The 71,278-nt window shown below is 46.3% G+C and overlaps 2 protein-coding genes across 8 annotated transcripts; one reads left to right on the top strand and one right to left on the bottom strand.

Annotated features, from left to right (window-relative positions):
- Window positions 1-12,923: 12,923 nt before the first annotated feature.
- Psmf1 (proteasome inhibitor subunit 1) lies at window positions 12,924-53,751 on the top strand. The gene is made up of 7 exons (XM_004668046.3): window positions 12,924-13,155; window positions 19,141-19,293; window positions 20,877-20,959; window positions 32,515-32,700; window positions 49,949-50,002; window positions 51,062-51,220; window positions 51,739-53,751. The coding sequence occupies exons 1-7, from the start codon at window positions 13,027-13,029 to the stop codon at window positions 51,788-51,790; spliced, it is 816 nt and encodes a 271-aa protein (XP_004668103.1). The 5' UTR covers window positions 12,924-13,026; the 3' UTR covers window positions 51,791-53,751.
- An 11,874-nt stretch (window positions 53,752-65,625) lies between these two features.
- On the bottom strand, window positions 65,626-71,164 carry Tmem74b (transmembrane protein 74B). Of its 7 annotated transcripts, none has more exons than XM_045157161.1 (2): window positions 71,074-71,164; window positions 65,626-66,621 (listed from the first exon to the last, which is right to left on the bottom strand). In XM_045157161.1, exon 2 carries the CDS (start codon window positions 66,579-66,581, stop codon window positions 65,883-65,885), a length of 699 nt encoding a protein of 232 aa, XP_045013096.1. In that variant the 5' UTR covers window positions 66,582-66,621; window positions 71,074-71,164; the 3' UTR covers window positions 65,626-65,882. The 7 variants fall into 7 exon arrangements, with proteins under 7 accessions (XP_045013096.1, XP_045013094.1, XP_045013097.1 ...); XM_045157159.1 differs by lacking the exon at window positions 71,074-71,164 and adding an exon at window positions 70,624-70,673; XM_045157162.1 differs by lacking the exon at window positions 71,074-71,164 and adding an exon at window positions 70,332-70,403.
- Window positions 71,165-71,278: the final 114 nt, after the last annotated feature.

The following is a 71,278-nucleotide window of genomic DNA, read 5'->3' as shown; positions in this document are numbered from 1 at the left end:
TGGTAGCATTATGTTGGTGGATCACCAGGCTAACTCACTGTTTCTCAGGGCCAACACCCCTTGCTTAGAGCCATCTCATCCAAGGAAAGCTTCATGTATAGTTAGTTTCCCTTAGAAATCTAGGTTGGCATTGGGAAGATCATAACAATGGTAGTGGGACCTTCAGATTGAAGATTGCAAATGTCAGACTATCTCCTGTCTCCTTTTGATAGGAGGCCCCCATCATAAAGTATGTCTTAGGGGTTTTTTTTGTTTTTTTATAGTTTTTAAATTTTTTTTAATTTTTTTGTTTATTTTTACTTATTTGAGAGTGACAGACAGAGAGAAAGAGGCAGATAGAGAGAATGGGCGCTCCAGGGCCTCCAGCCACTGCAAATGAACTCCAGACACATGCGCCCCCTTGTCCATCTGGCTAACGTGGGTCCTGGGGAATGTCTTAGGTTTTTTGTATTATAAACATGTGACATTTTCAATATTGGCTGTAAGCTGTAGCTTATTATCACAAGACTCCTTAAAATTGAGTGTGGGAGCAACCTGTAATTTCATCTTTTCTCATCAGTGCCTCAGATACAATGCTAAATAAAACAAACTTTCTTAATATGAAAAAAACAATGGTCATAATTATCTGGACTTACTTCTGGATTCTCACTTCTATTCCAATGATCTATGTTTCTATCCTTAGGCCAGTACCACACAGTCTTCCTATAACTTTTGGCACACTTTGAAATAAGGTCTTATGAATCTACCAATATTGTCTTTTTAAGATTATTTTCATTATTCTGGGTCTCTTGCATTTCCATATGAATTTTAGAATTAGCTCGTCAGTGTCTAGAAAATTTCACCTGAGATTATGATAGGAATTATATTGAATACATAGATCATTCTGTGCATCTATTGCAAACATTCTGTCTCCTAACCTATGAAAACAGATATCTTCCCATTTATTCAGAACTTCAACTCCTTTTGATGATATCTTGTACTCTTTTTTTTTAATTTTTATTAACATTTTCCATGATTATAAAATATATCCCATGGTAATTCCCTCCCTCCCCACCCCCACACTTTCCCATTTGAAATTCCATTCTCCATCATATTACCTCCCCATTACAATCATTGTAATTACATATATACAATATCAACCTATTAAGTATCCTCCTCCCTTTCTTGTACTCTTCAGTATGCAAGTCTTATACTTCTTTCCCTAAATTTATTTCTAAGCAGTGTGTGTATGTATGTGTACATGTATGCCTGTGTATGTGGAGGCCAGAGGCATCTGGCTTTGATGGGAATCAATCCTGGGTCCTTAGGCTCCAAAGGAAAGTGCCTTCATGGCTGAGCCATCAACGTGGATACACTGAAAATGAGGTTCTCTCCCCTCTTCAGGGTGTGTTTTTGTTACTGTTTGTTGTTGTCTGCCTTAGTGAGCTTTTTTTTTTTTTTTAACATATTCTGCAAGGTCTGCATCCTTTATCTGTGTGTACTGGTGTTTCTGCTCACTTACCTTAGTGACCAGCCAATGACTGGACAGAATCTCCCTTTAATGCCTGGAACTAGTTAAGGCTTCCCATCTGTATGGATGGGCTCTTTTTGTATATTGAGGCCTCTCTCAAAACCCAAGCAAAGGCTGGGGAGATGGCTCAGCAGTTAAAGGCACTTGTTTGCAAAGCCTGCCAACCCAGAGCTAAATTCCCCAGTGCCCATGTAAAGCCAGATGCACAAAATGATGTGTGCATCTGGAGTTTGTTTGCAGCAGCGAGAGGCCCTGGTGTGCCCATGACTCACTCTTCCCCCCACCCACCACCACCACACACAAATAAATAAATAAAAATATTCTTTTAAAAAAACTTAGCCGGAGCTGGCGTGGTGGCGCACGCCTTTAATCCCAGCACTCGGGAGGCAGAGGTATGAAGATCGCCGTGAATTCAAGGCCACCATAAAATTAATAGTTAATTCCAGGTCAGCCTGGGCTAGAGTGAGACCCTACCTCGGAAAAAAAGATAAATAAATAAACTTAGCCAGGGCTGGAGAGATGGCTGAGCAGTTAAGGCGCTTGCCGGCGAAGGCTAAATACCCAGGTTCTATTTCCAAGTACCCATGTAAACCAGCTAGCTACACAAGGTGGCACATGCGTCTGTAGTTCATTTGCAGTGGCTAGAGGCCTTGGTGCGCCCTTTCTCTCCCTTTGTTTCTCTCAAAATAAGTTTATAAGTAAATAAATTATATTGTAAAAACTCGGCTAGGCAGTTGGGAATCTGCTGGTCCTTCATTCAATGCTTGCTCAGAGGGAAGGTGGAGAGCACTCTTGGGTCTTGCCTGGGCATATGCACAGCCATGGGTGTATTCAGAGTTGTAGGTGTGTGCCCTGGGGTGTGTGTATATGTGTGAGTGTGCACAGTGTGATCATGTGCACAACGATGGCTATGTATACAGTCCTGCAAACACATGACCTTCTAGATTCCCAACAACTTATGAGAGCTTTCTCAAGGAAAACTGGAAGTGCTTTCCTAGGCATCTCTTTCTTCAGCTTTTTGTTTTAGGCTTTTTGGTTAGCCCATTGTTCTCTCCAAGTTTCACCCGCCACCAAAGGAGTCCCAAAGTTTCACAACTGCCTCTAAATGTGTTGAGAAACACTCCTCGAGAGAGAAAGAGAAAAAGACCTTCTGTGCTGGGAGAGCTCTGTGTTAGGTAAGGGAAGGACAGCCTTGCCGATAGAGTCCTCTTGCCAGCCACCAGACCATCCCCTCTGGCAGTGTTTTAGGCTGCCTTTTGCCGCGAATGTGGGCTGTTGCTTTCCAAAGCTAGAGGAGCATGGGAAAGCACAGGAGAACCCCACAAGGGCCCCACTCTAACTCAGACTTGCTATTCTTTCTTGAATAAATGGGCTCTCGGTTGCTGCAAGCCTCTGGTGAACCTTGAGACCTCTGAGGAGGTTGGTTCTAGCCATGGAAGCCCGTTTCATTACTGTTTTCATGGAGTGCATTTTGGAAGTCTAGCTCCACTGTTCTCACCAATGTCACCTTTTGCATCTGTTCCCTCTCCTTTGCTGACACCATCTGTGTTTTTTTTTTCTTTTTTAAAGATTTATTTTTATTTATTTATTAGAGACAGAGAGAGAGAGAGAGAGAGAAAGAAAGAGACACAAGGAAAGAGAGCCAGGGCTTCTAGCCACTGCAAATGAACTCCAGACCCATGTGCTACCATGTGCATCTGGCTTATGTGAGACCTGGTGAATCAAACCTGGAACTTGCCGGCAAAGCCTAAGGACCCAGTCCATCTGTAGTGGTTTGAATGTAAAATGTCCACTATAGACTGGTGTGTTTGAATACTTGCTCCCTAGATGGTGGTGCTGTTCAGGAAAGTTGTGGAATCTTTGGGAGGTGGAACCTTGCAGATCTCTCTCTCTCTCTCTCTCTCTCTCTCTCTCTCTCTCTGCCTTTGTACTTGATACTTCCTCTCCTTTTCCACCACCTGACTCACTCAACTATTCAGGTCTCAGCTCAAACACCCTTGTTAGTTAGGCCTTCCTAGTTGAAACTAAGCCTGCGTTATTTAGACCCCTTTCCTTCTCCACTTTACTTTTCCCCTTTGGACAATTTTGTTACATAAACCAATAAATTACTTTTTTATCCAAACCAGCTTGACTTGTCACTCTTTAAATCAAGTCCCTATGAAGACAAGGGCTCCTCCTTTGGACCCTGCTGAAAGGCTTGGCATGGAACTGGTTTGCTGGAGGCCCTGACCTATAGCAGGATCCTTGACTTTCTTTTGCAGTTGGCACGGGGGCTCTCTGGGCTGACGGTTGTGTGCCAGGTGACAGCTAAGCCACACGCAAAGCACAGGAACAGTGATATGCAGGGATCTGGCCTCCGCCTTATCCCACCCATTCCCACCACCCACTTGGGTTTGACCCAGTGAGGAGGGGATGTCTGTTCCTTTCCTCCTACTGAAGCCCAGCCAGGCTGACCCTCTCTGCCAGGCTGTGTGAGCAAGAAGGAAACTATGGTGGTTCTGCATGAACTGAAGTTTGCGTGCTGGAGGCTGGATGCCATCTCTGCCATTTCCCTGCCAGCCGGTTGCCCTGACCTCCCCACCCTTCACAGAGCTGCTCTGGTCTGGACAGCTTGGCAGCCATACAATGCCCTGCAGAGTGGAGGGAGTGAAGAAGGCAGAATTTAGGGGGTGAGCCCCCCAACCCTCCTGGAGAGATGACAGAGGAGGACCTCCAGGGAGCAGACCTGCTGGGGTCTCATGGGCATTCGACAAAGATAATCACTCAGGAGACTACAAAGACCTGGGGGTTTTATGCGCATGTGTGTATGTCTATATGTGTACCTGTACATGCATATATGTGAGTGTGCACATGTGAGCATTGTGCTTGTTGAAACCAGAAGATAATTTTGGGTGTCGTTTCTCAATCACCATTCACCTTTTTTCTTTTTCTTTTTTACTTTTTGTTGTTGTTGTTGTTTGGTTGGTTTGGGGTTTTGGAGGTAGGGTCTTACTCTAGCTCAGGCTGACCTGGAATTCACTATGTAGTCTCAGGGTGGCCTCAAACTCACGATAATCCTCCTACCTCTGCCTCTCGAGTGCTGGGATAAAGGCGTACACCACCACGCCTGGCCACCTTTTTTCTTAAGATGAGGTTTCTCGCTGGCATGAAACACCAAGAAGGCTAGACTGGGTGGCCAGCAAGCCCTAAGGACTTGTCTGTCTCGACCTCCCCAGGGCTGGGATTATAAGCATGTGTTACTATGTCTGATTTTTAAAAGATATTTAATTTTTATGTATTTATTTGAGAGAGAGAGAGAGAATGGGCACACCAGCTCCAGCTGCTGCAAACAAACTCCAGATGCATGTGCCACCTTGTGCATCTGGCTTACATGGGTCCTGGGGAATTGAACCTGGGTCCTTTGACTTTGTAGGCAAGCACCTTAACCGCTGTTGCAGTCCGGTTCGCATTGCTGGTAGAAATCACCCAACCAAGAGCAGCTTCTGGGAAAAAGAGATTTATTTTGGTTTACAGGCTTGAGGGAAAGCTCCACAATGGCAGAGGAAAACGATGGCATGAGCAGAGGGTGGACATCACCCTCTGGCCAACATAAGGTGGACTACAGCAACAGGAGGGTGTGCCAAACACTGGCAAGGGGAAACTGGCTTTAATACCCATAAGCCCGCCCCCAACAATACACTCCCTCCAGGAGGTATTAATTCCCAAATATCCATCAGCTGGGGAGCTAGCATTCGCAACACCTAAGTTTATGGGGGACACCTGAATCAAACCACCATACCCGCTAATCCATCTCTCTAGCCCTGATTTTTTAAAATGTGGGTTCTAGGGATCAAACTCATCCTTAAGCTTATGAGTCAAGCACTTTCACGACTGAGCCACCTTCTAGTCCTGTGACCTAGGTCCTAACTCAGCTCATAATTGCTTCCAGAGCTTCCTTGAAGCACTGACAAAAACTGAATCTGGTTGTCTAGCCAGAGTCTCTCTTGTGAGATGTGAAGGAGATGAAATGAGGCAGCCCATGTACCTGACCCACACATGGAAGTTCCTGGCGAGGCTATTGGGAGCCCTCAAGGAGGAATAGCAGCTCACTCACAGAGAGAGCCTCATTCCAAGCACTTCAGTGCTCATCTCATTTTCCCAACAACCCTAGGTGGGAAAGCCATCAACAACTCTACTTTGCAGATGAGGAAACTGAGACCTGGAAATGCTGAAAAGTGCCACACCTGTCCAAGATAAGAAACTGGGATATCTAAGCCTTCAAACCCCATTCCTGTACAAAACCACTAGTTGGGCAAACTCTGTCTTGTCTGGTAGAACCCCTTTGTAGAAAAACAGACTTGGCCTTTATAATTTAATTCCTTTACTCCATATAAGTTTGTCCTTTATTACTTTTCTTTTTAACCAATTTTAACAACTATGTGGTTCTCCAGTTGCTTAAAAAGTAAACCAAAATCTTAAAATGTGGTTCTTTTCATAGCTTTATAAGAGTCATGATTTCAGCCTTTTCATGAAAACTGCGTCTTAACAGTGCCTTAGAAACCAACGCTGGATAGCAGTCAAGAAAACCAACCCTCCTGTTCTTCCTCAGTCCCTCTGGTGAGGGATTTGGGAAGGAGTGTACTCACATTAAGAGACCCTTAGTGCCCCTGGATTGGGTTTTCCTGAGGTCAGACAATAGTGAAAATAAAGCAGGCCGCTCTAGGTGTGAAGGTCACAGTGTGGACATAGCCTCTTGGGGTTTCCAGCCCAGACTCCCATTGAGCCTTCTGGTAGAATAATGCAATATAAAAGAGATGGGTGCCTCCCCCTGCATGGCTGCCCTATCTAGACATTTGGGTAGGCACGGGTGCCCTCTTGTGGCTTCACCTGCTCCTACATCCCTGTGATCAGAGGAGCTGCCCCATGTTCTCACCATGTATCAGTTCCCAATCTAAACTCCTGTTAGCAGCCTTTCCTGCACGGGTCCCTCAACCAAAGCCTTAAGAATGCCTCTCTGTCACCCTTTCCTGTGTAGACATCAGGACCCAGAGCTGGGTTTCTGCAGGCCTAGAGTAATACTGCTAGAGTGATGGCCAAGTGGTGTGTCTTAGTTACCATTCTCATAGCCATGATCAAGTACCTGACAAGAGCAACCTAAGGGAGGAACAGTGTATTTTGGCTCCATTCCATGGGAAGGAGAATATCTCCTGCCTGTAGTGATGGAAACATGGAGCACAGCTTGCTCACCGTTTGGACGCAGGGAAGTCAGGCTGGAACTGAGCTGAGCTATAGAACCCATAAGGCCAAAGTTCTGTATTTATTAGCTAGGGCCAGTGTCCAAAAGGTTCTACAATGTCCCAAAACAACACCACTACATGGGAACCAAGTTTTCAAACCTGTAAAAGATATTTCACATTGCTTAGGGACAATTATTCAACCTCTATGCCTTGCTTTTCTCCCTTTAAAAGTGAGAATCAGGGCTGGAGAGATGGCTTAGCCGTTAAGGCATTTGCCTGCAAAGCCAAAGGACCAAGATTAAACTCCCCAGGACCCATGTAAGCCAGATACACAAGGGGACACATGTATCTGGAGTTCATTTGCAGTGGCTGGAGGCCCTCTAAGTGCTGCTCATTCATTCATTTTCCCTTTTTCTCTCAAATAAGTAAATAAAAATAAAAAATATTTTTAAAAAATGAGAATCAGGGCTGGGGAGATGGCTTAGCCAAGTAGGAGGACCAACCTGGAACTACAGAATGAGTTCCAGATCAGCCTGGATTAAAGTGAGACCCTACCCTCCCGCCCCCACACACAAAAGGAATTGAAAGCCAGTCTTGAAGAAAAATATTTGTACACCAATGTTCATAGCAACATTTCAAGGCAGGGTCTCACTCTCGCTCAGACTGACCTGGAACTCACTCCATAGCCCCAGGATGACCTCAAAGTTTCTGTAATCCTCCTACCTCAGCCTGCTGAGTGTTGGGATTAAAGGCATGCATGCCACTTTACCCGGCCCCATAGCAACATTATATGGTATAACCCATCTATCCTCTGATAGAATGAGGAACTGATATCAATTCCCAGAACCCACATAAAGATGCCAGGTGTGATGGCACATGCCTGTAATCCAGCCATGGGAAGGTAAATCCAGGCGGATCCCTGGAGCTCACTGGCTATGTGAGCTCCAGGCCAACCAGAGGCCTTGTCTCAAAGGAAACAGATGGTGTTCCTGAGTATGACACCTGAGGGCGCCCTGTTGTTTGCATACGCATGCTCACACATGAACACACCCGCACACACGTGTGCGCTTCCCTCATGTACTTATACACATACATTTTATAAAACTAATAATTGGGGCTGAAGAGATGGCTCAGCGATTCAAGGTGCTTGCTGGCAAAGCATGATGGCCTGGGTTCAATTTCCTAGTACCCAAGTAGAGCCATGCACAAAATGGCACATGTGTCTGGAGTTCACTTGCAGTGGCAAGAGACCCTGGCACATCTATACTCTCTCTTCCCCACCCCCTCAAATAAATATGTAAATAAATGTTTAAAAACTAATAATTATATATTAAATTATGTATTATTTTAAAGTGGCCTTTTCTTGGTGTTGAGTATGCTGGGATACCTCACCAAGAAGGATGGAAAGTCCTAGATTCCAGTTAGCCACTTGATGGAAGCAAAGAACAATATTAATCATGGAGAGCAACCTGGAGGAGGTGAGTGGTTGAGTTGAGGCCAGGCCAAAAGAGAAGGATTTTACCTCCCTGCCAACCTTCAGCTCTGCTGCTTGGTTTATATCTTCATGGTTTCCATGGGGACAAGGGGCTTGGAATACACACATTGCTGTCGCTTAGCAACCAGGAACTAACTGGTGGCTGTAGCCACCTGCCAAGTCTTTCCTTTCACCCTGGGCCCTTATCTCATCCCTGGCATGGACTCTGTTCCACCCAGGGAGACAAGGCCCAGTGGGGAGGCATCTTCCACCTGCTCCCTTTCTTAGCCTCTCACAGGTCTCACGGGGCACACAGGGACTCTTGCTGATGTAGGTAAGTCCACAGAAAATGCTAGATGGACCTAGCAAGATACCAACAACTTCCAGGTCCAGGGCATCCTCCCATGTGTCCCCATTAATTGGTGAAGTTGGAGTTCAGGTGGACACAGCCAAGCCTTTGGGGGCCTCATGGGTGGAGTCAGGAGACAAAGCGTACCTTGCTCTTTTAATATCCAGGTGCCAAGGCCTCTAGTAGCAGTTACTTTCCATTGCTGGGACAAAACACCCAAGTAGAAGCACCTTATGGAAGGAAAGGGTTTATTTCTGGCTTACAGTTTTGAGGGGACATTTCATCATGGCAGGAGCAGAGAACTGGATGTTACATCTCCACACTGGCAGGGAGGATGGGCCGAGAACACGCTGAGCACAGCAAGTGGAGCTGGGCTACAATACCCCAAGGTCCACTTCCAATAGCATACCTCCTCCAGCAAGGCTTTATCTCCTGAAGATGCCACAAACTTCCCAAACAGTGCCACCACCTGGGGATTAAGTCTGAGGCTTAGTCACAAACCTATGAGGCTAAGGGGAACTTTTTGCATTCAAACCACTACACTTCTTTCTCTGCTGGCTGCTGGCTGGGACACGGGCTTTCTAGGACCTGAGCCACTCTTAGTTTGGAGTAGGAGGGCCACAGCAGACAACACACCCTACCCAATCCCCAAAGTCACTTGTAAGAACCAAAACCACTTGCTCCAAATTCTGAAACTCTGCTCAGGAGCTTTCACAATTCCAGAAGCCCCATTCATCTGTGTATTAAAAAAAAAAAAAAAAAAAAGCCTGTGGCGCACCTCTGACACCTGTCCTACTGGCCTCCCAGAGTTCCCTAGCACACCTGAGCTAGAGCTGTCTGTAGACAGCTGGCTTGCTCAAAGCGCCCCTTTCCCTGCCTGCCCACTTTGACTGTGCCCCTCCTGCTAGCTTCTGGAATCAGCTCCAAAAAAGGACTGCTCAAGTTCTTGCTTCTGCATTGGTATTGTTGCTGCTATTCTTTATTTGAGACAAAGTTTTATGTAACCCAATTGGCCTCAATTCACCACATAGCTGAGGTTAGCCTTGAACTCCTGATCCTTCAGCCGCCATCTCCCAAGTGTACTAAGACAGGAAATTATGTATAGCAGAGAAGGAAAGTTCTGTGAGGTGCATGTAAAGCAGTGTGGAACCAAGGGGTAGAGGTAAGATAGCTGCCTAAGGTGAGGCAGCATGGGTTGCACTGTAAAAGACTTAAAAGAAGTCATAAAACTGACTAAAAGCTGGTCTGCCTTTTATTATCACTATGAACCAGCAATTCCAACATTCAGTGATAAAATTTCTTCCCCATTGGGGAAAGTGGCACATACCCTCCCCTTGGCACTCCACCAACTCCCAGAGTACTGAAGTGAGAATAAAGATGGTCAAGAGTCAAGGAAAGCAGCACTGACCCTCTAGTCAGACAGAGATAGCTGTGGTTCATAACTCAATGTATCTCCATGCCTTTCCATATGCTGTTTCCTATCACTGGGCCACTTTGTAAAATAATTATTTATTTTTATTTACTGATTTAAGAGTGACAGACAGAGAGAGAAAGAGGCAGAAAGAGAGAGAGAGAGAATGGGTGTGCCAGGGCCTCCAGCCACTGCAAACGAACTCCAGACGCGTGCACCCCCTTGTGCATCTGGCTAACGTGGGTCCTGGGGAGTCAAGCCTTGAACCAGGGTCCTTAGGCTTCAAAGGCAAGTGCTTAACCGCTAAGCCATCTCTCCAGCCCTGGGCCACTTTTTATTCCTTTACACTTCCATGTATAGCTGTGTGTATTGGTCATCTCTTTCTCCAAGAACCCTTTCCTGACCCTTAGCTTCCTGTAGGATGGGAAGTTCACTGAGTGTTCTTTTTTTCATATATATGCATACACACACACACACACACACACACACACACACACACACACAAACAGAGAGAGAGGAGAGAAAGAGAAAGAGAGACAACCAGGGCTTCTTTGCCACTGCAAGTGATCTCCAGAACTAGATATATGTGCCACTTTGTGCATCTGGCTTTCCATGAGTACTAGGGAATCGAACGTGGGCCAGCAGAGTTTGCAAGCAAGTACTTTTAACTGCTGAGCCATCTTCCCAGCCCTGAGTGCTCCTTTTGCATGCAGTTTCCACAGTGGTTTGCAATTTGTTATTATTTCACCACGAAACAAACGAGCGCCCCTGGGGCGGGAACTATGGCTTGCGCACCAGGCCTAGCTCACAGTGGGCACTCAGGAATAGAGGTGCCACTGAGAATTGTCCATAAGTGGGGAAGACATTACAAAAAGAAGAGACGAGGCAAGTCAGGGAAGGCGGAAGGTAAAGGGCTTTTTGAAAGAAATGATAGCTTTTGCTATGGGAAGTTCATCTCAGAGGGGAGCTCCATGGCCACCAGTTTTAGCATCAGCCAGAATGTGTTAACACACCTGCACTCCTCCACAGACCTGTGCACTCAAGAGTCTCTACGGATGGGGTTCAGGATTCTGGGTATCTCAGGGAAATTGTAGGAACACAAAGTTTGAAGAGGCAAATGGCCAGCTGACAGAAAGAGAAAGAGAGAGGCAAACAGGAGAGAGAGGGGTGTTAAAGAGGTGATACTAACCCTCCCATTTAGGCTGAGCATAGACTATCCATTCAGACTCTTTCAGTAAGTACGCACTGAGCTCTGAAAGCGACAGCTGGGAGCTCTGAAAGGTAGCTGAGCACAGGACACATATGGTCCTTGCTCCCTTGTCCCAGTTTAGTGAAAAGTCATTAAATTTATGTGCATAAAAAAGAACAAACCTCAATAGCATGTGATACAGAATGCTAGGTGGGGGGGGAGGGAGGAGCACAGCAAGGGGATAAAGTGGAGAAGGTTATTTGGATGGTTATAGAAGCCCTCTGCTGAGACTGGTAGATGAGAAAAGGAACTTCTTAAAATGAAAAAGTTTGGGAAAAGAACATTCTAGACAGAGAAAACAGTACATATGCAGTGAGTCATCCAACAACCAATTGAAAATTACATCTGTTCTGAACATATATGGATTTTTTCTTGTCACTATTCCCTAAGCAATATAATGTAGGAAATATAGTCATAACATTTAGATTGTGTTAGGTATTATAATTAATCTAGATTTAAGGTATGTGAAGGATGGGGGTGTAGGAAATGCTTATAGTTTTCCATTTTATTTAAGTTCTTGAATATCTGTCAATTTTGGTATGTGCAGAGGATCCTGAAACCAATCTCCCACAGATACTTACAGACAACGATGATGCACAGGCTTGGAGACCAGAACATGTGGAAAGGGGAGACTAGCTATGAAACTACCCCAATAATCCAGGAGTGAGATGCTGGAAGGATCGGATGAGGAGTGAGACAGCGAAGGTGCTGGTTTACAACGTGTTTTGCTGTTGCTCAGGAGCACTGGTGGCTCCTTGGGCTTACACAGGCTTCTGAGCGCTCTTTGCTGTAGATCTCACACTGGATTGCCTTTGTCTATATTCTTATAAAACCACTACATAGCGAGCTCCATACCAACATGGCTTGGTCCTAGAGGCATGAGAGCAGCAAGGAGCCAAGGTTATGGCAGTCAGGGAGTAGAAGGGCTACATGGAAAACACTGCAGGCGTGTGCTGATCATGAATACACTGAAGCCATCTCCTAAGTTCTTCCTCTCCTAGCACACACCCTTCTTTGCGGATGGGAAGTCTGCAGTTCTCTCCCAGAGGAGGAGGAGGAGGAGGAGAGGGAGGAAGTATCATCTTTACATGGCTATCTTTTTACCTTTTCGTTTGTTTTCTTCCTTTCCTTCCTCCATCCCTTCCTTTTGTTGTTGTTGTTTTGGTTTTTCGAGGTAGGGTTTCACTCTAGTCCAGGCTGACCTGAAATTCACTGTGTAGCCTCAGGGTGGCTCACAGCGATCCTCCCACCTCAGCCTCCCTAGTGCTGGGCACATAGTTGGGTTTTTTGTTGTTGTTGTTGTTGTTTTTAAGAATTTTACCCCCTCTGAGTTAACATTTATTTATTTATTTATTTATTTATTTATTTATTTATTTATTTATTTATTTATTTATTTATTTATTTAATAAGAGTATGCTTTGTATGGACACATCATGTGCCGGTACCATCATTTCCTTCCTCTCTGGCCCCAGTCCGCTGAGGACCCACCTCTCCCGCAAAATTCCTCTGCCGTGGTGAGTTTTAAGTCTTCACCGCCGTTTACACTTAGCTGTCCGTCCGGCTGTCGGGGTGAGGCGGAACCCAGCCCGGCCGGAATTCTCTGGCGGAACCCTTCCGCGTCGGGCTCGCATTTCCCGCCCGGAGCGCCTGGCCAACGCGCGCCAGCATTTGCCACAATTTCCGGCGCTGCGCCACACGTCTGGCGCTTCTGCGTTTCAGCCGCTGTAGCAGCCCCGACCCGGGCCCGACCCGCGGGGCCGGCTGCCAGCGCTGGCCCCTCTCCTTTCCTCTCCTCCCCTACAGAAGGCTGAGCGCCCATGGCGGGCTTGGAGGTGCTCTTCGCGTCGGCCGCGCCGGCCATCACCTGCCCGCAGGACGCGCTCGTCTGCTTCCTGCACTGGGAAGTGGTGACCAACGGCTACTGTAGCTTGGGCACCGGCGACCAGGTACGCCACCGAGCCGGCCAGGGTGGAGGGGAGCCCGAACCCCGGGGTCTGAAAGGCCTTGCCTGGTCGCCTCTACCTCTAGGAAGGACTCCCTGAGGGGGCCAGAGAAAAGGAAAGACCGACCCTTCTGACAGTGCCCCCTGTACTAGAGGGCAACGACCCAGATTTCCCACTACAGACCCAAAAACAATTCCCGCATTCAGTCAGGGGGAAAGCTACTTACTTTGAGTCACCCCTAAACCTGCCTCATCGCCGCTAGAGCCCACCTACTATTCCATCCCTATAGAATCTGCTTGTTAACCCCTAGGGTCTGGTTGACGTCCTCACATTGCTGGAGGATTACTGGGCCCAGCCCACCCGAATAATTCCTCTTATTTGACCCTTTCCCCGTGACCCCCTCACTCCCCCCAGCATCCTGCCCATCAGTTTCTTGAATTTTGCCTCTAGCTCGGCAGAACCGTGTGTGTGAGAAATTTGGCTTCATTCAGCTTGATTTGGGTTTCCTTGTTAAGGCCGGTGTTACTCATAAGGAGCTCTGTAGCTGTGTCAAGTGATGTACGTAGAGATGGCCATAGACTTTTAGAGATAGTTGATTTTCTGGAGGCTGGGAAGATGGCTCAGCTGTTAAAGGTGCTTTCAAAGCCTGCTAACCCAGGTTCAGTTCAAGCTGGACTCAGAAAATGGCAAGTGTCTGGTGTTCTTTTGCAAAAGCAAAAGAATTTGACTTACTTTTGTGTGTGTGTGTTTTTTTTTTCAATTCTGTTTATTTGTTTGTTTTGTCTTTTGAGACAGAGACTCACTCTAGCCCAGGCTGGCCTCCCAGTGCTAGGATTAAAAACATGTGTCATCATGCCTAGCTAATTCTGTTGGTTTTTAAAAAATATTCTCTTAGTGTATGTGTGTCTTTGGGGGGGGGGCAGGGTCTTACTGTAGTCCCAGGCTGATCTGGAACTCACTCTTTAGCCCAGGCTGGCCTTGCACTCATGGTGGTCCTCCTACCTCAGCCTCCCCAGTGCTGGGATCAAAGGCTGTACCACCAGACCCAGCAAGAATTTGGTTTTCTGGTGTGGGAGTCTAAAGATTATGAAAAACAATTACTTGTTTGAGTTTCTTTGTTTGCATTTTAGCCCAGAGGCACCAGAGTGAGCTCAGTTAGTAAAGAATGTTTCCAACCCACAGGATTGTGCCCAAAATGACAGTTGCCTGTACTTTCTTGGGGCTAACAGGTGGATGTGACAGGAGAAAATCATCTCTGAGCTGACATGGTGTGACCTTCGGGAGGTCCCAGCCCCTCTTAGACTCTGAAGTTTTTATCTGAGGGAGTCAAATTAGATAACCGTGTATTTTGGTTACTTTCCAACTATGGCCTTCTGGAACACTTGATACTTGATCTCGGGGCCCAGAGGGCAGGCGCATACCATGTTTGACCTGATAATACCAGGGCCTGTTCCATCAGTCCCGCCTCTTGTTTTCTGGGGACCATCGATTTAACCATAGTAAGAGACTTAACCATAGTAAGAGACGGTCACCTTAACAGTCCCCAGGGATTCTCTCTTGCTCAGGAAAACAAAGATACTAGGTTAATGACCAGAACAGGTTATCTGTATGCCAGGAGAGAATGCAGGTAGGTTGAATGTCATACACAGAGAAGGTAATAGATATTAGAAAGTAGAAGTTGACAGAACAAAGGAAAGCATGTCACCCCAGTCTTCCAAATGAATCCTTGAAATCCACAGTGCTAAACATGTTAGAGGAAATTTACCCAGTTCAGGTTAAAGGAATTGTTTCTCCTGGGTTTGGTTAGTTTCACTTTTGTTTTCCCTGCAGTCTTTCTCTTCCTCAGGCCTGTGACTTTCATTGTCATCTAGCCAAGTTTAAACCATACCAGTTGCAACATCCCAAATACTTGTGACCACTTCCCCCTGTTTATTTCCAATCATCAGGGGTGACCGAAGAAGCTAGGCCAGCAAATATCAGTGTGTGGCGTCCCTTCGTGCTTGGTGTATGCAGCTCAACCTTTGTCCTTTTCGGGTAGTCTCACTCCTCTCTCTCCCCATCATCCTGCACATCAGTTCTTGAGTTTTGCCTCTGGCACAGGAGACCTGTGTGTAAAATTTGATTAGAAGAATAAAACCATTGGCTTCATTTTGATGTGTGTGTATGCTTCTGAATGTTTTGTATTAATGGTACTAGACTGTAAACCTTACTTTTTTCCCAAATCTGTTTTTATTTTTTTTTCATTTATTTTTATTTATTTATTTGAGAGCAACAGACAGAGAGAGAAAGAGGCAGAGAGAGAGAGACAGACAGACAGACAGACAATGGGCGCGCCAGGGCCTCCAGCCACTGCAAACGACCTCCAGACATGTGCGCCCCCTTGTGCATCTGGCTAACATAGGTCCTGGGGAATCCAGCTTTGAACTGGGGTCCTTAGGCTTCATAGGCAAGCGCTTAACAGCTAAGCCATCTCTCCAGCCCCCAAATCTGTTTTTAAAACCATGTTTTTACTTTCATTCATAATACTACAATGAGACATCCATTTTGTCGGGAGCCATTTTGGCTGGACTTGTATCCATAGCCCTGGGCTTCTGGCCGCAAGACATTACCAAAACTATAGCAGCCTTCCTGTAAGTAAGATTGTGTATCTTCAGTGTCTGGCAGCAAGACATTAGCATAACCATAACAGCCTACCTGTAAGCAAGATTAGGTATCTTCAGCCTTTTGGCTGGTCCTTTGTACTGAGAAATGATTGAAATGCAAAAACTCTGTAACAGGAAAGTTTTTTGATAAGGAACTTGTAAAGCTCATAAAATCTTTGTCCATGGGAAAACTGTTTGTAAAAAGATATAAAAAGGAATGCTGTGAAATAAACTGTGTCTTCAGTCCTGGCTTGAGGCCTTGCTTCAGCCCTGGACTGGAGTCCATGCTTTCACTCTTTCTTCTGTCTTTCCTTAATCCTCACTCCCCATCAAGCTCGAACCCTTTCAGCCGGCAGGCTCCGGCACCATATAATATACTATATTTTGCATTTCCCCTCCACTTTGGCTGCCCTAGCCAAGGCTGAGGTAAGGCTTCCTTACCTCATGTCTCATACTTCTTTACACAGGATTCTCTTCCAGTAGTAGGACCTTTGAGTCACCAGGCATAGGTTTAACCTGTTTGCACTAAATTCTGCTAGATTATGCCCCAAGCAGCCTGTATGAGTTAAAGTGCCCACCAGCAGTTCCTGGAAGTCATAGCCATGCAAACATAAGGCAAGAAATACAAAAACTCAAAGCACTACTGTGACAGTTGTAACCTAGTGTCACTTCAGCTTGCATCTCTGGTATTAATAACTTTGAACAAACCCTTCTATACTGTTGACTGCTCTTTTCTTTGTTCTTTCCTTTTAAAAATTATTTATGTATCCATTTGACAGAGAAAGAGAGAGAGAATAGGTGTGACAGGGCCTCCGGTCACTGCAAATGAACTCCAGACACATGCACCCTCTTGTGCATCTGACTAACGTGGGTCCTGGGGAATTGAACCTGGGTCCTTTGGCTTTTCAGGCAAACACCTTAACCGCTAAGCCATCCCTCCAGTCCTGTTCTTTCCTTTTTTTTTTTTTTTTTTTTTTTTTTTAATGAGAAAGAGACAGAAAATTGGCACCCCAGAGCCTCCAGCCCTGCATTTGAACTCCAGATATGTGCACCATCTTGTGCACATGTGCGCCTTTGCACACTTGTGTCACCTTGTGCATCTGGCTTACATGGGATCTGGAGAGTTGAACATGAGTCCTTAGGCTTTGCAGGCAAGTGCCTTAACTGCTAAGCCATCTCTCCATCCCTGTTCGAATCTTTTGCCAATAACGTGGGTCCCCACTTTTTACTGTTTATTTTCCAGGAATCCCCTTAATGTGCTGGTTATTAATTATTTTCCTTTTTGCCTGTAGCAGATACTTTTCCTTGTCTGTGGTAGCTGTTAACTGTCTGTAGTGTCTGTTGGGAAAAAGAAGTTCTATATTATGGCCAGTCTCACAGGCATTTATTGGTTCTTTTAAATTTCATTTATTTATTTTTTTTATTTGAGTGAGAGAGAGAGAATAGGCACACCAGAGCCTCTAGCCACTGCAAATGAACTCCAGACATATGCACCACCTTTTGTATCTGGCTTTACATGGGTACTGGGGAATCAAACCCGGGCCTTAGGCTTTGCAGGCAACTGCCTCAACTGATGAGCCATCTCTCCAGCCCCTGCATGTATTGTTCTTTCAGGGATCCTGTTTAAGAACTCGTTCTCTACCTGGAAATCACTGTATTTATTTTTACCATAAATGTAATTTGAGAACTATATCTCATACTTTCATGTGTTATTATAAAGGAAAAGAAGGAACATTATAACTCACATCAGGATGCTTTTTTTTTTTTTTTGAGGTAGTCTTGATCTAGCCCAGGCGCACATGGAATTCACTATATTTTCTCAGGGTGTCCTCAAACTCACAGCGATCCTCCTACCTCTGCCTCCCGAGTGCTAGGATTGAAGGCATGTGCCACCATGCCTAGCTAGGATACATTTTTTTAATCATCTGCCAGAACTGGAAGCTTAAAAAGTGGTTAATAGCCATGTTGGTAGCCCAGTGGAACAACAGTGTGTCTGTCACTGTTTAGTAAACATTTTGCCTTCCTCTCATAAAAGTTCTTCCTGTGGGTATACCACATATGTACCAGATGTGTTCATAACCACATTTTTCTAAGGGCTGAAGAAATATACTAGAAGCACTTCTGATCAATATTAGCCAGTGAGTGTGTAAATAACAGTATATTCATTTGATAGAACAATGTAGTTGTGAATATGAATCAGCTGCAATGAAATGTAACATGGGGCTGGTGAGATGGCTTAGTGGTGAAGATGCTTGCCTGTGAAGCCTAAGGACCTATGTTCAACTCTCCAGATCCCACACCAGCCAGGTGCACAATGGTGAGACAAGCACAAGACCACACATGCCCACTAGGTGGCCAAGAGTCTGAGTGCAGTTGCAGTGACTGAGGCCCCAGCATGTCAGTTCTCTCTCTAAAATATTTTTTTAACTTAAGAAAATGTGGTAACATGGGTGGATACCCCAAAACAATAGCAAGTAAAAAAGCCAAGTATCAGATGTGATTCCATCTGTATACAATTCATAAGCATCTGAGACAGTATATTTTGGTGATCATGTGTATAGTACTGCAGCATATAGTAATGAGGGAAGGAGGCAGATTTGCTGGGGTACGGTACCTAAGGCTTCAGTGATGATGGTCAGTGATGGTCACTGTTGCACCTGCTAAGCTGGTGCTGTTTACATAGGTGTTCATTTTATAGTTTTTTATTTTGTACATATGCTACATTTGGGGTGTACATAAAGATTGTTCTTAATTTTTGTTAAACCATTGCATGTGATTGCAGAGTCTCCATTAAGATCTATGTTTATTTATTTATTTACAAGGAGAGAGAGAGAGAATGGGTATGCCAGGGCCTCTAGACACTGCAGTTGAACTCTGGGTACATGTGCCACTTTGTGCATCTGGCTTTATGTGGATACTCGGGATTTAAACCCAGGTTGTTAGGTTTTGCAGGCAAGGGCCTTAACCACTGGGCAATCTCTCCAGCCCAAGATCTGTGCTGTTTTAGTTAGCATCTTGCTGATGCTATTGCAGATAGCCTAACGTCCAAATTGTGGTAAACAGTGCTTTAGTATTTCATGGTGTCCTTTGAGATGATTGGTCTTATTCTTGACAAGACATTGGAGACATTTATGAAGCCAAGAATGCATATTGACAGGTTCCTGTACTGTGCCATCAAGGCAACCAGATTCTTATGAAGAGAGCACTCCAGAAACATGCTTTACTTTACCTCTGAAACCTCATCTGTAATGTGAGGGATTGGGTTGGAGTATTGGTGATTTGGTCTTTGGTAGCTCCATGTTCTGAGATCATGATCTTTTTCTTCTCAATCCTGGTGTCTTCTCAGCCAGGCCCCAGCGATAAGAAGTCAGAACTCCTGCCAGCTGGGTGGAGCAGCAATAAAGACCTTTATGCCCTCCGGTATGAGTCTAAGGATGGAGCCAGGAAACTCCTCGTGAAAGCTATCCCTGTGGAGAACAGCATGATCATCAATGTGCTGGTGAGTCTCGCAAGCTGATGGATCTGCTGATGGTGTGGCCTCTAGGATGGCTGTTTCAAAACCAGGTGGTGTTCTGCTTAAATATACTTACTTGACAGAGGGGGAGACAGAGATACAGTGAGTTTGGGTATGCCAGGGCTTCTTGCTACTGCACATGAACTCCAAGTGCTTGTACCACTTTGCGCATCTGGCTTTACGTACGTACTGGAGAATTGAACCAGGATTTGGCAGGCGTTTAACTACCTGTCCAACTCTCAAAACCTGTTTTAACAGTATGGCTTCAGACTGTAAAAGTTCCCAAAGCTTTTCCCTAGTGATCCTACTTCTGGAACCTGATCCTGAGATGAGAACCCAGAGTATGCATAGAAAAGCTTTGTGTACAAAGGGGTTCACGGCTTGTATTACAAAATAGGGACTTTCTGTCCAGGAAATGGTTAAATAATGAAGGTAAACTCAGTGATAACACAGAAGAAAAAGGCTTCTTGTAGCCCCAGTAGACTCTTAGTTTCTTGCTACCTTGGAACCTTTTACATTTCCTCTTTCCTGTCTTGAAACTACCCACCTCACCCCCGCATGCCATGTCACATGTCACACATGCATACTCTCTACCATCCCTTCAGCCTGCCTAACTCACTTGCTTTTTTCACCTACTCAACAAGTTTAGTCCTATCAATTCCCACTTTCCAGGAAAGTCAGAATTAATGTCTTTCTACTCCTGGTTTTATTTTCCACCTTCTGTTTAGCACAGTCTTGTCATGGTGTTCTTATTTGTGCTTGGTTTTGTCAGTATCTTGTGCCTGACCTGCAAGCATTGTGAGGGCAGTTATTGTCTTTCTGTTCAGTTTTGTCTTTGTTATCTGTGTACATATCACAGTATCCCACTTTAGCTACCATATGTGACTTTTTCCATTCAGTGTGCTTTAGAGGTTTATTTACATAGAGGCACATGCAGATAGACCTCATTTTAAATATTTTTATTTATTTGAGAGAGAGAGAAAGAGTATGGGCATGCCAGGATTTCTTGCCACTGCAGATGAACTTCAGATATATGTGTCACTTTGTACATTTGGGATTATATGGGTACTGGGGAATTGAACCCATGCTGTCAAGCTTTGTAAACAAGCATCTTTAACTGCTGAGCTATCTTTCCACCCTTCATTTCTTTTAGTTACTATATATTACCCACTATTCTTTCCCTTATTGATGAACATTTAGGTCGTTTGTGAGAACAGAGTTATTAGTTGCAAACAATGAATTCCCTTCAGATTAATTTAAGCAGTTTAAAAGAGCTGGGATAACTCATTGAAATAGGTTCAAAGCTGGACTTCCAAAAGCATTTCCCCACACCTTAGAAACTGGTAGTGCTTGTCCCCTTCAGCCCTAGATATGGGACCATTACTGCCAGCCTCGTGCTCCTTGTTATCAGCCATTGATGTTGTGACCCTGTAGCCTTCCCTTTCTGGGCCTACTTCTTTCTCCATGTTGCTCCAAGTCACAGTTTGTGTCCATTGGGTACCTTTATCCTATACCACACTTATACAGAAATAGCCCCCATCTCTTGTCATCCATTTTTATTTTTCTAGGAATATGGCTCACAACGAGTGGCAGACTTGACCCTGAACTTAGATGATTACATCAGTGCAGAAGACCTGAGTGACTTCCACAGGTACTTGCAACTTCTGTCTTTTCCCTAGGCAAAAGAAGATAGAGTCTGAGGTGGGAAATAAGGAACAGGGTAAAAGTACCTAGAGAATCAAGAAAGGTTGACAGAGGAACTTTCCCCTTGGGCGCAGTCAGTTCTCAATTCACTTCTCTGTTATTTATTTGAAGAGAAAACTCACATAGAAAATGTCCCATGAGTCTCCAGCCATACCACCCTGAACACACCCAGTCTTGTCTGATCTCAGAAGCTAAGCAGTGTCGGGCCTGGTTAGTACTTGGATAGAAGAAAATGTCCCATGAAATACATTGGTTGATCAAGAGTCCACAGGTGCTACCGTGGCCAAACCAACTGGTTTAGTTAAGAGTAGGCTCCTGGGAGGAGGTATGACTACTCAGATCCCCACTCTACCCCAACATTTTTTTTAAAGGAAACTTGACTATTTTAGAGCAGTAAAATCAGTAAGTTCAGAGCCCCATGGACTCATTGCCCACTGGTCCTAGTGCAAGGCCTCCCCCATGGCCATCTGGTACCTGAGTGGTGCCTCTATAACACTCCATATGCCCACTGACACATCACCTCTCTATTAGGGTTCACTCTTGGTGATGTACATTCTGTGGGTTTGAATATACATATAATGACACATTCACCATTGTAGCGTCACTCTGTAAAAATCTTCCGTGCTGCACCTATTCCTGACCCCAGAACTCCCTCAATTACCCTTGGGAAGCACTGATCTTGTTACTGATGGCCTCCGTAGTTTTGTCTTTTTCAGAATGTTGTGTGCCTGGAAAATGTTCTCATAGAAACTGTCTTCCAAAGTGGCTGTACCATTTTTGCATTCCTGCCAGTAGTGAATAATGAGTTTTTTCTTGTCCATATCCTTGTCAATGTTGGTTCCAGTGTCGTGGTGGCTCCTCATTGTTTTGGCTTGTTCTCTGGAAACACAGGATGTGGAGCAGCTCTTCCTGTGTGTCTGCTTTATGCAGGTCTTTTTGGGTGAAGTGTCTATTCTTGCTCAGTTTTATATTAGGTGGTTCATTTTCTTTGAGTTTTAAGAATTCATTTTGTATTTTGGATGACAGTCCTTTATCTGATAAGTGCTTTCCAAATATTTTCTCCTAGTAGGTGACTTATCTTCTCTCATTATTGCCATCCTAAACTTTTTAAAAATTTTTTTTATTAACAACTTCCATGATTATAAAAAATACCCCATGGTGATACCCTCCCTCCGCCCAGTTACCCCTTAGAAACTCCACTCTCCATCATACCCTCTCCCCATCTCAATCAGTCTCTCTTTTACTTTTGATGTCATCATCTTTTCCTCCTCTTATGATGGTCTTGTGTAGGTAGTATCAGGCATAGATATCCAGGCCATTTTATGTCTGGAGGGAGCATGTTGTAAGGAGCCCTGCCCTTCCTTTGGCTCTTACATTCTTTCCACCACCTCTTCTGCATTAGACCCTGAGCCTTGGAAGGTGTGATCAAGATGTTACTCAGAAGCCGGGCGTGGTGGTGCACGCCTTTAATCCCAGCACTCGGGAGGCAGAGGTAGGAGGATCGCTGTGAGTTCGAGGCCACCCTGAGACTCCATAGTGAATTCCAGGTCAGCCTGAGCTAGAGTGAGACCCTACCTCGAAAAAACAAAAAAAAAAAAAAAGATGTTACTCAGGGGCTGGAGAGATGGCTTAGTGGTTAAGTGCTTGCCTGTGAAGCCTAAGGACCCCTGTTCAAGGCTCAGTTCCCCAGGTCCCTCGTTAGCCAGATGCACAAGGGGGCGCACGCGTCTGGAGTTCATTTGCAGAGGCTGGAAACCCTGGCGCGCCCATTCTCTCTCTCTCCCTCTATCTGTCTTTCTCTCTGTGTCTGTCGCTCTCAGATAAATAAATAAATAAATAAACTTAAAAAAAAAAAAAGATGTTACTCAGTACTCCAGTCTCTTCTTTCCAGCACTATGGTACCTTCTGAGTCCTATATGCTAACAACAAACACACAGAGAATGAAATGAGAGAATCACTCCCATTCACAATTGCATCAAAGAAAATTAAGTACCTTGGAATAAACCTAACCAAGGAAGTAAAGGATCTCTACAATGAAAACTATAAAACACTCAAGCGAGAAATTGCAGAGGACACTAGGAAATGGAAAAACATCCCTTGTTCCTGGATTGGAAGAATCAATATTGTGAAAATGGCAATCTTTTTTTTTTTAATTTTTTTTGTTCATTTTTATTTATTTGAGAGCGACAGACATGGAGAGAAAGACAAATAGAGGGAGAGAGAGAGAATGGGCGCGCCAGGACTTCCAGCCACTGCAAACGAACTCCAGACGCATGCGCCCCCTTGTGCATCTGGCTAACGTGGGACCTGGGGAACCGAGCCTTGAACCAGGGTCCTTAGGCTTCACAGGCAAGCGCTTAACCGCTAAGCCATCTCTCCAGCCCGAAAATGGCAATCTTACCAAAAGCAATCTACACATTTAATGCAATCCCATCAAAATTCCAACAGCATTCTTCAAGGAAATAGAAAAAACAATCCAAAAATTCATTTGGAATTACAAAAAACCTCAAATATCTAAAATAATACTAAGCAACAAAAATGAGGCTGGTGGTGTCACTATACCTGATTTTAACCTATACTACAGAGCCATAGTAACAAAAACAGCATGGTACTGGCACAAAAGCAGACATGTAGATCAATAGAACAGAATAGAGGTCCCAGATGCAAGTCCAGGTAGCTATAGCCACCTGATATTCGATAAAAAATGCCAAAAATACTCACTGGAGAAAAGACAGCCTAAACTTTTTATTTTGAAGTTTGTCATCCTACAGAGAAATGGCTTATCCAAATATACAGTGAACCTCCAATTAGCCACACCTAGATTCACTGCTCTCCCACACATACCCAGGTATATATGTGGGCATGGGGCAAGTATGTATGTATGAGTAGTATGTATGTATGAGTATCATGTGTGCCACAGTGTACATATGGAGGTCAGAGGACTGCTTTGGGGTCTTAATTCTTTCTAGGGGGGAGGGGTGTTAATTATTACCTTCAGTGTTTGAGGCAGGGTCTCTCTTGTTTGCCACTGAAACTTCTGGCTGCCTTCCATTTCTGTGGGGGCATTGGGATTACAGATGCTGTGCTTCTATCCAGCTTCATGCAGATTCTGGGGATCGGAACTTCGGTTGTCAGGCTTGCACAGCAAATACCCCTCAGCCCTAGATTCACCAATTTTTAACATTTTCCTGCTTTTGCTAAATTTTTCTGTATAATTTTTTGTTCCTGAACCATCTGAGAATTACTGACAGACTTCATAAGTTTTGATCCCTAAGCACTGCAGCACTTAGCACCATTTTCTTAACCTCCTCCTTGTCCCTAAACCAGCTGTCACACTTGGGAATGCAGCCTCGATGTGGCTGTCCTCTAACGCACAGTCTGCATTCACTAATTCAGTAATGGCATTCAATAATGCCCCTCAGTGCTGGTCTTTTGATCTTTTTCCTTTCACTCCAAAATTGCGTATTACATTAATTTTTCTGTCTCTTAAATTTGCTTTAACTAGTGTAGTTTTCACTTTGTTTTAAATCTTGTATTGGCTGAATATTTCTTTGCTATGCCCAATGCCATCTTTTGCAGTGTGAATGTTTACTCTGTGCCAATGTGGGTTTTGGGGGGATTTTTTGGTATTATGGCTCAGTTAAAAGATCTTGGACTGTGGGGATGTATAAACATCATTGGAATTGATAAAAACTTTGGGGACTTTTAAAGTTGGACTGAGTGCATTGTATTTTATATCATGTGTGGTTATCAGTTTATGGGGCCAGGGGCGAAATGTGGTGGTTTAATGTAGGTGTCCCCCATAAATTTAGGTGTTCTGAATACTAGGTTCCCAGCTGATAGAGATTTGAGAATTAATGCCTCTTGGAAGGAGTGTATTGTTGGGGGCAGGCTTATGGGTATTATAGCCAGATTCCCCATGCCAGTGTTTGGCACACTCTCCTATTGCTGTTGTCCACCTTATGTTGGCCAGGGGGTGATGCCCACCCTCTGTTCATGCCATCATTTTCCACTGCCATCATAAAGCTTCCCCCTCGAGACTATAAGCCAAAATAAACCACATTTTTTCCACAAGCTGCTCTTGGTTGGGTGATTTCTACTAGCAATGCAAACCTGACTATAGCACCTACCAAGAACAAACTTATTAAATAAAGTTCCAAAGGTGATTTATTGTAGGTTATTTCTTTGTGAGTGTGGAAGTCCTCACATACACACACACACACACACACACACACACACACACACAGAGGGGAGGGGAAGTGTGTGTGTGTGTGTCTGTCTGTCTGTCAAGAGTCCAGTGTTCAAAAGGTACTTAGATTGATACTTGCCTTTTCATCAGTGTAATGAAGTTTCCTCTTGTATGTTGTTAGGCCCACTTATTTTCATTTTAGGGACTCTTTCCCATACATCCTTGTTGACCACCTTAGGATTTTGGAGGAAACTTGTCATCACTAAATCCACAGCTATCAAAAATTAACTAAAGAGCTGGAGGGATGACTTAGCAGTTAAGGCATTTGCCTGCCAAGCCAAAGGATCCAGGTTTGATTCCCCAGGACCCACATTAGCCAAATACACAAGGGGGTGCATGTATCTGGAGTTCGTCTGCAGTGGCTGGAGGCCCTGGTGTGCCCATTCTCCCTCCCTCCCTCCCTCCCTTCCTCCCTCCCTCCCTCTCTCTCTCTCTCTCTCCCCGCCCTTTCTCTGTCAAATAAATAAAAATAAAAAAATAACTAAACCTCAGAATATCCTAGAAGCCCGGTTGCATAATCATAGCTGATTAGCAGTACTTGAACTCATTCTGCTCTACTCAGACTTCAGACCACCCACCTCCACTCTCCTTTCTCTCTTCCCTTTTTATGCAGCCTGTCTGTAGGAGGTTCCTGACAGGTTCCCTACCTGCTGCCCACATAGCAGTCAGACCAGACCAGTAAAATATAGATCAGATTATGGTTACAAGTGTTGCTTAGAGCCCTTTACTGATGCCACCTCATACCCACGGATGGTTACTGTTAAAAAGAAAAAGATGGGGCTAGAGAGATGAGTTAGCAGTTAAGGCACTTGCCTACAAAGCCCAAGGACCTAGGTTCAATTCCCCAGGGCCTACGTAAGCCAGATGTGTAAGGTGTCTCATGCATCTGGAGTTTGTTTGCAGTGGCTAAATGCCCTGGCATGCCATTCTTTCTCTCTCTCTCTTTCAAATAAATAAAAAAACTAAAAGGAAAGACGGAAAAATAAATAAAAGTTAGTGAGAATATGGGGAAATTTAGAACCTTTTTGCATTGTTGGTGGGAATATGAAATGGTATAGCCACTATGGAAAACAAAAAGACACCACCTAATCCAGTAACTCCCCTGTGGGCAGATACTGAAAAGAACCTATAGGAGAGTTGAAGAGATACTTGTGTACTTGTTCCCTGTGCCTAGAGCGCTTACCACCCCATACCCTGACTCCTGTTCTTCCTGGAGTTTAAACGTAGATGTCCATTTCTCAGAGAAGCTCCCCTGACTCTCATGCTCAGTGTTTCAAAACCTCCTTTTAGGCATTTATTAAGTATTTTTTTTAATTTTTTTGTTCATTTTTATTTATTTATTTGAGAGTGACAGAGAGAGAGAGAGAGTAAGAGGCAGAGAAAGAGAGAGAATGGGCGCGCCAGGGCTTCCAGCCTCTGTAAACGAACTCCAGACGCGTGCGCCCCTTGTGCATCTAGCTAACGTGGGATCTGGGGAACCAAGCCTCGAACTGGGGGTCCTTAGGCTTCACAGGCAAGCGCTTAACCGCTAAGCCACCTCTCCAGCCCTTATTAAGTATTTTTTGATTAGCTTCTTTGAGTTGGTCTTTGCAAGGACAGCTTGGGTCAGTTTTGCATATTTTAAACAAAGGGAGGGAGGAACTGAGGTCATGGCCTGGCTGCCGTGCAGAGAGCAGCTTTCTGGGTGCTGCACACATGACACTTAGACCCTCTAAGAAAGAAAGACATCCGGGGTGTTGTCTCTCTCTTGACTTCATTCTGGAATTCCACCAGAAGAAAAATTGACAAAACATCTCTGAAAGGACCCAGGAATTATACAGGCCAGTCATGCCCTTAAAGCATTTATTGCCTCAGCAATGCTGCCAGTTGGTGATCGTGTGTTTCTCCACTTTTTTTCAAAATACCTTTGCTACTGGGGTTTACATGTGTGTGGAGGAAGGGGTATTTTGATATATATATATATTTTTTTTAGGCAAGCCCAATAGACTGCCTTTTTTTTTTTAAATGGGAGAGAGAGGTGGGGGGTGTGTGAGAGAGAGAATTGGTGCACCAGGACCTCCAGCCACTGAAGTTGAACTCCAGACATGTGTGCCCCCTCATGCACATGTGTGACCTTGTGCACTTACTTCACTGTGTGTCTGGCTTACGTGGGACCTGGAAAGTCAAACATGAGTCCTTAGTCTTTGCAGGCAAGCACCTTAACTGCTAAGCCATCTCTCCTGCCCTTCTTTTCTTTTTTGATTGCTGTAAAGGAGGGACATGGTAGTTCTACCACAAAGTGCTACTGTGAAAACAGATTGAGGTGTCAGTACTAGTGTGTTTTGTGCTGGGCCCCGCTCTTAGGAATGCATTAGGGAAAGGACAAATCAGTCCCTAGGAATCATCTCCTTGGGGGCTGAGGCTCTGAGAAATAGCTGTAGTTCGCCTCCTCACCAGGCCCTCCTTCCTCTGCTTCAGCCTGTGGTGCAGGCCTCTAGCCTTTCTCTTCATTAAGTGATCGTGGGTCACCTCTGCCGAATCAGAAGGTGCCATCCTCATTGTGCACACTGATGTGCTAAGGAGTGTAAACCTGTTCCGCCTCCCACTTTCAGTGTCTCATTGGATAACAGGCTGTATTTTGCCACTACCAGGCTGTTGTTTTTTCTTCCACAGATAGGAAATTCTACAAGAATTTCTGTTTTGGGATTTGCCAGTTATTGAATCAGGGCTGAATTCTACAGATAAAACACCTGCCTGGAGTGATAGAGCCTTCCCACATTGCATATACCTCATCTGACTGAAGGAAAAGAGGAGTTAGATTTGTCCCCACCTAGCTTGGGCAGGAAGCAGCAGGACCCGTGGGTTCTCTGTACTAAGTAGGAACATGCAGGGTTGTATGAACAACCATGGGTCTTGATCTTCCAAGACAGAGCAGGTGCTGTTACTTGTATTTGTTTGTTTTTTCAGAGTCTTTCTCAGACTGTCTCAGCCTCCCTAGTGCTAGGATGGTGTGCATGTACCATCTTGCCCAGGAACCATAGAACACTTCTTCAAGCACAGTGCTCCTTAGAGTTGACATATTAAGCTAGTAAGAGTGGGGTCACTCTAATGGAGGGTTAAGGCAGGAAATTGAGGTCACTGTGCCTCATAAACTTAGCTTCTACTCTAACCATTCTTTTCTGTGCTAGAAAAAACCTGAAACCACTCATTTAGTTTCATAGTCTCAGTTTATTTTAGGGTTATATAATAAATGTATTTTGCTTGTTTGTTTGAGATAGGTTCTAACATAGCCCAGGCTGGCCTTCAACCTCACATACTGTAGCAGAGGCTGCCTTTGAACTCCTGATCATCCTGCATCCATGTCCAAAGTGCTTTGATTATGGCAGGGATGGTCAGGGGCCAGGGGTGATGAAAAACTTGCTTTGTAACCAAGGATGTCCTAGAACTCTTTTTTTGTTGTTGTTGTTGTTTTGTGGTAGGATCTTACTTTACCCCAGACTAACCTGGAATTCACTGTGTAGCCTCAGGGTGACCTTGAACTCACAGCAATCCTCCTACCTCTTCCTCCTGAGTACTGGAATTAAAGGTGTGCGCCACCATGCCCAGCTATCCAAGTTTAGTCTCAGGGTGGCCTCGAACTCACAGTGATCCTCCTGACTGTGCCTCCCAAGTTTTGGGATTAAAGGTGTGCGCTACCACATCCGGCTTTTTGTTTCTGTTGAATTCCTAATATTCCTGCCTATGCCCCCCCAAGTACTGGGATTACAGGAATGTGCCACTGTGCCCAGCTAATAAATGTATTTTTAATTAAACTTTATTTTGAGATAATTATGGAATGCAGTTACAAGAAATGATAGCCCTTTTGTAGCCTTTGTGCATTTATACCCCAATGGTAACATCTTACAAAACTATGCTGCAATATCACAACCAGGTTATTAAAACAGATGGTGATAGAAAACATTGTCATCAGCATGAGAATCCTTCCTGTTGCTCTTTTACAGCTATACCCAGCCTCCAACCCCAGGTCTCTTAACCTCCTGACAATTTGTTTCCATTTCTAAAATTTTGTCATTTCAAACATATAAATGGAATTACATATGTAACCTTTTGGGTTGGCTTTTTTTTTTTTTTTAGGTAGGGTCTCGCGCTAGCCCTGGCTGACCTAGAACTCACTTTGTAGTTTCAGGCTGGCCTCGAACTCACAGGGGTCCTCCTACCTCTGTCTCCCAGGTGCTGAGTTTAAGCCCAGCTTGGGGTTGGTCTTTTAAACTCCGCCTAATTAACACCTTTCTGATCCATCCAAGTTGTAGTGTCCATTGAGTAGCATACACGTACCACAATGTGTTTAACTATTCACTAGTTTTGGTGGTTTGAATGTGAATGTATGTCCCCTATAGCCTCAGGTATTTTATTTTTGTGTGTTTAGTTTTTTGAGGTAGGGTTTCATTCTAGTCCAGGCTGACCTGGAATTCACTGTGTAGTCTCAGGGTGGCCTCAAACTCACAGTGATCCTCCTGCCTCCGCCTCCCTCTCAAGTGCTGGGATTAAAGGCATGTGCTACCATGCCCTGCTCTTATTTTTATTTTTTATTTTGAGAGAAGAGATAGTGAGAGAAGAGAGAGACAGAATTGGCCAGGGTCTCAGCCACTGCAATCCAACTGCAGACACTTGTGCCACCTAGTGGGCATGTGTGACTGTGGGATCTGGAGAGTAGAACGTGGGTCCTTAGGCTTCCCAGGCAAGCACCAGTACTGCTAAGAATCTCTCCAGCCCCTCAGGTATTTTTGATTAAGGTTAAGCTTTCTACTTAAATCTCTGGCAGCCTGCTGGAGGAGATGTCACTAGGGGTGGATCCTGACATCCAGCCCTACAGTGTGTGTGAGGATGAATCTTGGTATAGAGAGCATTTGAGCCCTACCTGTTAGTGTTGGTGGTGCTAGCTGTTGGTGGTTTCTCTCAGCTTTAATCTGAGAAAGGAAGCTAGATTCTTCTGCAATTGATGAAACTTCTCCTGGATCTGTAAGCTTTAAATAAATCCCTTCCTCCATGAACTGTATCTGGCTGGATGTTTGTCCCAGCAAAGTGGAGCTGACTACACCTAGTATTAAACCATAAGCTAAGACTGGGTTGTGTCAGCTTTGGGGGCTGCTACAAGTAAAGATTTTGTGAACATTCAAGCACAATCTGTTATGTGGTCACAAGTTTTATTTCTTGTGATAAATGCCTTGAGTACAATGGTAGCTTCATGTTTAGTTTAGTTCCCATTTTACATTTATTACAAGTGACTCAGGTTCTCTGTTTCTTTTTCGAGGTAGGATTTCACTGTAGTCCAGGCTGATCTGGAATTCACTATGTAGTCTCAGGGTAGCCTTGAACTCACAGCGATCCTCCTACCTCTGCCTCCTGAGTGCTGGGATTAAAGGCTTGTGCCACCCCACCCAGCTTTTCTGTTTCTTTACTAGCATTTGGTTTTACATTATTCTTTTGTTAACTATGCAGTAGTATCCCACTGGGGTTTTAATTTGAATTTCCTTAATAGCTAATGAAGGATGGGATTTTTCCTGTGTATGTGTGATGTGCATGTGTATGAGTGCACATATGTGCATGAGTACATGTATGTGTGGAGGCCAAAGGATAATCTTTGGTGTTATCCTCAGGTATGCCATCCACTTTCTGAGGCAGGGATTCATGGATTGACCTGGAACTTACCAATTAGGTAGACTGACTAGCCACTGAGCTCCAGGGCTCCTCCTGTCTCTACCCCTCCAGTGTGGAAAATTACAGATGTGCACCATCTGGAATGACAGGTTCACACCATGCCTGGCATTTATGTGGATGTTGGGGATTCAATTCAGGTCCTCATGCTTGTGAGGCAAGCACTGTGCCAACTGAGCTGTTTTCTCATGGTGGATTTTTTTTCACTTTTTTTTTTTTTTTTTTTTGAGAGAGAGAGAGAGGGTGCACCAGGACCTTCAGCCTTCTACAAATGAACTCCAGATGTGTGTGTCCCCTTGTGCACATGTGCAACATTGTGCACTTGCACTACTGTGTGTCTGGCTACATGGGACCTGGAGAGTTGAACATGAGTTCTTAGGCTTTGCAAGCAAGTGCCTTAACTGCCAAGCCATCATGTTGGATTTTTTAAAAACTATGTTATTTACTTGAGAGAAAGAGGCAGATGGAAAGAGAGAATGGCCACACCAGGACCCCTAGCTACTGCAAACGAGCTCCAGATGTATGTATCACTTTGGGCATTTGACTTACGTGGGTACTGAGGAATCAGACCTGTGTCCTTAGGCTTTGCAGGCAAGCACCTTAACTGCTAAGCCATCTCTCCAGCCCCTCATGTTGGGTGTTTAACTAATGGTTTTTCTGTATCAGTTGGTATGTTTCTATGATTTTTTTCTTTTTTTTTTTGGTTTTTCGAGGTAGGGTCTCACTCTGGTCCAGGCTGACCTGGAATTAACTCTGTCATCTCAGGGTGGCCTTGAACTCATGGCAATCCTCCTACCTCTGCCTCCCGAGTGCTGGGATTAAAGGCGTGCGCCACCACACCTGGCACTATGATTTTTTTCTTTAGTTTATTGCATCTGGCTTTATGTGGGTACTGGGGGATCGAACCTGTGTCCTTTGGCTTTGCAGGCAAGTACCTTAACCACTCAACCATCTTTCCAACCCATGATTCATTTTTAAAACACCAGTTTTTAAGGAGTCCTATATTCCTATCCACTCCTGCTACCTCTGCTGACTTCCACACCTCAGCTGTAGCTTATACTGCTTGTCTTCCCCAGACAGGGTTAGCTGGTAGGGTCAGTCTCCCAAGGATCCAAGTTACTGATTGAACGACCTTGACCCCCAGTCCCTATAGGGCAGAAACCTAGGCTATAACTCCCAGAAAGCCTCTGTCTTCCATGACCCTTCTCATGACACGTGATGAACACATAATGAAGCTGCGGGCGGGGTGATGTTGTACAGAGGAACATCCAGTCTAGGCCCTGTGCCCCTACCCTCACCTCTTTCTAATGGGGTGGTAAACGAGGAGGGGCAACTCAGATGCCTAAGAGGCTTAGGCCCAAATCTCGGAGACAGCGCCCAGCTGTTGCCCCCCTCACCCAGGTCCACTGGGCGGCCCGTTCCCATCCTAGTACACAGGCCAAACGCAAGGCCAAGCACAAGGCCAAGAGTTCTCAGGGCCACTGCCCCCGGCACCAGAATACTGAACACAAGGTTGCTAGCCAACTGCAAGGAGCTAACTCCTCATCTTCTTCCTACAGGACCTACAAGAACAGCGAGGAGCTACGGTCTCGTATCTTGTCTGGAATCATCACACCTATTCATGAGCAGTGGGACAAGGCTAGTGTAAGCAGTCCCCATCGGGAGTTCCCACCTGCCACTGCCAGTGAAGTGGATCCACTCCGGATTCCCCCACACTATCCACACACCAGCCGGCCTCCTCCTTGGTGAGTACAGAATTCCCGGAGGCCAGCTCAGGCCTCCACAGGACAGTCCTGCCACCTGTCCCACCCTAGTGTCTGACCCTTCCCCATCTGTCTTCAACAGAATGGTCAAAAGATTAGGTGTATGGAGGTAAAAATAAGTAGATCAGTGAGTTCTTGTACTGCCACTTGTTGCTCTAACTACCCAGCATCCTGTCCAGAGGTGACGCAGCCCCTGCATCTACCCGAGGGTCTGGGGCTGCTGCTGGGGTGAATCAGTTACTCACTGCAGTGTTCTTGTGCAGGGCGTTGAGGACAGATACGGAAGTACTCTCCTGGGGGAGCGCAGTCCCAGTATCTCCCCACTTCATTTCGCTATACTCCTGACCTCTCTGACAACTTCACTGAACAGCCTGGTATATGAGGTCTTTGCAGATTAGTATGGCAGCATTAAGAGCAGTTTGGTTCTGAAGGAGGGGACAAAGACCAGAGGACCTTAGTCTCTAGCAAACAGCACTTCATTGACTGGAGCCTATAGTGTGGATTTAATAGTGGGGTCAGCGGGGTGACATGGGGGGGTTCACTATAGAACATGTAATAAGCACTTGGTAAATGTTAGCTACCATTGTGAGCTTATTCTAGTTTGCACTTGTATGCATACCTTTGGCTAGTTAAAAATAGGTAATCAGTTAAAGTCCATTTGACAAAATCTTTGAAAATACTGGCTCCTGTAGAGAGAACGGAATACAACAAAAAGTGGTTGAGAGGATTGGAGACAGCTTATCTGATGGAACCTACTTATTTCACAGAAGGAAATAGGTAAGATGACCAGCCACTAACAAAGAGGCAGAGCCAAGGCTGGGAGCCAAGAGTGGTCTCTTCGGAGGATAGTGGAAAGGTTTAAGAATAAGCCCCGGTGACTATCAAAATGGGGGAGACTTTTAGACATGAGCTAGAGGATCCCATCACTGAACAGCCCTAGCTAGCGCTGTGGGCAGAAATAGCAGCCTCTACCTCCTCCCACAGGACACAGACCCACGTTTCACCCCTCACCTTCCATGCCCACATGTTACCTGACCTTGAAATCTCCAACTCATTTGAAGGTGGGGAACGGGAGTCAGCTCTAGCATGTAAAGAGATTTCTTATTTACGTGTGGAGTGGCACGTGTCTGCAGCTTGTCAAAGGATACTGGGTCTGTTGGGCTAGGAATATAGCTGGAGAGCTTGTTCCAAGTAGGGCCTTGTTCTTCTAAGCTCTCTAGGGAAGAGTTACTGAAAACAGTCTGTTTATAAAAGGGAGGGTTGTTTGTTTGCTTGCTTTTTCACATAAGCTTAGCTTTTTATTGTTATTAATTTCACCCACTTCCCTTAGCTCCATCTGCCCTCAGTCAGAAAACTGCTTCAAATTCTATCCCTTGTTTTGTTTAAAAAATGAATTTTTCCAATGCTTATCCAGCCTCACTAAGTAAATCTTCAGTATAAAGCTCTTATTTAGGTCATTCTAAATTCATATGTAATCCTGATCTGTCTTTATATATAACTTTTCAAATGTCCCAAATAGGATTTTGCATTTTCTTTTCAAAGTTTCATAACCTGTTTACTAAAATGCTAAATATGTCATTTTTAGTATCTGGTATTTTTTGTTTATTTTTTTATTTATTGGAGAGCAACAGACAGAAAGAAAGAGAAAGACAGAGAGAATTGGCTCACCAGGGCCTCCAGCCACTGCAGACGAACTCCAGATGCATGCGCCACCTTGTGCATCTGGCTTATGTGGGTCCTGGGGAATCGAGCGTTGCACCAGGGTCCTTAGGCTTCACAGGCAAACGCTTAACCGCTAAGCCATCTCTCCATCCCCTCTGGTATTTTATTTTACTAGGATGCTATGGTTTGCCTAACCTCCATGTATTCATAAAAGGCTATTTCTAGCATTTACAGTTTGTCATTATAACACAGCCATGGAAACAAACACACATAATTTTTTAAAATATTTTTTTTATTATCTATTTGAAAGAGAGAGAATGGGTGCACTAGGGCCTCCAGCTGCTACAAATGAATTCCAGATAGCATGCTGCACCTTGTGCATCTGGCTTACATGGGTTCTGGGGAATTGAACCTGGGTCCTTTCACTTTGCAAGTAAGCCTTGGACTTGCCTGGTAAGCCTAAAGGCTTACTCTCCAGGTCCCACATAAGCCAGATCTGGCACAGTGATGCAAGTGCTCAAGGTCACACATGCACACAAGGGGCATACATGTCTGGAGTTCGATTGCAGTGGCTGGAGGCCCTAGCATGCCAGTTCTCTCTCACACTCTCACATAAGAAAAGGGGGTCCCAGTCTGTTGGGCTTGCCTCAAAAAAAAAAAAAAAAAAAAAAAAGATGATTCAAGGGACTAGGGAAATGGCTCAGTTTTAAAGAGCTCTTGCTGTGCAAGCCTGGGGGCCTGAGAAGACTAGAAACCTACATTGGATCTCCAGCACCCACAAAGAAAGCTGGATGTGGTCACTCCTGCCTGTAATCCCAGTTCTGTTGGGTGCAGAGACTACAGAATCGCTAGGGCTCACTGGTCAACCAGTCTGACAAAAAATTGGAGCCAGGTGTGGTGGCACACACCTTTAATCCCAGCACTTGGGAGGCAGAGGTAGGAGGATCGCCATGAGTTCAAGGCCACCCTGAGATTACATAGTGAATTCCAGGTCAGCTTCAGCTAGAGTGATACCCTACCATGAAAAACTAAAACTAAAAATATAATGGTAGTTTCAATTAGAGTAAGATTCCTTCTCAAGGAGGAAATAGTGGAAAAGTGATACAGGAAGACATCTGATGTTCTCCTCGCCCCCACAAATAGGTGTGCAGGGTGCGTGCATCTACACACACATGCATATACAATACATTCACACACCACACACACTACACCCCCCACCCCAAAAAGATTCAACTCTATTGTCCACTGTATGACCTGGTGACACTGTGTATGTTCTGGATTTAAATCCTTGGTCATATATGTATGGCAGTTAGCATCTTCTCTTCTGTAGTTTGTCTTTTATTCTTTTGTGGTAGGGGTTTTACAATTAAAATTATCTTAATGGTTATGTATTCTAGTTTATAAATGATTCCATTATGTTTGGGCTTTTCTGGTCTGCATGAGAATTTTTTTAAATATTTCATTTATTTATTTATTTGCAAGGAGAGAGAACAAGTGAGCACTAGGGTCTCCAGCCACTGCAAATGGACTCAAGATACATGCACCACTTTGTGCATCTGGCTTTACATGGGTACTGGGTAATCAAACCCGGGTCAGTAGGCTTTCCAGGCAAGCACCTTAGCCTCTGAGCCATCTCTCCAGCCCAGAAATTTCTGCTCTGTCATAAGGTCAGGGAGAAATTCTCTTGTATTTTCTCTTAGAAGTATAAATATTTTACTTTTTTCTTTTAAGGTAGAGTTTCACTCTAGCCCAAGTAGAATATCAGCATTTTTTAAATAAATAACTTTCTTCCCATCAGCTGCTTTTTTTGTAAATTTTATTTATTTGTTTATTTGAGAGAGAGAATGGACACGCCAGGGCCTCCAGCCATTGCAAATGAACTTCAGATACATTCGCTACCTTGTGCAGCTGGCTTACATGGTCCTGAGGAATTGTACCTGGGTCCTTTGGCTTTGCAGGCAAGTGCCTTAACTGCTAAGCCATCTCTTCAACCCATGTTGTACCTTTTATGTTTAGGTTGTCAATCCATTTAGAATTAATTTTTTTTTTTTTTTTTGAGGTAGGGTCTCACTCTAGTCCAAGCTGACCTGGAATTCACGATGTAATCTCAGGGTGGCCTCAAACTCATGACAATCCTCCTACCTCTGCCTACCGAGTGCTGAGATTAATGGTGTGCACCTGGCTAGAAATAATTTTTATATTTGGTGTGTGATTCCCATTCTTCCATGTTGACATCCAGTTGACTCAGCACTACATTTTGAAAAGGCTTCTCTGCTTATGTTACTTGAAAATTTTACTGAATTTCATTACGTGTGAAACTCTTATCCCTTATTCTTATTGTTATCCTTCTTGGAACCAAATAATCTTAAATCCTTTTATTTTTATCCATGGATAGTGAATTTAGTTCAATAATATTTATATATCAGGTTGGAGGGATGGCTTGGCATTTAAGGCACCTGCCTGGAAAGCCAAAGGACCCAGGTTTTATTTCTTAGGACCCACATAAACCAGATGCACATGCACTTGGAGTTTATTTGCAGTGGCTGGAGGCCCTGGTGTGCCTATTCTCTCCCTCTCTCCCTCTCTCCCTCTCTCCCTCTCTCCCTCTCTCCCTCTCTCCCTCTCTCCCTCTCTCCCTCTCTCCCTCTCTCTCTCTCTCTCCCTCCCTCCCTCCCTCCCTCCCTCCCTCCCTCCCTTTCTCCCTCCCTCCCTCCCTCCCTCCTTCCTTCTCTCTGTCCAGTAAACACAAATAAAATATTTTAAATATATGTATTTATATATCATTACTGCTTAGTGAGTGCAAACTAATCCAGACAACATGCTAGGCATTTCATCTGTATATTCTTATGTGATCCTTCCAACAACCCCCGAGATGAGGAAGGGCCTTCTGCATTTTTAGGTAAGGATATTGGTGCATTTTCAATAAGCAACTTCACAGTCACTAAGAAACAGAACTTTTGTATTACAGTGATGTCAGAATTATTTAGTACTGCTTATGAGGTCTTTATGATGTACCAAACACTGCACTCTGGTAAACATTCTCTTTAATTTGTATTCCAGCCCTAAGAAATAGATAACATGCCTGTATTCTATAGAAGAAAAGGCTATTCCATGACTTTCTTTAAGTTACACAGCTCTTACATGGGGATGCTAGAATTTCAGCTTGAGTCTAACTGAATCAATTGTCTTTGCTCTTTCTTATCCCCATGTTAAGTGTCCATCATATATCCAACACTGTATTAGGCATTGAGACAATGCTTGAAGAGATGTGGCCCAGTCTTCAAAGAGTTGCCAATTGATTAGGGCTAATTACCGCTTTTAGTCCAAATTGTATGGCTTTAAAACAATGGCAGAAGTGCCTGAGATTTGCTGCAGTGCAGAGCTGGGGAGTCAAGAACAAAGAAAGGCTTCACAGAGATGAGGCCTAAGCTGTAGAAACACCATGGTATGGGCAGTGATTGGCTTTTATGGCCCATGGGACAGCGGAACCAGTGGTTATGAAATCCTCCTGGGTGGGATTATGCTTCACCAGTGCCAGCATGCTAAGGGAGAAGATCAGTGTGAAGCCATATCACAATGGGCTGCATGATCCTGGGATAATGGAAGATATCAAAAGGTTCTGAGGGCTGGGGAGATAGCTCAGTCAGCAGAGTGCTTGCCTGTTATGCATGAGAATCTGAGTTGGATCCCCAGTACCCATGCCATGTTGAATGGTGTCACATGCCTTTAACCCTGACACTGGGGAAGGCAGAGATAGGCAAATTCCTGGAGCTCTCTAGCAAGCCAAGTCTAGCCTACTTTATGAGCTCCAGACCAGTGAGCTTCATGGAGATGATGCCTAAGCATCTTTGATGTCTCAAACATACCTGAGTATAACACCTAAGATTTTTCTCTGGCCTACACTTACACATGCACACATACATGCACTCACACACATGCATTAGGAAAAAAATGTTTTGTGAAAATGATCTGGTAATGAACCCTTTATTCATTGTTTTTTTTTTTTTTTTCTCTCTCAAGGAATCTCTGTGAGAGTCTTGGCAGTATTGCGATGCTAACATGGTTAATAGTTATTGAGCCCTTCTGTATGCTGAGCACGTAACATAAATTTAGTGTTAAGTGTGTATCAGACATGGTCTGTCATCGTCCCATATGACGAGGAAGGTGTGTTGCTATCTCCATTACATAGCAAGCAGGCTGAGTACAGAGAGGTGAATCAGTTGGCTCTCCCAGCAATATAGCTCATGGGTTAGGAGTAGAATGCAGCCCTTTGTCTTGCCTCCTTTGACATATGTATCAGCAATTGTTTCAGAAGAGGTGCCCTTGGCTTGGATTGTTCCAAGAACAAAGAACATTCCAGTGGCTAAAGTGTAGCACCCCAGTGGGGTAGAGAGGTGAAAAAGCAGCTTAGTATAGCATAAGCCACTGAACACCTAGAGTCTCAGGACTGAGATCAGAGGCAGGGAGGCCACTGGAGAGAGTTGCATGAGCTTTTTCTGAGTAGTTGTGAACAGATGTGTACTTATGGTAGACAGGGCATCAGTAACTAACCAAAGAAACAACTACACCCAACTCGCTTGGTGGACAAAGAGCTTATTGGGGTTACCCACGGGAGCATGGGCAGCTTATAGCCGCTGCACCATTGAAGAAAAGTGCCCGCTTCAGCAACTATTAACAACTTACGTATCGTGAGGGCGAAAAAGGCCTCATGCATTCTTGTACTGTGCCCTCTTCATGCACACTGCCTGCTGAGCCTTTTTCCTGTAAGGGAGTATTAATGGGGACCGTTGTGTGAGGGTCTCATGTGGGTATCACAGCTGCTGAGAGTTCAACAGAGCAATGGCCATGTAATGCCTAGAGGCCAGTGTCCATGCAACCAGGAAAGAGGCTGACCAGGCATCCAAAAAGGAAATCAGGGTGGCAGGTGGCAGAGCTGAGACATATTTGGAAGTGTACCGGCTAGGATTTACTGTGCAATTAGTTTAATGAAGGGAAGATAACTAGGAATGCTACAAGCTTTATTTTCAGCCTGTCTTTCTCATTTGGGGCTACCATTGCTAACAACTCAGTGGAGACATTTTCGTACAACTTGGAGCCCACTTCTATTTCTTTAGCATACATCCTAGAGAATTGCTACATTGTGGACTAAGCCTGTATTTAAAGATTTTGAAGCATTGCCCAATGGCTCTCCTAAGCAGTTGTATCCATTCATTTTCCCACCGTAGAGGCATTTCCCTACTTATGTCAATGCTGCAGTTTGTACGTCATCCCCATAACTTTGCAAAGGCAGATATACAGAGGCAGCTATTGGCAGTGAATGTGTGTTTGTTTTCTGTTGATGCATAACAGATTGCTTAAAATGGTAGCCATTTATCTCATGGTTCTGTAGGTCAGGTATATGCATGCACCCAGCTTCATATCGCTAGGACAAAATACCTGACCAAAGCAGTTGATGGGAGGATTTCAGCTTATAGTCTCAAGGGGAAGCTGCACTATGGTAGGGAAAGCATGGCAAGAATACACAGCAAGGCCTTTATATCCTGTCCCATCATCTGGGTGGCAGTACCTATTTGAAGTAGTAAAACTCAAGGTCAACCTCCAGCAGCACACCTCCTGCAGCAAGGTCCCACCTCCCAAATTGCCACCCGCTGGGGATTGAGTATCAGGTTTGATCACAAATACATGTGGCAGAGGGGGCCATTACACTTTTAGACTACCACAGGTATTGTAAGACCAGAGCCAGGTCTCAGCAGGGCTCCAGTCCTTTCTGGAGGACCTAGAAACAGGAAAGGGACTACTTCTCTCCCTTTGCTCTTTGAGAGTACCTGCATATCTTATGTGGGCTCCCCCACCTTCAGAGCATCTGTGACTTTTCAAGTCCTTCTCGTGCTTCCTGTCTCCCCTTCTGCTTAACCCTTCGACCATCAGCTCCTGTGGTCGACTATAGCTCACCCAGATAACCTCCCCTTTTTCAGGTCAGCTGTGCCATATAACAGAACAGTCACCAGAGTGCTTGCTCTTCAGAGTCACAGGTTCTGGGGGTAGAAGGTGTAGAATCCTAAGAGGGGCCCAACTTCTACCTACTACAGTCTGCCTCCAACCTCTCATTACTACAACAATTCAGCTAAAAATCTTCCCTAAATCTTATCAGCATGAAAGACCCAATCTCATCCTCTCAGTTACAGTGGAGGGGTCTGAGTGCAGCTTCTTTCTGTATGTTGACTGGAGAACCAGGTTATCAACTCCCATCACACAGCAGCAGGTGGGCAGAGGACAATGTTTTAAAAAACAGATTGTTGAGGCAGGCCCAGAGCTGCCCATCTAACCTTACTGCTTTGTTTCGTCTTCTCCTCTCCACTGGTTGAAAGAGGAAAGTAGAAACTTTGCATGTTTTGGGAGCAGTGAGGCTCTTTATTCTTGGGCATTTTACCACCCAAAGAATCCCTGTGTCTGCTGTTCTGCCAGGGTACTCCATGGAGTTAGGTACGACACACCATTTGACCTGTCTCCAGAGGGGCCAGATGTTGGAGGCCACCAGAAACCTGGTGGTTCCATGAGCCATGGTATGGGTCAAGAACCTGGTGTTTGCCTGAACTGCAGTGCCCACTGGGAGGGGCGGCTGGCAGAGCACTTGCCTTTGTTCCTCCCCCAGTTCTCTAGTGAGTGGCTTTGTACCTGAACGCTGAGATTGGTGCCACCTATGAGACTTTCTTGTTCTGGCAGGAGCTGCCTGTGCCCCAGAACTGTTGGGTTTGTGTTATGTACCAGGGCTTCAAGCAGATTTCAAAGCACAATTATCTCTCTCTCTCTCTTTTTTTTTTTTATCTTTGATTTCTGTTGTTTTGTTTTGTCGTTTGGGGTATAGGGTCTCATGTAGCCTAGGCTGACCAGGAATTTACTATAGAACTGAAGATGACCTTGAATTCCTAATCCTCCTGCCTCTACCTCCCAAGTGTGGGATTACAGGTGTGTGCCACCGTGCCTGAATCCAAAGCATATGTTTTAAAGAACTGAGTTGTTTGACTATCACTGTTTTCACCTTCAGCATACTTTTTCTACTTCCAATAACACACATGCCTCTGCCACACATACACAGGCAAATTTTGTAGTTGACTTCCTTAGGCTGTCGATAATCCCCTTCACACCACAATTAACAGTAGAGTATGAGCACTTTTGTACATCATTTTTTAAGCATTCTAAGAACCTTGTTTGTTTGTTTTTTTGTTTGTTTCCATGGCTACATGTAGGGCTATGCCATGATGTACGTATGGTGCCCCATTTAGATGGATTCCAGTTTCCTTGACTTTGTGGGTATATTTTAACTTGAATTTATATATATTTTTTAAGTTTAGAGAGACGTTATTAGATTAAGAGAAGCAAAAAAGGAGAGTGTATAAAGATCTCCTGCCCATGAGAAGACAGGAGGGAGTACAGCCCCAATTTTTGTATTCCTTTTTTTAATATTTTTATTTATTGAGGGGGGCAGATAGAATGGATGTACCAGGATTTCTAGCCACTGCAAAAGGGCCCAACTTCTACCTACTCAGGTTCAATTCCCAGGACCCACATAAGCTAGATGCACAAGGTGGCGCATGGATCTGGAGTTCCTTTGCAGTAGCTGGAGTCCCTGACGTGTTCATTCTCTCTGCCTCTCTCTCTCTCTCTATCTCAAAAAATAAAATAAAATAGATAGAAAGTCACTGGATAAAGAATATTAGGGTTCTTCCGGTTAAGATGGCGGCGTAGGTACCACGCCAAAACAGCCTGGGGGGGGAAAGACCAAAATAAACTCAGCAAAATACACACTTTTACTAAAAAGTGAGGTGTATAGGAAGTTGAGGCGGCAGCGGAGAAGTGGAAGAGTTATAGAGCATCCAGAGCCTGCACAGCCGGGAACAGCGGCTCCGGGGCGGCTCAGCTACCCGCCGCAACCGCGGAGCGGCAGAAAACCGCCGGTCTCTCGACTCGAGCCGCAGGACAAGCCAGGTGCGGGATTTTCCCCTCACACCGCGCTCTCCGCAACTCGGGAAACGTGAGGGGAGAGCGGCAGCGAGCAACGGAGGGAGGAGCAGACCGCGAGGTAAAAGCACACGATACAACCAGAACAGCCGCGGCTCCCTCCCCTCCCCTGCCGCCTGAACCCAGCTCCAGCGAACACAGCAGCGGCCCGGGACCCGGCCGCGCCAACTTGGGCTGACGGCGGGACCCAAGCAGGAGCAGAATTTGGCAGCAACTTCAGCGGCTCCAGCACCGGTACCAGTGGCCCCAGCAGCAGCGGACCCAGGACAGCAGCGGCTTCGGGGTGAGCAGCAGCGGTGGACACGACAACGGCAGCTTCAGCAGTGGTGGGGGCTCCGGCGGAGGCACCTACAACAGCTGCAGAGGCGGCAGCGGCTCAGTTTGCCCCGTAGGAAAAGCAAGTGCCCAGCTCCAGAAATCAGAACAGCAGCCCGACGACCCAGGCAGCAACTTGACTGAGACCACAATCACCCAAGGTAACTGGGATTGCACCAGGGAAGGGTCTCACCTGGTCACAAGCTGACTTGGATACCTCAACAGACCAGAAATCTAAACCTCTTTGTTGATAGAGGATCTGGTCATTATAATAACTACTCTTGCATACATACTCAGGGCTGTTTTTGATGGAAAGGGTACAGTGTTTAGCTAAATTTTAGAATCTACCAGTATATTATTCCACTCAGCCTGCTTGAATACTCCTATAGCAGGGAAACTCAACCCCTAAGAACATCTTTGTAGATACTCTGAGAGTCTTAAGAGCCACACCTAATACCTTAAGGTCCTACCCTGAAAATATTTTACACCAAATCAATTGATACAGCTAAGAATACTCAGCTAGCTAGAAAATCCAAGCATTAACTTAATCCAAGAGGCAAAAATATATACATTATAACACAAGAAACACTAAAAAGCAAGACGATATAAATCCACCTAAAAGTATTAATGCATCAGAAATGTCCTCCAGTGAGAAAGAGTTAGAGGAAATGCCTGAGAAAGAGTTCAAAAGAATAATTATAAATATGTTCAAAGAGGTCAAAGAACACATGAATACAACCAAAGAAGAAATCAAAGAGGAAATCAAAGAGGAAATCAAAGGAATCAAAGAAGAGGCAGGACACCAATTTAATGAAATAAAGAAGGCAATACAAGACATAAATAGAGAAATAGAAATAATAAAGAAAAACCAGTCAGAATTATTAGCAATGAAGAACACAGTTAATGAAATAAAAAACTCTGTAGAAAATCTCACCAGTAGGATGGATGAGGGAGAGGACAGAATATCTAAGCTAGAAGATCAGGTGGCAGACCTAATGCAGTCCAACAAAGAGAAAGACAAACTTATAGAAAAGTACGAGTGGGAATTTCAAGATATTCGGGACACTATGAAAAGATCCAATATAAGAATTCAGGGCATAGTAGAAGGAGAAGAATTCCACTCCAGAGGCATAGTAGGCATCTTCAACAAAATCATAGAGGAAAATTTTCCCCAAATTGGGAAAGAGGTGCCAATACAGATACAGGAAGCCTTTAGAACCCCAGCCAGACAAAACCCAGAAAGAAACTCTCCTCGCCACATTATACTCAAACTTCCAAACACACAAACCAAAGAAAAAATATTGAAAGCAGTTAGAGAGAAAAATCAAGTTACCTACAAAAGCAAGCCCATCAGGATTACAGCAGATTATTCAACACAAACTTTTAAAGCCAGAAGGGCCTGGAGTGATATATTCCAAGTTCTGAAAGATAACAACTGTCAACCAAGGTTACTTTATCCTGCAAAGTTATCCATCCAAATAGATGGAGAAATAAAGACATTCCATGACAAAAGCAGGTTAAAGGAATATCTGAAGACAAAACCAGCTCTACAGAAAATACTTGATAGAATCCTCCATGCTGAACAAAAGGAAAAGCACACATATAAGGAACCTAGAAAAAACCAGCCATACTCAAATACCAGTTAACAGAAGAGAGCACAGGTAGAACAAGTAACACACACACACACACACACAAATGGCAAACATAAATACACACCTTTCAATAATATCTCTTAATATCAACGGTCTCAATGCCCCAACGAAAAGACATAGATTTGCAGACTGGGTTAAAAAGCAGGATCCTACAATTTGTTGTCTTCAAGAAACTCACCTTTCTACAAAGGATAGACATTATCTTAGGGTGAAAGGTTGGAAGACGGTGTTTCAAGCAAATGGGCCTAGAAAACAAGCAGGGGTTGCTATCCTAATATCAGACAGGGTGGACTTTAGTCCGAAGTTAGTCAAAAAAGATAAGGAAGGTCACTTTATATTGATTAAGGGCACACTCCAACAGGAGGACATTACAATCCTAAACATATATGCACCTAACATGGGGGCTCCCAAATTCGTCAAACAAACACTATTAGAACTAAGGTCACAGATAACACCAAACACGGTGGTGGTGGGTGACTTTAACACCCCACTCTCATCAATTGACAGGTCATCCAGGGAAAGAATAAACAGAGAGGCATCTGGACTAAATGAGGTCATAGAAGATATGGACCTAACAGATATATACAGGACATTTCATCCAAAGGCTGCAGAATATACATTCTTTTCAGCAGCACATGGAACATTCTCTAAAATAGACCATATATTAGGACACAAAGCAAATCTTAACAAATTCAGGAAAATTGAAATAATTCCTTGCATTCTATCTGACCACAATGGAATTAAACTACAAATCAGTAGCAAGAAAGGCTATAGAGCATACACAAAATCATGGAAGCTAAACAATACACTACTAAATGATGAGTGGGTCAATGAAGAAATCAAAAAGGAAATCAAAAAATTTATAGAGTCAAATGATAATGAGAACACAACATACCAAAATCTCTGGGACACAATGAAGGCAGTTCTAAGAGGTAAATTTATAGCCTTAAGTGCCTATATTAAGAAATTAGAAAGGTCGCAAGTAAACGACCTAATGCTTCGCCTTAAAGCCTTGGAAAAAGAAGAACAAGGCAAACCAAAAAGTAGTAGACGGGAAGAAATAATAAAGATTAGGGCAGAAATTAATGAAATAGAAACAAAAAGAACAATCCAAAGAATTAATGAAACAAAGAGTTGGTTCTTTGAAAGGATAAACAAGATTGATAAACCCTTAGCAAATCTGACCAAAAGAAAGAGAGAAGAGACACAAATTAATAAAATCAGAGATGAACAAGGTAACATCACAACAGATTCCAGAGAAATTCAAAAAATTATAGGGACATACTATAAAAGCATATACTCCACAAAGTATGAAAATCTGAAAGAAATGGATGATTTCCTTGATCTATATGACCTACCTAAATTAAATCAAAATGAGATTAATCACTTAAATAGACCTATAACAAACATGGAGATCCGAGCAGTTATCAATAATCTCCCAACTAAAAAAAGCCCAGGCCCGGATGGATTCACTGCTGAATTTTACCAGACTTTTAAGGAAGAGCTAACACCATTGCTTCTTAAGCTTTTCCAGGAAATAGAAAAAGAAGGAATCCTACCAAACTCCTTCTATGAGGCCAGCATCACCCTGATACCAAAACCAGGCAAAGATAGAACAAAAAAAGAAAATTACAGACCAATCTCCCTCATGAACATAGATGCAAAAATTCTCAACAAAATATTGGCAAACAGAATACAAGAGTATATCAAAAAGATCATTCACCCTGACCAAGTAGGCTTTATCCCAGAGATGCAGGGATGGTTCAACATACGCAAATCTATAAATGTAATACATTACATAAATGGGTTGAAGGACAAAAATCACATGATCATCTCATTAGATGCAGAGAAAGCATTTGACAAAATCCAACATCCCTTCATGATAAAAGTCCTACAGAGACTGGGAATAGAAGGAACATATCTCAATATAATAAAGGCTATTTATGACAAGCCTACAGCCAACATATTACTAAATGGGGAAAAACTGGAAGCTTTTCCACTAAAATCAGGAACAAGACAAGGGTGTCCACTGTCTCCACTTCTATTTAATATAGTTTTGGAAGTCTTAGCCATAGCAATAAGGCAAGAGACACACATAAAAGGGATACAAATTGGAAAGGAAGAAATCAAGTTATCACTATTTGCAGATGACATGATTCTATACATAAAGGACCCTAAAGACTCTACTAGCAAGCTGTTAGAGCTAATCAAAACCTACAGCAATGTAGCAGGATACAAAATAAATACACAGAAATCAGTAGCCTTCATATATGCTAACAACAAACACACAGAGGATGAAATCAGAGAATCACTCCCATTCACAATTGCATCAAAAAAAATAAAATACCTTGGAATAAACCTAACTAAGGAAGTAAAGAATCTATACAATGAGAACTTTAAGACACTCAAGCGAGAAATTGCAGAAGACACTAGAAAGTGGAGAAACATCCCTTGTTCCTGGCTTGGGAGAATCAATATCGTGAAAATGGCAATCTTACCTAAAGCAATCTACACATTTAATGCAATCCCTATCAAAATTCCAAAGGCTTTCTTCATGGAAATAGAAAAAACAATCCAAAAATTCATTTGGAATCATAAAAAACCTCGAATATCTAAAATAATACTGAGCAACAAAAAAGAGGCTGGTGGTATCACCATACCTGATTTTAACCTATACTACAGAGCCATAGTAACAAAAACAGCATGGTACTGGCACAAAAACAGACATGTAGATCAGTGGAACAGAATAGAGGACCCAGATGTAAGCCCAAGTAGCTATAGCCACCTGATATTCGATAAAAATGCCAAAAATACTCATTGGAGAAGAGACAGCCTCTTCAACAAATGGTGTTTTGAAAACTGGATAAATATCTGCAGAAGGATGAAAATAGATTCTTCTCTCTCGCCATGCACAAGAATTAAGTCCAAATGGATTAAAGACCTTAACATCAGACCGGAAACTTTGAAACTGCTAGAGGAAAAAGTAGGGGAAACCCTCCAACATATTGGTCTTGGCAAAGACTTTCTAAATACAACCCCAATTGCTCAGGCAATAAAACCACAGATTAACCACTGGGACCTAATGAAATTACAAAGATTTTGCACCGCAAAGGACACAGTGAAAAAAGCAAAGAGGCAACCTACAGAATGGGAAAAAATCTTCGCCAGCTATATATCTGATAAAGGATTAATATCTAGGATATACAAAGAACTCAAAAAGTTAACTAATAAGGAATCAAACAGGCCAATCAAAAAATGGGCTAAGGAGCTAAATAGAGAGTTCTCAAAGGAAGAAATACGAATGGCATATAAGCACCTAAAAAAATGTTCTACGTCACTAGTCATCAGGGAAATGCAGATTAAAACTACATTGAGATTCCATCTCACTCCTGTCAGATTGGCCACCATCATGAAAACAAATGATCATAAATGTTGGCGGGGATGTGGAAAAAAAGGAACCCTTCTGCACTGCTGGTGGGAATGCAATCTGGTCCAGCCATTGTGGAAAACAGTGTGGAGGTTCCTAAAGCAGCTAGAGATTGATCTACCATATGACCCAGCTATAGCACTCCTAGGCATATATCCAAAGGACTCATCTCATTTCCTTAGAAGTACATGCTCAACCATGTTTATTGCTGCTCAATTTATAATAGCTGGGAAATGGAACCAGCCTAGATGTCCCTCAACAGATGAGTGGATAATGAAGATGTGGTACATTTATACAATGGAGTTCTACTCAGCGGTAAAGAAAAATGAAGTTATGAAATTTGCAGAAAAATGGATGGACCTGGAAAGTATTATACTAAGTCAGGTAACCCAGGCCCAGAAAGCCAAGCGCCACATGTTCTCCCTCATATGGGGATCCTAGCTACAGATGACTGGGCTTCTGTGTGAGAATGAAAATACTTAGTAGCAGAGGCCAGTAAGTTGAAAAGGAGACATAAAGGGTGGAGAAAGGAAGGGAGGAGGATACTTAATAGGTTGATATTGTATATATGTAATTACAATGATTGTAATGGGGAGGTAATATGATTGAGAATGGAATTTCAAACGGGAAAGTGTGGGGGTGGGGAGGGAGGGAATTACCATGGGATATATTTTATAATCATGGAAAATGTTAATAAAAATTAAAAAAAAAAAAAAAAAAATGAAGGGTTAAGCCGGGCATGGTGGCACACACCTTTAATCCCAGCACTTGGGAGGCAAACAGAGGAGGATCACCTTGAGTTCAAGGCCAGCCTGAGACTACATAGTGAATTCCAGGTCAGCCTGGGCTAGAGTGAGACCCCACCTCGAAAAAGAAAAAAAGAAAAAAAGAAATGAAGGGTTAAGCTAGGTATGGTGGCCTACACTTAAAATCTCAGCCATTGGAAGGCTGAAGTAGGAAGATTGCTATGAGCTCAAGGCAAGCCTTGGCTATAAAGCGAGTTCCAGGTCAGCCTGGAGAGATTTCTTAATGGTTAAAGCCACTTACTCGCAAAGCCTGACAGCCTGGGTTCAATTCCCCAAGTACTCACAGAAAGCCAGATGCCCAAAGTAGCACATGCATCTGGAGTACATTTGCAGTTGCAAGAGGTCCTGGTACATCCATTCCCATTCTCTCCCCTCCCCCCTCTTCCTTGCAAATAAATAAAAAGTTTGAAAATCAAAAAAAAAAAAAAAAAAAAGAATATTAGGATATAGGGGTTGGAGAGATGGCTCAGCAGTTAAGGTGCTTGCTTGCATAGCCAGATGCACAAATTGATGCATGGCTCTGGAGTTCATTTGCAGTGACAAGATGCCCTGGTGAATTCATTCATTCTCATTCTGTTCTCTCCTCCCTCCATCCCCCCTCCTTCGCTTCCTTCTTCCCTCCCTTCTTCCCTTCCTCTGTTTGCCAATAAATAACAACATATTTTTAAAAAGAATATTAGGATATAGTGTATGTGTTAGAGAGAGAATGCAGAACTGTTCTCATAGGTTAGGCAGCCTCCGTGAAGGAAAAGCTTGGTTCTTGGAGGGAGAGGAGAACATTTAGAGACTGTAGAGGAATATAGTCTGTGACTGTCCAGTGGGCTACAGTCCACTGACTCAAGTAAGACAGTGCATATAACAAGGTTGAGCTCAGCTCCAGTGAATATGCCTCCATACCTCTCTCTTCCCTCACCTGAGAAGCTTTAAGTTTTAGGGGTTTGGTTTTGGGCTTTAAAGTAATATTTTTCAGATATATTCTTGGTTCTTTATGTTAAGTTTAAATATTTAAATATTTAAAGTAATATTTTTTAGATATATTCTTGCTTCTTCTTTAAGTTAGAACTTCAGATAAAACAAAAATACAGTGTATATTCTATCTTTATACAGAACTGGGATCCTTCATGTTTTTCACTTATGTTCATTTCCTTTTGCATAATTTTATTTTAATGTGGTCAGTGTTAATCCCTGCTCAAGAGTCTGAAGTATTCCTGGTGCAGTGGTCTCATGCAGTTGTCTTCCCTGCCTGCTGTGTCTGCGAATTGTGACCCCACTGGCATCAGCTGCAGCCCCTGGGTGCCTGAGTACCTGGTAGCTCCGGGACTTGTGGTAATTACCCTTGTTTGTTTCAGGCGTGATCCCCTGGGCCCGTTTGCCGTCGGGGGAGATGACCTAGACCCCTTTGGGTGAGTACTGCCGGGAGGTGGTAGCAATATCACCTGCTCTGTGGCTTTCAGCCCAAGCTCATCTAATTTTAGAGCTTTTCGTCAGTCTTTTCCTTTGGGGTGAAGGAGGCTATTGTTGCTGAGTGCCTGGAAAATCATTGCCTCTCTCTGTGTGCAGAATACCTGGAATAGCTCAGGAGCATGCCAAGAGGACCTGTCTACTTCCCTTCCCCCTGAAGCGAGGACAGAAACCCCCTTGGATAGAATGATACTGAAGTTTATCAGGTTCAGACTGAAGATCACACAGTGAGCCATAGACCCTAGGAAAAACAGCTCGGGACTGTTTGTGTTATATCACTTGATAAAGGAACTGAGTCTGTGAACCCCCTTAGAATCTCTGTGATTTCCATCCATCCTGCCCAGCAAATTATTACAGCCTCAGCTCTGCACTAAGTTGTGAGTGGCTTAGATGAGATTTCAACTCCCACTGAAAAGTGACCGAGTAACCCCACTTTTATCATCTTATTTTTAGACAGTGGGGAATCACTTAGGTCTGCATTGTGCTGGAACAATGAGCTCAGAATGTAAGGAGCATTAGCCCATTCATCCCAGTTTGAGCACATGAAGTCAGGTCTGTGAAACTCGCTGAGGGACAGAGACTGTTGGGAGCCAGAAACTGCTCTGGGGCCCTTAAGGGAAACCGCAAAAACACTAGCATCACGAATGGTGTCAATGCCCTGCAGAGCCATGTGACATTTCTGCTTTGACATGGCCATTTCTAGCGAAGGGTAACCAGTCAGCCCCTTTGGATGTAGGACACGGTAAGGACCTCAGCTCTGCAGGTTCGAGGAACCCTACAGAACTTCCTTCTTTGCTGCAGGCCTGTCCTCGTGAACAGTGGATCTTTTCCCATGCTCTTCATGCTCATGCTCTTGCCTCATCCTACTAAGTCTCGGGTGCCTCAGACCACTCACAGTCTACATCCTGGTCCGTTCTAGTCTGTGCTCGCCAGTCTCACCTCTCCTTCAAGGGCAGTGGGCCCCTGCCACAGCTGCTAACCCAAGCTTCTCCTTATCTTAGATGTCAGAGAGGTGGCATGATTGTGGATCCCCTGAGATCCGGCTTCCCAAGAGCACTTATTGACCCATCCTCAGGCCTCCCCAACCGGCTTCCTCCCGGTGCTGTGCCCCCAGGAGCTCGCTTTGACCCATTTGGACCCATTGGGACCAGCCCATCTGGGTAGGTATTCATCAGGTATGCTGAGAGGTGGGACTGGGTGGCAGTTAGTGCCGCTTGGCTCAGCATCACAGTAGTGCAGGTGTTTGACTTCAGCATAGTCACTGCTGCCGCCAAGAGAGCGGTGCCGCCTCCAGTCTGTACTGCTGTCCCCCGGGAGAGAGCCTTCCAGGAGCTCCATCCCTCCTCAGCTCCCTCCCTCAGCAGCCCTCCAGGGCTAACTCTGGAGAAGAATTAACACATTCTGAAAGTTAGGTGTGTGTCAGAAAGTTCACTGTGCTGTGTGAACAGTCTTTGTGTAAATAGTACAGTCCACATTTTACAAATGTGAAAACCAAGTCTCCAAGAATTGAATAATTTAGCCAAAGTAGGATTGACCCAGGCCTTCTTGCCCTTGTATTTGTCTTAGACTTCCATGAACCACATGTCATTCTGGAAGGCAGGCCCCTCCACACAGTGCATGTCTGGTTTTGTGCCTGGCCCCGGTCCTTCCAACTCTCCAGCCCTTCTCTCCATTGCAGACCTAATCCAGATCATCTCCCCCCACCGGGCTACGATGACATGTACCTGTGAAGGCTTCAAGAATGTAACATCCCAGCCTCCCCTCCACTCTCCAGGAGCTGCTGATGCCGCTGCTGGCCCCGTCAGCACCTGTGTGCTTGTAGGCTGGGGGCAGAAGGCTCTGCCCATGTGTTTGCAGGCCAGCCGGGGCTGCCTCCCCAGCCCTGGTCAGAGCCGAGGCACCTGCTGCAGCTCTGCACCTGGCTGCGTGTAGGTCCCAGGAGAAATCAGTGTTTCTCTATCGTCACCAACTGCTCCCCACTTCCACAAGAGACTCCGGCAACGTACACCCTCCACCCGATGCAGTCCCAATCACAGCGCTATAAGAACAGAACGCATTTTGGATGTTATTATTAAGAACCAAATGTCAATACAAAATTCATGTTGCCAGTCTTCCACTTTGCTTTTTATGTTACTGCACAACTCCTTCCAATTACAAGGCTTGAGGCTTTGTGGAGGACTAAATGACTATCTTCCTACCAAGGCCCATTCTTGCTGCTTACAAATTGTTCTTGCCTCTCACATTGCTAAGATGAGCCCATTCAGACTGTGTGGATAGAAATGTGTGATTGGGACCTCCGCAGGCCACAAAGATGACTTTCACCAGGGTAGGCACACTGTGGAAAGACTGCATCCTCCTTACTAGGGCAGACTTCTCCACTCACTCTTAATCTGGGCAGTCCTCTGTCTGTGGCTACCCCTGTGCAACTGTGGCCAGTGAGCAGAGGAATAAATGAACAGACCTGCAGGCTAATCTCATTTCCTCCCCATAACTGACTTTGTATTCCAAGAAAGTCCCTTTTCTTAGGGCCTTTTGGCCACCCGTGAAATCAGAGGTGCCTCTCCTTGTCTAAAAGTTTCTCATGTCTCTTTGTATAGGTGGCAACAACCCTAGGAGCTGGGAAGAAAGGAAGAGACTGGAAGTCCTAGGCTTTATGTCTATAACTGTTCTTCCTCTTGGGGTCCATATGAGCACAGGTGCATGGGCTCCATCCATCTGTGGTGTTGGTGTTCTCTAGATCCTTTGAGCTGGCTGGTTTAGGCATGCTCAGCCCTGTGCTGTAATGGAAGGAGCACCAGGCCAGGAGACACCAAATTTAGGCACTGGGCACTTTGCTGTACAGCCAGCATTCCAGCCTTTCACTTCTCAGCTCCTTGGATGATTTCCCCAAAATAAGACAGTTACTGTAAGTAGCAGCAAGCCACTGTTGCTTTTTTGAGGTATCTGTTAAAAGGTTTGCCTGTCTGCTCATCCAAGACTGGGTAGATAAACTGAACTGACCATCTGATAAAGGCCGAGCTTAGAGGCTAGGCTAGTCATGAGCAGACTCCCTGGAGGCATCAGGCAGTTCCTTGAATCAGGCACTGACAAAGGCCCCAGAGATGAGGTACTGGCCTCCTTGAAGCCCTAGACCATCTTTGCAAAGATCATAGAATTGCAGAGACTATTATTCACCATCCCTGAGGCTGGCAGGTAGAATGTTCGTTTTGTTCTGAAATTGGATCATGCTTACAACTAAAAGAGCTTAGAACAATTTGCTCTTTAAAACTTCTTTTATTACCAAAGGAAACATTTGGAGGACCATCAGGCTGGAGACTGTCCAGTAGGTACAGGAAAGGGAGATGACTTGGGACACAGATGTAAGGAAAATAAAATTGACACAATAAATTTGCCACTTAGGTTTTCCAGTAGCAAAGGTCAAAAACATTGTCCCATGCATAAATCTGTTTTCTGAAGACAGAAAATTTGAGGGGTGGCTCTACAGAATGAACTTTGGTATCGGTCTTCTTGCATCGAGGGCACAGGAACACAGACAGTGGTGTACGTGGTGCACGGGGAGATGTGAACGGGCCTGGCTTTGTCGGTGTTACTACCCTTCCAGCTGTGATTAATCAGCAAGTGGGGATGTTTCAGGCATATGTGTTGGAGAACCCAAAAAAATGCAGCCTTAACAATAAACATCAGCACTTTATAACCTGTTTCTCTTTTTTGTAATAACTTTATTGAAAGACTTCACATACTCAGAAAGTTCACCCTTTCAGAGTACACACAGTGTTGTGCTTCTACCATCCGATCTAGTTCCTGAACATTTCATCATCTCCCCGCAAAAAAAAAAAATAAATCACACCATTGGTAGTCACCTCCATTTCCCTTCTGCCATCCAGGCAGCCACTAGTGCACTGTAAAGATTTGCCTGTTCTGGGGAGCTCTGTGCTCAGTGTGTGGCTTTGTGTCCACCTTCTGTGTAGCATATTTTCAGTGCTCATTCTGAATGTGCTTGGTTTCCTCTGTGACTGGAGAATAATCTGTGCTGTGGCTGCACCACATTCGTTTATCAGATGATGGAAGTAGGGGGTTTCTCTTGTTTATTATGACTACACTGTTACGAACATTCAAGTGTTTGTCTAGGCAGATGTTTTCAAGCCATTTGAGTATATTATAGCATCCTATATTAATGCTGTTTTAACTTTTTGAGGAAATGCTAGTGTTTTCCACAGCAACCACATCATTTTTCATGTCTACCAGTAACGAATATTCCAGTCTCTTCATCGCCTCACCAACACTCACATTCTTGCTTATTGCCATACTAGTGGGTATCAGGTCATGTTTTGTTATCTTGTTCTTTATTTTTTTAATGGAAATTTTTGACCTAGGCCATTCAGGACAGAAATTAGAACCACTGGCCCTTGGAGAACAGACCATAGCTTTGGTAGTAGCCACTGTGGCTGACCATGACCAGTGTGCCTCATGGAGTTGGGGTTGCCTTTGGGGGATGGTTCTGACTGGATGAGATACATGGCACATGTTTTCTGTGGGGACCTTCCCGTGTTTTTTTCAGATCTAGTAAAGTTCACAGCATCACTTCTGCTTGGTTTGAAATTCCTTAGTTCAGTAGCTTACAAACAGAATAAAGGTCTGGTTCTAAATTGTCTTTTGGTGCTAAAGTACCATAGACGCTCGTACTATTTCTAGGCTGCACCCACCCACATCCCACCTTCTCTTGTCTTCTGTTCCATTCTTAGAGCTGGCCGGGCTTGGGGTTGCATTATCTACTCAGTCATGAGCTGCAGCCAGCCCCCAGTCTAAGTCATGAGCCTCTTAAGGCCTCATCTCCAAGAATGCATCAGGTTTAAAAATGAAGCTGTATGTACCTGCTGACACGTAGCTAGAAAATGGGTAGCAAGTCCCCCACAACCCAGCTTTCCTGATGACCTACCTTTCTGTTGTCATTACTGACACTTTGTGAATGATCCATGGCTCTCGTCACAGGAGGAAAATTAATCCATAGAGCACTTCATATCCTGTCATCTAATCTTGTCCACTTTGGTGCAGCTCCGATAAAGACAGGTCCCACCACCAGAGAGAAAGATTCCTCAGGCATATTCCCCATTTCTGCTGTCATTGTTCCTCGTGAGATGCTCACAGGCAGGCACTTTAGCCACCAGACCTTGTTTGCCCTTGGTATGTCACAAATACGCCCCGAGTCACTTCCACTGGGCTTGAGTCTGAATCTGCTGTTGAGTGGAAGTCAAAAGGCAAGGGTGGGGGCAAGGCCCTGGCAGCCGGGACCAGAATCTAGTGTGCAAAAAGCAGCAGTGTGAGGAACCTGGAGCACCCAGCCCACTAATGGCAATGCTGGTGAAAGTAAAAGGCCCAGCTCCCGCTCAGAGGTACATGAGACCCACAGTTCAATCTAACAGGACCCTGGGTCACCGTGTGAGCAGCATTGCTGTGGATGAGCTGCGTGAAGTTAAGTGCTGGAGAATCCATGCAATGCTAAAGTGTTAGTCTGCAATAAACATCTCATTTAGCTTTTGAACCCGAGGTTAGGGTCCAGACAACAGTAGGGTCATCCTCACTAGCATGAACTAAGAAGCAGAACCATAGAAAGCCACTGCGCAGATTGGCATCAGAAAGTAGAAGCTTTTCATACTGTCACCTCACCTACACTCAGCTCATTTCACAAGGCTCAATTGACTGCATCAGATTGTTAGAGTTGACATCACCTCTCAAACTCCAAGTAGCAAGTGATACTGAACAAATGTCCTCGTTCTCCTTCCCTGCCTCTCTGCCTTTGAAAAGGTGCATTGGGACAGGTCTGGTGAACTAGTTTCCCTTTGCTGGTGTGGCCTTCCTCATCTGTGAGATGAGTGTCACCCTTGCTGGCAGAAGTGAAGGGTCCTGCCAAATGTGTCTTACTGGAGGTAGTGGTGCTCAGTGGGTACCAGCAGCTATTATTACTGAAGTCATGTGGATAGGTGAAGATGGGGCTTGTGAACAAGAGGAGAGGAACCTTGGGCCACCCCAGTGCAGGAGACAAGTGTTCATCCGGTGCCTGTAGTAGGTGCAGCCTCTCATCTCAAGTAGTGCTTCCAATCTCCAAGGTGAACACTAGAAGAGGCATTTATCCAGATGTTGGACACCCCACCCCCACTGTGACAGAATGGAATGAGTCTGGCTCTAAAGGTCTAAATTCTCTTCAGTACACCTGTACCCAGACCTCACATCCCAGCCAGATGAGCATGGTTCCTGGGGCAAAATGCATCCCAGAATCTGGAAAACAGAACGTGAGAAGGAAGCTGTTCTGCATAATCCCAAGGATTATATTTAAACTCTGAAACTGGTCTCCTGTGAGGTACAGTTCATGTTCCTGAGCACTTCCATGTAAGGCCACTGCCCCTGAGCACCCGCATGAGAAGGAGCACTTGACCACATGGCACAGTCCTCCGTTCTGCAGGAGGAGTTGGGCCCAGGAAGCCCCTCTGCAGGTGAGCTGGGAGTCTTCTGTGCACCTAAGGCTGGGCTGGGCTCTGTAAAGGGCCCTGTTGCCTGGCCCCAGTTGTTCACCTATGTCTTCTGGGATTAGCAGGGTAGAAGCTGACAGCTACTCCTCCCCATTGAACAAGTGGCAGGGGGGATGAAAAGCCAGAGCATGTATGCTTCCCTAGGGCCACACAGACCACAGAAGTCCTGGATTCATGTCTGAGGTGTTTCTGCTAAACACTGACCAAAATAGTCAGGAGGATGGGGCCCAAGTGACAAAAAAAAAAAAAAAAAAAAAAAAAAAAAAAAAAAAAAAAAAACACATGCCAGTCCCTTAACCCTCCTCACACTTCCCACAGCCAGCCTTTTTAAGGAAGCGCCAATGCTGATTCAGCACCCTGGCCAGCGCCCATCCTCTGTAATGCCTTCAGGCTTCTTGGTTCCCACAATGTTAATCAAGTGAGAAGCCCATGATGGAGGGATGGGCCTGCCCCATGGTGACCCTGCAATGCCTGTCCACCTTGTCTTTCCCATATGTAAAATGGGCACAAGAGGTCGCTGACTCTCCAGTATCTTGTCCACTTACAAGATTCCACAACGAAGCTGGCCACAGGTGTAACCTTTCAGTTCTCTTCCACAGAACTTCCCAACCCACAAGTAAACAGAATCCAGTGGCGACCTACAGCCCAGGTCTGTCCCCAACATGCCTGACTGGCTTACATGCTATTAAATATGACAAGATGCGCAATGGCATGTCATTAAATTTTAGTCTTGACAGCTAGTCACCAGTTGTGTGACCTCTGGCAAGTCATTTAACCTATCTCTACCAAAGCTTCCTCATCTGTAAAATGGAGGTAATGACAAGCCCTCCTTTGTTGGGCTGTAAGGTTTAAATGAGCTAGTAGATGGAACATTAAGAGCCTGGCACCAGGGACACTTTTTATTGGTTTAAAATATGAATGGGGACTAGAGAGATGGCTCAGCAGTTAAGATACTTGCCTTCAGAGCCTTAGGACCCACATTCAATTCCCCAGTGCCCATGTAAAACCAGATGCACATGGTAGCATATGTCTGGAGTTTGTGTGCAGTGGTTAGAGGTCCTGGCACACCCGTTCTCTTCTGTCCTCTCTCTTTCTCAAACAGACAAACATGAATGGTTGAGCATATACAGTAGGCAGCTGGTTCGTTGCCACACACAAGCATGGAGTGCTTCCTTTTCATCCCACTGACGTATGTACACCCTGCTTTTCATCTCAGCATCTTGAGCCAACCAGTAACTAAGTGGTCACTTCGATTTCAAACTCAGCCCACACTCTATTCCAGGAGGTGCCCTCCAGCTTCCTCTTGGTTCTGCTCCTCTGGTGTGACACGTGGGGAGGAAGAGGAAACGCCAAATGTCTCTTCACTGGCCTCGTGATGACAAGGTGAAGAGAGGCAGTCTCACCGTCACTCCCAGGTTTGAGGAGTTTGCTTGCTGATGCCAGGCCTCCAGCAGACGGCCTCCTGACTGCTAAGGGTTTCTCCTTGGACCCTGGGAAGTGGGCGCTGTGTCCAGTGCACTGGAGGCTTACAACCCATCAGCTGGGCTGCAGTCACCTGTGCACCCACAGCTCCCAGCCTTCTCTCACCTCCCTTTGTTAACCTTTGGGGTCCCTGGAACACCGGGCTCCTCCACGTACCTACCAAGGCCTTAACGCAGTGGGACAGGGTGCACGACCATCCTTCCTTCCCTGATCCCTGACGCTATGGTCCCTTTAAGCCATCACAGGCTGTCCCATGGGCTTCCCTCCCATCTCATGAATTCTGAGTAGACATGGACGTGAATGTGAGAATACATGCCCAGTATAGTACTTGGGTTTGGGTTTTCATCTGCTCAGTGCTGGATCTCCAAAACCTGGCGGAGCAGCTGCTCAGGCTTCTGCTGAAGGAATGAATGGAGGATGCTTCAGTGGGTGCTCCCAAGTGATCCCTGGCCTGCAGCCCAGAGAGTGCACACCACCACACATTTCTGGCTGTAGCAGGTGACATCTCATTGGCTGTTCCTTGGATGTCAGCCACAGTTCTCAGGCTTAGGACAATCCATTGCTTCGTTTGTGTATCTATCAAGATACACAAACTGTCCACTATCCAGCTGGTCTTGAAAGACCCAGAGCTCTGGTGACCACAGGGCATCAGCCGGCCAAAGCCAGAGTACACATCCCCTTTCATCCCATATCACTGCCACAGCCACCTACTGTGTTCACTGATGTCACCTGTTAAGTTCTGCAGACATTTACACTTGGGCCTCTCCTTCAGTCTCTCGTGGGCAACAATAAAGACTACAGGAAGAGCCTGGCCTCTGGCAGGAGTGTTTGCAATAGTGACAGCCCACTCCTGGTTGCCTGACTCACCATGAGTAGCTTCAATGAAAGGAGATGTAGACTCAGAAAGGAATCAAAAGGGGAAGGAGGGCTGGAGAGATGGCTCAGCAATTAAGGCACTGGCCTGAAAAGCCTAAGGACTCAGGTTCGATTCCTTAGTAACCACATAAATCCAGATACACAAGATGGCTCATGTATCTGGAGTTCATTTGCAGTGGCCAAAGGCCCTGGCATGTCCATTCTCTTTCTTTCTCTCTCTCCCTTTCCCTCTCTCTCTCTCTCTCTCCATATATATATATAATTATATAATCTGCCTCTTTCTTTCCCTCTTCCAAATAAACAAAATATTTTATTTTAAAAAGGGGGGGGCTGGAGAGATGGCGTAGCGGTTAAGCGCTTGCCTGTGAAGCCTAAGGACCCCGGTTCGAGGCTCGGTTCCCCAGGTCCCATGTTAGCCAGATGCATAAGGGGGCGAACGCGTCTGGAGTTCGTTTGCAGAGGCTGGAAGCCCTGGCGTGCCCATTCTCTCTCTCTTCCTCTATCTGTCTTTCTCTCTGTGTCTGTCGCTCTCAAATAAATAAATAAATAATTTTTTTAAAAAAGGGGGGGGGAGAAGTATAATATAAGAGTGGAAGAAGGAAAGAGAGAAAAGAAGGGAACAGGGACATGGCTTTTGCTTAATGTCATTGGCCCTGAGAGAGTATTGGCACAGATGTCACACCTCCCAGGAAGAGGTTGGCATGGCAGCCACCTTCTTCCCATCCTCCCTGCTCCCCTGGGCCCAGCTTTCCTGGCAGAGAAGCTGATGGGTGAGCTTCCTTCCACTTCTTCCCTTCTCTTGAGCCTAGGAGGCCAGCAGCCACCACCTTGACACTCAGGCCATGCAGGGATGAGCTGCCAAGTTAGGGTCAGGAGTCAAGGTCATATCTTCTGGCCACCATGAGAGCCTGAAGGAGGGCCAGGGTGCTACAGCGTCACCCCTGCAGTACACCTGATACTAAAGGTTTTTTGTGCCAGACACAACTGGAAGCAATTGCCAGTGGACAAAACCAAGTCACCATGTATGTGTCTGTGTCCCTCACCTGTGCAAAGTCCTCTCATAGTATCCCTATGCCTACCACCCTTCTCCAAATGATGAAGCCCAAGATTCAATGGGCCCGCCACTAAGCCTCTTCTCTAACTCCTGTGCAAAGCCTGATGATCTCATCTCACTCCCCCAGCCCAACACACCTGCTGCTAAGGCCTCCGAACTCTGCTCACATGCCCCTCTCTGCTGGCTGTCTCTTTCCTTCTCCTCATTCACCCCAAACTGGATACTGTTAGTCGTTCACGATTAAGTGGTTAAGGCGCTTCCCTGCAAAGCCTAACGACTCAAGTTCCATCCCCCAGTACCCATGTAAAGGCAGGTGCACAGAGTGGCACATGCATCTGGAGTTCCTTTATAGTGGCTAGAGGCCCTGGTTCTCATATTCTAACCCCCCAACCCCCCACACACACCAAGGTAGGAGGATCGCTTTGAGTTTGAGAGCAGCCTGAGACTACAGAGTGAATTCCAGGTCAGCCTGGTCTAGAGCAATACCCTACCTCTATAAACCCAAAAAGAAAAAGAAAAAAAAAAAAGGAGAAAGATAGATGATAGCTCCCCATCAGACATCCCTCTCTCAGGAGAACTTTCTGAACCCCACCTCACTGAGGTCCTGCTCTGTGCTCCTCCCCAGACACAGCCACTGTGCATCCCATCTCTCAGCAGCTGCCACACCACCCTGCCCCAGACAGCCCCCCCGGGAGGGGGGTGACTTAGGCAGGGCTGCATGTCCCTGCAGTGTCTGGGAAGGATGCAGATGGGGGCAAATAAATGAGTGAACATGATTAGCTGGCATTTAGGAGCAGTTAGGAAGTGCCTGTGCTAAGTGATTTACAGGCATCATCTCATTTATTGCTTGCCACAGCCTTATGAGGAAGGTGGCATCATTAGCACAGCCACTTTAGAGCAAATAGGCTAAGAGGCACTGAGCCACTGCCAAGCACCTGGGCAGTGTGCCTCTTAGGCTCTGGTGAAGCAGCCTCCGTGGGCCCTCAGCAGGTCTCTGCCTCCCATCTCACTGAGATTCAAGTACGGGCAAGGCTCCAGCCCTGGGCATCCTCAGCATTGCGCTGGTGTCCTGTGCTGTGTATATGTTCATGGACAACCCCATCTTGGAAGAGGAATGATGTGGGGAGGAGGGTGTACACAGGGTCAAAGAGGATAAGATAGGGCAGGACCAGCCAGGCTCTAGCCACTGGGGTCTGGATGCTTAGAGAGCCTCCTGGCTAATTACAACCCAATTCCATTAAGCTTCATTGTTGGAGATACCCAACACTTAGCCAGTAAGTGTTAACATAGCTCCACTAACAAGGTATTCCCTACCACACCAACCCAGGCAAGAGTCAGCAAACTTCTCTTTGCCCCAACTGAGTCTACCTCCTGGGAAAATTAGGGGGAGGAACCAACAAGCCCAGAGGGAAGACATCTCCCTGCCTTTGTCATTCGCATTGGCCACTTTACTCTTGCCACCTCCCCTGGCTTCTTCCTGGTGCCACCCTTCCTCCTCCTCCTCCTGCCCTCTGCTTGTGTTTCTTGACCCCAGACAGTAGGAAGCATTCCAGATTTCTTCTAGAAGGCCAGAGACAGAGCTACCTGCCCGAAGGTCCAGAAGGAAGGGATAACCAGCGCTCCTGGGATTTTCAGCCTAGGACCTCAGCTCTTCCCCCGAGTGCCAAGATGGGAGTCCTCCAGGACCTCACTGTCCTTCTTCTTAAGAGATGAACATGAAGGAACACTACGAAGGAGACACTGGGCTGTCACCGGGAGGGTGGAATGCTGGGAACCACATGGCCTGTGGCTGGTGAGGAAGCCACGATGAATCATCCACAGGATGCCCTGGCAAGAGCTCTGAATGAGCATCCTTGGCTTCTGGGAAAAGTCCCCCAAGAGAAAGCTGTGAAGGTACATAAACTGGGTGCTTGAATCCATGTGAGCGTGTGTGTGCACGTGTGTGTGCTTATGCATGTGTGCAGATGTGTGCATGCAGGGAGGAGGGCATATGAAAGAGAATCCCAGGGAAGGTGGGACTGTTCCCCAGAAAGGGAGCAATGATGGTGGAATCAGCCAGCAGCTACTGCCAACTGGGACACTGGCAGGGTGCCTGGATGAGGGAGTAGAGGCGAGGACAGACTCAGTTCTAAAGGCCTGGATCTGGGCACCTCAGGTCCTCAGACATAGGCAGGAGGAGCAAGCTAGTGAACCACACAGGATCCTGGACTCCTAGCAAATCTCTCCGAGGCCTACCAACCCCCGGCTCCGTCCTAGGCAGTCTGAGAAGTCAGGACTCTCTTCGGCAGGGAAGCGCCTGGAACTCTTCTACATAAAGCTGAACTAAGACCTAGAGAAAGGGATTCCAGATGCCCATCCTAGCAGCAAGCCAGGATTTCTACACTTTTGGTCACTGGATCCTCTGTGTCACTGATTCTGAACCCCAAGACAGGGCTCTAGGGGGCTCCGAGACCTTGTATAGGGCAAGCTTCCTTGGCAGGCACAAGAATCTTCTGTTTCATTCATTCATTCAACAGTAAACATCCACTACGCATGCCAACCATGTTTCTCACACTGGGAATGCAGTGTGAACCAGTTAGACCAACGTGCCAGTCCTCAAGGAGCCTGTCATCCAGCCGGGAGCGGGCAGAGGAGGGCAGGTGATAAGTACAGGAACAGCCTGATGGGTGTTCTTCTTAGGTGGGAGGGTGTGGCTTTAAATAAAGTGGGTAGTAGAGACTTCAGTGAGGTGATATTTGGATATAGCCCCTAAGGAGGTGAGGGGCAAGGCATACGGAATTTAGGGTCCATTCTTTTTGTTTTGTTTTATTTGGTTTGGGTTTTTTTTTTGTTTTTCAAAGTAGAGTCTCACTCTAGCCCAGGCTGACCTGGAACTCACTATGTAGTCTCAGGGTAGCCTTGAACTCACAGCGATCCTCCTACCTCTGCCTCCCGAGTGCTGGGATTAAAGGCATGCGCCACCATGCCCGGCTGAGTCCATTCTTAAGGAACATAAAAGCAATGGTGAACACAAAAGGCAATTCAGGGTCTTGAAGGGGCCCTGTGCCAGTGAGGGGTCTGAACATACAGGCTTTGCTAGTGCTGCTGTCCGTCTATCCCTTGTTCTGGTGAGAATTGTGGCTTGTGCTGGAATGGGAACATGAGGCGAATTCTGAGCAGAGGAGTGATGTGTCCTGAATGCCCTTTAATCATCTTCCTCTGGCTCCAGAGTAGAAGATGGACTGGGGTGGACATGGCAGGAAAGAAACCTAGGACACCCAGCGAACACCCTGGCTGGGCAGCGGCAGCTGAGAGATGAGCCTCAGGCTCCCGCAGAACTAGCAAGGCCTGCAGGCAAGCTGGTGGGAGAGGTGAGGTTGAAAGCTAGTCTAGTTAGCACCAACTGAGGTGGGAAAGGGGAACGTCATTATAATTGGCCCTCTTGGCATACAGAAGTCTATCTTCTGTCTGTACCACCTTCCTGAGTCAGAATTTTCATTAATCCAACTCAAACCCAAACTCAGAGAGGTTGAGGGACTTAGTCAAGGCCACACAGATAGTGCCAAAAACTACATTCAAACCCAGGTGTTAGGGACCCTAAAATTGGTATCTCTTCAGATATCAAAAGTAGCCAGCGAAACAAGAGTTGGGAGCCCTAGTAGTCTGTTGGGTAGGAGAGGTAGTTCTCGGGGATGAGACAGGCAAGTTCAGCAATCACAGGAGTCCCTGGGACAACTCCACATTGATCCCCAAAGAAATCTGCAAGGAAAGTTCTTGGCACTCTCTGTTCTTCCTTGACTTTTTCCTCAACATGTTTCTGATCTGAGGGCTGGGAGAGCTCGACTGCAATCCCCGGGAAATGTTTCCATCATCTCTCAAGTCTTCTTAATTCACTGACAAGGTAATGACTGCCTCAATCCATTTCACGCATTTTCTAAAGGAGTTTCCATATCAGAATGCAAAGCAGGTTTCTCTGGCTTGGAGAAGACCTGAGAGTCTCTGGACTTAATCTAGCAAAAGTTGGCCCCTAAATACAATTCGCTGCATTTGAGCTGATCTGAATGGACAGTGTCAGGCACATCCTCTCAAAGGGTTTAGTATCCAAATGAGCACCCCTCACTGTCACAGTGATCCATGTGGCTTGGATTGCTATTTTTATTATCTTTTATGGATTTGAAAAGCCAGAGCCCATCAACTGGGATGCCCCGTTCACCATTCACCTTAGTATGGCTCATGCCACTTTCAACAGCACCTCCCTGTTGGGGTCCTGGGAGAAAGTGAGACATTGATAGAAGCTGGGGGAACATGAACCTTATACCTTCTGGGGCTTTCTCCTTTTCAAGCCCCACCCCTTTCAGCGGAACCTCCAAAGCCAAGCTACACATTCTTTGCCCCCTCCAGCCCTCCCCCAGACCTCTACCCTGGCAAAACCTGCCAGCGGGAGCAGATATTTAATCTATGAAGCTATGACATTACACTGTCCAGATGTTCCGTCTGCTGAGCTGAAGGCTCATGTTACAGGGAATCAGGTCCTCTTTGCCCGCAAACAAGGTGTCCACCCCATCCTTCAAACCCCCCAAATTAAGATCCCCAGATTTTGAGGCCAGCTGAGATGCAGGAAGAGGGATCTGCCCAGAGCAGGGATGCACAGAAATGACAGTGTGGTCTGGACAATGTGTGTTCTGGAAGACCTATAGGGCCATTTAGACTACATGATATCTCCTCAGTCCTCATATGCTGGCATCTCCTTACCCCCTTGTGCCTACTTCCCTTTCTTGTTGATAGTTTAAAGAAAGTTTGGAAGGAGCCTAAACAACCATCTATGTGGGTGGAGTGTTCAGGCCACCTGGATGTACCTCATTTCTCCCCAAAGGAACTGAGATTTCACTTTACTACTAAAGGGGAAGGAGGCATTACAAATTCAACATTGGAACAAATTGTTTTCATGCCACCAGAATGGGTCCAGGCCCAAGGGACCTCCTATTGAGGAGGGAAGGTGATAGGGGCCCCATCATGTCCATAGAAATGTAATCATGTCCTCACATATAACACTGGTGTATACACAGAGGATCCTTGGTGCCCACAGAATGGCATGTAACTTTATAAATGTGCCACTGTGAAATCAGAAAGCCCCCCCCACCGCACTTCATAACCAGGCTGTGTCAGACTTCAGATTTAACCAAACCTGACCACCAGGCTCCTTAGCAGGACTAAGAGAACTGCTGGCTTTGTGACAGTGTTGGTCACCAAGGCTGGGCCAGAAGACAGCACTGCCCAGAAGACACCCTTATCCCTTGAAGGGTGACCGGAGGCAGACTGGATTCCTATTCCTCATCTCAGGGCAGAGCTAGACCAAGGGCTCACCTATAGACTGAGTGGTGGAGATCTAGAGAGGGGAGGGTCATGGTTCATTCAGGGGGGTGCTACGGTGCAGGACAGTTACCCCATGGCTGACTTCTCCCCTCATCATGAAGCTACCTCCCACCTTGATGGGCTGGAAGGTGCCCCTAAAAGGTCACCCAACACTATCACTTGGCTGATGAGAAGGGGGGAGGTCCTGGAACTCCCAGAGGCATGGGGAATGGGAGGCAGCCTTTCAAATGGTGCTCAGCCCTCAGAACGGCCAAGAACCCTCAGCTCCCAAGAGCAGTGGTTTCCAAACTTTGTATTTTTTAGCAGCAGAAGCCATCCTCCAAAGAAAATTTTATGCAAAAAAAACTTCAAGCTGCGAAACAGATCAGCCATGCTTGCCTGAGTCGGACCTGTGCCAGGCCCCAGGTTGCCCTCCAGCACCAAGGCTCCCACCACATGGCCCCATGTGAAGCTCAGTTGGAAGCCCAAGGCTTTTGGAGCTTCAAAGCCCTTCAAGCCCTGAAGCTAAAGCAGCCAGGTAGCAAGGACTCTTACTTAAGAGCCCTGGGCGGTGTGGCTGACGTCAGAGGCCTGGACAACCTCATTCTCCACTAAGACCTGGCCCCCATCTCCAGTAAGCTGCCTCATTCGCAGGTTAATGGAGCCATAGGTCTTCCTGGGGCCCCTGCTGGGGACGAAGGTCCGCCGGCGGTAGAGCTCGCCCTTGCACAGAGAAACCATGAGTAGCACGGACAAGAGCATGCCACCCACTGTGAGCAGCCCCAGGCCCGCGATGATGCACTTGTCCAGGTGGGAGCCCAGGCGCGCGTAGTACATCTCCAGGCGTTCCATCTCCCTTGCTGTCACTGTGTCCGGGTTGACGCGGGCCTCGCGGGGGATGGCATACGCTGTCACCACCAGGAGGATCCCGCTCACTAGGAAAACCAGAGCAGTAACAAAGCCGTAATCCACCGGGCGGCTCACAGGCTCCATGCCTGGCCCTTCCTCTGAACGCAGGGACAGGTCGTCACGCTGGGACCGGGACAGTGAAGGGACACCCCCCAGTGGGCTGGGGGGACTACCCAGTCTAGCATCCCCAAGAGTCTGGTGATGAGTTTCATACTCCTCAGAGAAGAAACAGGCATTCTCCACGCCCTCCCTGGCTGGGGCCACTGGGCCCAGAGGGGCTGGTCTCCTGGAGATATGGGGACCATTGCTCAGTGTCTTCAGTTCCAGACCAGGGGGAGATGCCATTGGGAAGGAAGACCCCAGCTCATCCCTTGGCCCGTGGCAGCTAGAAGAGAAAACAAAGTCAGTCAAATTCAGCCTGCTGGAGCACAGTCACACATGAGGGAGAGATGGAGAATTCAGCAACATCCCAGCAGCGTGGCCCATACTAGGATCCCCCTCCACTACTGGTTGGCATGCCACCTTGGGCCACATTTATCTCTTTGGGCTTCAGTAATGACAATAACTCCTATTCCTTACTGCCCAAAGCTGACATAGGGACTGAGGCAACCCACAGAAAGTGTTCAGCAGTTAGTGCCCAGTAAGTGTTAGCGATGGGGTGTTAGGATGGAAGAATTCAGAGTGCCTATGAGGCCCAAATCCCAGCCTCACCACTTGAGCTTAAGCAAGAGACACAAGCAGAGGCAATGTTCTCATCTGTAAAATGGGAAGAAACAGAATGCCTCTCTCATAAGGTTGTGGTGAGGATTTCATAAAATAATGTACACCAGGCTGCGGCCAGTTCAATTAATAGGCGCTGTTGTAGGAGTTGATGATGGCAGGGGTCCTACAGAGACAACTGAAAGGCTACAGGAACAGAAAGAAAGCTGGGAAGCTCCCGGTGTGCATGCGTGCGTGCGTGCGTGCGTAGGAGGGGGTGTTGGTGACATTTGAAAACTACCAAAAAGACAGCCCCTAGCAGTGAGGGGATGAGGGCCTTCTGGAAGGGACAGAGGGCTTCAGGAGGACAATGGAGGCCACACCCAGAAGACAGTGAAAACCAAGCCAAGGAGCCAACAGTGATGGGTAACCAGTTGCTGGAGCAGGGAATCTGTATTGGGCTGAGATCTGGGTGCGTTCTGCAAGGTAGAAGAACAGCTGCACGGAGAAGAAAGTCAAGGAGGAAGCAGGAAGTATGGATGCGCAGAGACTGGAGAGCCACGACTGAGGTCAAAGCCAAATGTCTTTATGAAGGGAGAGGGCTGTGAAGCCTGAACCTGAGACCTGAGCAAAGAGGAAATATCCCACCAGGAACCTGGATATACAGCCACACAGATAGACACACTGCACCAGTGACCTTCCGTCAGAGGCCACCTGCTTGCAGCCGTGAGCCAAACTGGGCTCACTGGAGTCTTGGTTTGCTTTGTTTCTGGTCTAATCATTTGGTTTTGATGAACTAGATGCCAACATATGACTAAAAGAATATTGATTTTAACTTTTAAACTTTGAGTTCCCAACTTGTCTTACAAAATAATAGAAAGGATATGGTCACTAATGACTGCCCTCCTCTTACAACACTCCTGTTGTCTTCCCTTTGATAGATCTATTCTCTCCCCCATGGAACTCACCTCAGCCCCCTTGGCACATGTTACTTCCGACCCCTCATCAGAACTGCATAACGCCAAGTAGTCTCTGATCTCCTAAGGCTACATACACCTAGGATCCCAGGTACACAACTGCCCACACAGACATCCCTAGATCCCTAGATGCAGAGTGGCTCACATGCGCTGATGTGTTTACACACCTGCATTCTTTTGTTGACTCTCCGGTGCTCTTTGATTGTGTGTTTCTGTGTGAACACAAGCCCATGAATGAAGCGAGAATGAATAAATGAATGAAACAAACTCCAAAAGGCCGTCTGCACGAAGACACATTTTTCAGTCTTTCTGACCTAATCTGGGCTTGCCTCAGACGTGTTCTTTGAACATACACACGTTGGGCCTTTGAACTCAGCTCAAAGCCTGCTTGTGTTTACCACTCTTCCTATCAGTATCCTCTTTCTGGAATAGCCACGTAAGACACGTTTCCTGGGCTGGAGAGACCGCTTAGCAGTCAAGGCACTTGCCTGCAAAGCCAGAGGACACAGGTTCAAATCCCCAAAGCCAGATGTACAAGGTGGTACATGTGTCTGGAGTACATTTTCAGCAGCTGGAGGCCCTAGCACACTCATTCATTCCCTCTCTCTCTCATAAATAAAATAAATATTAATAGAGTTTTTTAAGACAATAAAGTATACTTTTAAAAGGACCCATTTCCTAATCACCTCCTACCTGTAAGATCCTTTATCTGGCACTTCATTCAGAAGTACCTCGGAAAACACTCACTGGCCCCATCCTTGGGAATTACTAACCACATTTTAATTGTATTTGTTTATTAGAGACAGAGAGAGGGACAGAAAGACAGGGAGGGAGACAATGGGCATACCAGGGCCTCTAGCCACTGCAAAGTAACTCCAGATGCATGTGCCACCATGGGCATATCTGGCTCACGTGGGACCTGGAGAATTGAACATGGGACCCTAGGCTTTGCAGGCAAGCACCTTAACCTCTAAGCCATATCTCCAGCACTAACCCCATTTTAGGAAACGTGACCAAGATCCCATGGTGCGTAAGGGGCAGAGGGCCACGATTTGAGTACTAGTTCCCCAGGAATCATTATGTCCTGCAACTTGCAAACCCGCAAGCTCCCTCCTTCCAGACTCCTTCTCTGGTTGGTCCAACCCTCACTCGAAGACTCTCCAGTTAACCCAGCTGTAAAACAAGAGCATCCTGACGGTAGAGACTTCCTGGTGCCCAGGCCCCTGCCCAGACTGTGATCAGGTTCCGGTGGGTGGACAGGAAGGAGGGGTTACTAGCTGGCTTTTTACTGTCAGGCACTAAAAGCTGCTCAGGAGCTAGCAGTGGACACCACTTGAGTGCTCAGGCCCACAGCAGCACTTGAGGCTCAGAACTATCTGGGCAACCCTCTCCCCAGTCTGGCATATCGGCACCTCCATATCCCAGAGGAGATCTGGGGCACCCAAATTCTTGAAGCAAGACTTTTTCATCCTTCAGGAGCCCCAAACTTTTTCCTTAGTTTGCCTAGGTAAGGGGACAGCAAAAAGGAAGTCCCTTCCCTCGTCTAGCATTAGAATGTCTGTTTCTCTCACAAGAGATAACTCAAGGCCATGTCTATCAATTACCCAAAGGAGCAGAGACCCAAATGCTGGTGCCCAGGGATCACACCCCACAATCTAACTACCAGTTACTCCGATCTCATCCACAGTCGGACGGTTCCTGAAAAGCACACCCCAATTCTACAATCACTCTCCAGAGCCTGTTCCCACAGTAGTTCCCAGTATGACTGGGACCTCTCCCCCACCCCCCAGCTCAGACCCAAAGGCCATTCTTGTGGTACCCACAAGTAGGCAGACAGCTGGGGGGGGAGGGGAAGAGAGAGGGAGAGAGAAGCCCCTGGTACCCCTAGGCTTGCTAAGAGCTAAGCCAGACCCACTCCGGACCTACCCTGGGTTCAACACTCCCCCCCGTGACGCACACTAGCACCGGGGAGACTGAAGCCAAGGGAGAATGGGTGAAGAATTACAAACCCAGTCCGTAGACACGCACACAAAGCTGTACACAAAGCGCCAGGAGCGCGGACACACACACGCAGGTCCACGCTGTTCTACCCAAAGTTCCACGCAGAAAGCCCCAGCACCGGGGGCCCCCCACCTCACCCGCGCCCTCCTGTCGGCAGTTCACACCCCCTGCTCCTGCCCTTGACCGCAAACGCCACGGGGTGGGGGTGGGGGGCTCCAGACCAGGCCGGACCCGGAGCCGGAGCCCGCAGCGCCCCGCAGCACGGCGGCTCGTGGAAGCGGCTGAGCTCGCCGGAGCCCGGCGCGCGCCTGGGTCCCTGGGTCGCACGTCCTTCGGCGGGCCGCGAGGTCAGGCGAGCTGTCCTTCGCCGCCAGCGCGGGGCGGGGAGGGAGGGTGAGCTCGCGGTCGGCGTGCAAACCTGTGCCTGTGCCGGGGCCTCCCCTGCGTTCCCACGCGGGAGCAAAGGGCTCGGAGCGGCCGAGGGTGGGTGCGTCCACCCCGGCTCCCTCCCGCCTCTCCACCCCCGCAGCCCGCGCCCGCCCGCCCGCCAAGGTCTCGGCTGCGGCGCAGCAGCCGGGGAGGCGGGGGTAGTTGGCGGGGAGGGGGGTGGATGGAGATCGCGGGGCCGAGCCGCCACCGCCACCGCCTCGCCTTCCCGGGCGCCCGCCCCCTTCCCGGCCCGCCCGGAGCCGCGGCCGAGGCGCACGTACCTGCTCGCGCCGCACGGGACTACACCGCCGCGGCTACGGCCGCTGGGGGGCTCCGGGGAGGGAGGGAGGGAACGAGGGACCGGGAAGGGGCGGGAGCCGGGGATCCTGGAGCGTCGCCGCCGCCGCCCATCCAGCTCCGCCCGCGGCCGGCCGGCGGCGAGGGCGCCGGGGGACTCAGCGCGGGGAGGGACCCGGAGGCCCGGGAGGGTTCTGGGGCGAGGAGGAGGAGGAAGGGGGGGCGGTGCCCATCGATCCCTCGCCCTCTCCCTTAGGGCATATCTGTATCGCCCGCGTCCGGCTGGAGCAAGTGCAGGATAGGAGCCCGCGGTGCCCCGGCTCTGGGGCGGGGCAGGGCGGGGGAGGGGCTGGAGGAGAAGACCCCTCCCCAGCCTCTGGGGAGCCCCTACTGAGCCAAGGCCAGATGCCTCCCCTATCCGCAGGTTGGATCACCTGTCCTCGCTGGGATCCGCACGTTCCGAGTGTCCTCGGGTGCGTGGGGCTCCATGCCTCAGGGGAGCCACGTGAAGGCTGAAAGGAAGCTTCGGCAGGACCCCGCCTCCCCGGAGCTCTTTCCGAAGAGGTTCTGGGGCTTTGCCCTTGGCCACGCACAACCCTGCCCGCCCAGCCCGGCTGCAGGGCACCTGTCTGCCTGCTT

The sequence above is a fragment of the Jaculus jaculus genome, chromosome 8 (assembly GCF_020740685.1).
Source record: "Jaculus jaculus isolate mJacJac1 chromosome 8, mJacJac1.mat.Y.cur, whole genome shotgun sequence".
Taxonomy (NCBI): Eukaryota; Metazoa; Chordata; class Mammalia; order Rodentia; family Dipodidae; genus Jaculus; species Jaculus jaculus.
This window is presented reverse-complemented; position numbering and strand designations above follow the sequence as displayed.

Bases quoted from the DNA above. Each gene is read 5' to 3' on its own strand.
- Tmem74b (XM_045157158.1), bottom strand. From the start codon at position 68,144: ATGGGCTTGTGTTCACACAGAAACACACAATCAAAGAGCACCGGAGAG. The intron at 66,622-68,079 runs GTGTGTAAACAC...TTTCTCTTCTAG, and splicing joins GAGTCAACAAAAGAATGCAG to CTGCCACGGGCCAAGGGATG.
- Psmf1 (XM_004668046.3), top strand. From the start codon at position 13,027: ATGGCGGGCTTGGAGGTGCTCTTCGCGTCGGCCGCGCCGGCCATCACC. The intron at 20,960-32,514 runs GTACTTGCAACT...TTCTTCCTACAG, and splicing joins GACCTGAGTGACTTCCACAG to GACCTACAAGAACAGCGAGG. The intron at 32,701-49,948 runs GTGAGTACAGAA...TGTTTGTTTCAG, and splicing joins ACCAGCCGGCCTCCTCCTTG to GCGTGATCCCCTGGGCCCGT.